The following is a 72,089-nucleotide window of genomic DNA, read 5'->3' as shown; positions in this document are numbered from 1 at the left end:
TCCCCGTGTTTGTGCACTTACATTCTTTATATACTTGCATTAACAAACACGAACGCTTCTGCAGTTAAAACTTATCTTTTAATAGCTAAAGATTTCGAAAAAGTTTTAAAAAACCATTAAGTAATTATTCACCCCCCTCTAGTTACTTACAATTGGTATCAGAGCGGTTGCTCTAATCTTTGCTCAAAAAACGTTTTTGTCATGTCTAAAACTATTTTGTGCAAAAACCCGAGTCAAAGATCTTGGAAATAAGCTCTACTTGTTTGAAGAACGCAAAGGAGATTTTGGATGAGTTAGTCTTGAATCATGATGACAAATTTTCATATGAGAAGCAACTTCAAGAGACTCATGTGATGAGGAGTCAAGGATCGAACCTGAATGCTCAAACTTACATCCATTACATTGTGGAAAAACACCACCATTCACATAGTGAGGTAAGCTTACTTGTTTTTTGTCTATTTAATATTTGTGTCCTCTAAATGTTGTGTAAATTGACAAAACTATGATTGAAAAGAAAAGCTTGAACAAAGAAACATTTTTTTTAAACCAAGTTAATTTTTGAAAAAATAAAGTATGTAAAGAAAAATGTGAGGTTGGGTCAAAATCACAACTATAGTATACACAATAGAAGCACCTTGAAACTTGCCATGAAACTTAGGTCAATGCAATGTATGTGATAATTGAAATTACTTGTACTTTAAATCCTTGCATGAAAAATGACATGGGTGATTACTTGATGTATGCTTGATTAATGAATCTTACATGCTAGAATATGTAGGTTATCACACATCTTAGAACTTTAAGTGATAGACATAATATCTAAGATTAGACTTTAAGCATCTTAATAAGCATTCTCGAAACCCATATAGTCAAACAAAAGGTTACTTATGGGTAATAATAATTTGAAACTAGAATCACTCACTTATGACTATTTTGAACAAGAAAAAGAATTACATTTCTTCAAAAATGACAAAAAGTGGTGATATAGTAAAAGTGATTTTTAAAGATACCAAATAAAAGACACCTCGAGTAAACCTATCACAAGTGTTTGAAAAACACACTTTATAAAACTCAACATAGTGCCAAACATGTAGGCCGTCGAACCTACGGTCGACCGTGGATCGACCACATAGGCTCTGATCAAAATGTGCTTTCACAATTTTAAGATCGGCCGTGGTTTGACACTCTTTGAATCGTTTTAAAATGATTACAATATTAGTTTTACATTGTTTATCGGTAATATTTAAACATTTGCTAATGTGAAGCTAATTATCGTCATTAAACGACACTCGTTTAAAAGGTCAAGTTTTCAACCTGTAAGTGTTAGTGACTTTCAAACAACTATAAGCGTACAAGATCAATAATTTTCAATCAAGACATGAAATTAGTTTATCAAAATTTAAAATATAAGCATGTCTAAAAGAACAATAGTCTACTCTTTGAGAAAGGTACAAAGATGAGTTATCGTGAGAATATTTGATGCTAACAATCTCAGACCCAACAACATTGGGTACCCTATTTTGTATCTCTAATAAGTTGTAGGTTTGTTAACAAGTGTGATGGAAGATGATGTAATCACAAGTACTCAAAACACATGTCCATGATAAATATGTCACACCAAGCACAAAGAACATGATGATGGTGACGTAATATTGGATGGACATATTTGAGGAATAATCATCCGTGGAGGTAACTTCAATTACAAATGAAATAGTGTTAAAAGTGTGCTATTTGATTTCTATAAGTGTTTAATATGAAAATATCTTAACATGCTAGTTAAATTCATATTTCATTTAAGAAAATATGTCACAATTAGGTAGAACGTCTTATATGCTTACAAGTGAAATTGGTGAAAAGATAAAAACATGTTAACATATGTTTTTCAATTTGATGGCATAAAAGATTAGATCACACGACCATGAAACTAATCATTAGAGATCTATCTAAAAGTAATATATGATGATCACTAAGTGAGCTAACGTGTTAAAAAGATCATCCTTAACAAAGTAAATATTTGAGAAACGATGATAACTAAGAAATGATAAATGACAAGATCATAAAAAGAATCATAACAAATTAATCTTAGGAGACATCAATGGGAGACAAATTAGATCTTAAGTGTGTAGTATAAGTTCTCTTTTTTTTAGGTATAGTATAGATTTCCAAAGTTCAACTTTGTAGTCTTACTAAATGGGTTATATATGATTTCTATCATCTATACTTAATGAGATATATTTGTGATGATAGAACTCATTCTAGGCTAACACTTAAAAGATATTATTCTTGTATAAATTGCTAGAGTAGTAATCATTGATTAAAATTCTTAGCTAAAATGTCTAAAACACACTTAGACATATTAGGACGGATGATTGTAGATCTTCGAGGTTAGAAAACCTTGAAGAATAAATTGCTAGAGTTGTTAAAATGTCTAAAATACACTTAGACATATTAGGACGGATGATTGTAGATCTTCGAGGTTAGAAAACCCTGAAGAATAATTAATGTTCTTAATTTCTAAACTAGGATTAGGTTTGTGTCAAACGAATACCTAGAACAAACAAGTAAAATGGAAAGTTTCACTAACCTTTTAGATAAGCGCTAAGGCATTAGACACACCTATAGAAATCAATGCTATATTATCACTCAAAAGTGTAGGTGTGACTCTAAAGGTAAGTACGTCTCTAGGGTACACTTTAGAAATCAAAACCTAACTAGGTCTAAATAGATGCTCGAGTAGCCTTAAGGAATAGTCGAAACATACATGAAAATGCTATATCTTTGCACCTTGAAAGTTTTGATAGACTTGGGGCATTCTTACTTGGTCATGCATGAGAAATGGTAAAAAGTTTACAATACATTATTTGCTAAGAAGTATTAGAATGAAATCCTAATTATGCAAATAGATGTTCATAGCTTGGTCATTTATTCAATTAACCATTTTCCTTGAGACAAGTTCTTTGAACTCATGGATGATAAGTTTGAAATATATTTGATAGAGAAACTTGAATTCTTTATGGTATGCTTTACACTCTAGGCTTAACTCTAGGATTCCGCTCATTATACACTAGGTGTAAACTGCATAATCTTTATCTCTTATATGTGTCTCTTATATGTGTCATATATGTGTTCATTGCTTGTATAAGTGTGTTTGCAACATCTACATGCCATATTTGTATGCTTATGTGTTCGTATATGTGCAAATCTACTTGTCATACTCACATGCTCATATGATCTTCATGATTGACAACTTGAGTTATCTCTTTCGAACCTATGTTGCTTGAAACCACCTTGAAAGATGTTACCCTACACACTTAAGAATCATTAACTTGCTAAATGAATTTTATTTGTGAGGGCATTGTGCTTAATATTTTCTACATACAACATGCATTATGTTTTTCATCATGCTTATGTGCTTACATGCTTGTGATTTATTAACATGTTGAAAAATTGTGCTTGGATGTTTTATGCTCATGATCTAATAGAACACTACAAATTGTTAACTATGATAAATGGAAAATGTTAACTACTTAGCATTATTCATAGTCAAGATAACATATGTTGACATGATGATAATTGTCTTAGATCATAATTGTTGAATTCCTGATAAGTAATTTGATATTAGCTTACTTGCCATGAATTCTGTGATTACTTGTTACAATATATATCTTAAGTGCACTCTGTGGCTATATTTGAAAAGGTAACTAAATAAGTAGTGATTTAATGTATATCACATTTTGATATTAATTTGCAAGTTAAATGCATATCTGATCTAGTTATTTAGGTTATGTATTTGCTCATCCATATTCATATTATGGAACATGCCTTTATCTGATTATCATGATTACTTGCTTGCCATGCATGATTGTTACTTATAGTGTGAGTTCTAATTGAGCTTATTATGCATGATTGCTTGTTTTGATGTGATATATGCTTACTATAATTGTTCTTGAGTTCTATGTATGCATATACTTCTAACAATGCATGTGAGACTTCAAAACGCACTGTTATGCTCATCACCAATGCAAAGGAAAGTCCCAATATGTCAATCTTTCGAGCCTTAAAAGGATCTTTAAAGTAATCTAAAAGGCTCTATGCATCATGAATATCATGCGCCTTGGTGATTCGGATGATGGTTGATCGCTACTATTTAGAAGAGTGGTGTATGTGCATTAGTTGGTTTATGCATAACCACTTGGCTCTCAATGGAACAAACACATGTAGCTCTCTCTACTACTAAAATCGAGTATGTTGCGATTGGAAGATCACGTATTCACGGCTTATGGAAGAAACAAACTTTCCTCGATTACGGTACAATTTTTTCCGAAACTCATATATGTGCATTCTCATGCTAAAATTGGACTAGTCAACATAATAAGTGATTACTTGAACACCAATTTAGCTTTGATCATTACGTATAAGTGAAATATTAACATGATTTAAATGTTTAGGTTATACATATGTTCATCACTAAGTATACAAAAAGATATGCTCTTAGCTGAATAACCTGAAACTTAATATGTGATTTTATAATAATAAATCATCATGTAGATAACGTTTCGACTTATCATATTTGCCTTATTGATCACTATTACTTGACATGCTTCAATTAGTATGCTCATAATGTTAAATAGATGTGCCTCATGCATGTTTTAAGCTTATATATATATATAAATTAGTTCGTTAGGCATGATTACGTATATTAGCTTCAGCATGTTACTCTTACTGTGTTCTTGAAATATGTATTCAACATGTTATGCTTATATTATATGCAATATGTTTGACATGATATGCTTATGATATGTTCCATATGTATGCCATGCTTGTGTCCTTACATTCTTGTTTGAAACTACTATGATAGTATTTATAGTGTTACATGATATGATTACGTGTGCTATTCTTACTTGTTTGCCATGCTATGTTATGCTTGTGTTTTAACATACTTGTTTGAACCTACTTTCTTTCATACATGCTCTAGCATCTAGGCTTATAGATATGATTGTTATGCATGATTATTTACTTGACAATTGATCTCATGTATATTATCTTTTGCATGCTACTCTCACTTATGTTTCCACATTGTGCTATGTGCAATATGTATACCTTGCTATGCTATATGGTTCTACATGCTTGTTTAAACCTACTTGCTTCTATACATGCCTGAAATTGGTAGAACTAGTGGAGTAATGTTGGTACTTGATGATAATGTTGCATGATACACTAAGGCTTATGCTCACTACATGTTATATCGCACATTCATGCTATACTATTCATTAACTCTGATATGTGGTGGTTCATACGTACTTTTGATCCTACATGATCTCTAACGATCACATATATTGGTCAAAGTTCTCACTCCACTTTCTTAGTTATCTATGACACACAATGACTCTTATGCTTGCTATATATTATTATGTGTGTGTACTAACCCTTGATTGAAGGTTTATTCAGCTCGTTGAGTTCATATCACTCTGTACTTGATATTATGACTTATGTGTGAACTAATCCTCTTTTCTATGAGTCTTATATTGCACATTTCAAGGGGGAGCTATATCATCTACCGCTATGTAAGATTCAAGGAGGAGCATTACTCTAGGGCGCGCTTAGTTCCAGGGGAAGCTAACCTTTTTTCTTCGACAAAAGAGGGAGAAAGTGTATGGTAAGTGATGTTAACACTTATGTCGTCTTACATAACTAAACACTTACCCATATGTTTTTCATCATCAAAAAGGGGGAGAATGTTGGTTAAGAATCCAATTATAATATTCAAAAGTTAATCACTTTGCTTTGATGATGACACAAAGGAGATAAGTGCTTAATCACATGTAAGACGACATGAGTTCATAAGCCTAATGTAAGACCCAAATATTTATTGTATCTAGAGTAAACGATGTACATAAAGTGTGTGAAGCATGGTGTAAATTTAAAAGCTGATAGGCTGCTTTAACCATCATGCGCGCCGCGCACGGGTATGGGTGCGCACCACGTACTACAGCTGGTGACAGTTTGCTGTTTCTGTTAAATGTGTTTAATGAAGGGCAAAAGGGTAATTTCATAGAGTAGCCGGGTTTTTGGCCACAAAACTGGTTCCAAGCTTATCTTATCTTCATACCACCTCATCCTCTTCCACTCAAACACTCTCTTCTCATCTTAGAGAGAGAAACCCACTTCTAGAGAGAGGAAGCTTGATTTGGGGAAGAAGAAGCTTGTTTCGGGTGAAAGCTCAAGTGTTAATGTTGTTCATCTCTTTCTTGGCTACGTTTTGGTTTTGGTGGTAAGCTCTAACTCCGAATTTAATTGTAACGTTCTTGTTCATGTTTAGGTTTTGAGTTTGTTGGGGTTCTAAACCCCATTTCTCATGAAATTGGGGGTTTTGTTGTATTGCTAGTGTAAGTAAACCCGATTATTGTAGGTTTAGGGTTTGATGACGAATTTGGAAGTATTCGTCATGGTTTAGGTGTTAAATCACTAGATTATAATGTGTTAGTGTTTTGATGTTCTTAAAGAACAAGTTTGCTAGTCTAGATGGGTGTTAACCTTGATTTGATGTCAAACTAAGTTTTGAGTCAAGATTTGAAGAATCAAGTATGTAAATGCTTGGTTCATGCGTTAAATGGTGTTTTGGAAATTTAATCACTAGCCGTTAGTGATTAAGGATGTTTTTGGGACTTATGTCAAATGGGTGAATTGAATTGGGTCAAATTTGGTAATGACACTAATTTTGGATTAATTAGATGATAAGCACTTTTGTTAAGTGTTAAATGGCGTTTGGAATGATTACTACTTGAGTAGTAATTTAGTGTTAAGACCTAGGATGATTTAAATGGTGACAAGTATAATTTAGGTAAAATTGTACTTGTTTGATGGGTCAGAATTACCACCCGTAGTGGCAATTGGGTTGAGCTCATTAGGAGATAAATGGGCGGGGTCAAACGAGCAAGGTGAGATCCCTCAACTATGGGATGTGAGTGTTGAGTTCTCTTTTAGAGAATTGTTATTTATGTGTATTTGTACCTATATGTGTATTATAGGTAAAGGTTTGTTTGGTTGCGTTTGGAGAAGATTTACATACATGACTTGTGTGGGCATTTCGAGGTGAGTGGAATAATTATGCATGTATGTATATAATGTATTTATTTGTGTGGCGTGAAATGTGGGGTAGTCGCGGTGTTAAGACACCACATAATACGTAACGAGTGGGTTAGTCGCGGTGTTAATACACCACTCCGGTAATTAATGAAATGTGGGGTAGTCGCGATGTTAAGACACCACATAATATGTAACGAGTGGGTTAGTCGCGGTGTTAAGACACCACTCCGAGATGTAATGGCATGTGGGTTAGTCGCGGTGTTAAGACACCACATTGTCAAAGAGGGTGGGTTAGTCGCAGTGTTAAGGCACCACCCGAGGGTTAGTGATACGTGGTGTTAAGTACACTAATGGATGTTATGAACTCCGATGGTCTCTTACGAGCATCATTCCCTTGTACGATTGGTTAACCATGGTTATGTGTTGTAGTATAGCATATTATATTGTTCGTGTTATATGTTATCGTTTGTGCTAGCTTGTGATATCGTGGATTTAGCATTGTACGTTGAAATGGTATGCTAATTTAAAATGCTAGCGTGTATGAGGTATTTGTGTAAGTGATTGCAAGTAAGTAGGTTATATGTGTATATGTATAACTATTGCATTCACTAAGCGTTAGCTTACCCTTTCATTGTTTACCTTTTTCAGGTATTGTGTTATGAAGCTAGCTAGTTGTTAGACTAGTTGCGTAGGAGCGCTTGGGCTCGATGGAGTAGCTTTTGGATATGCGGACGCGGATTGGGGATTTGGTAGTCCCCGGGATTATGCTCTTGGTATCGGGTTGGGTTATAGAGTCCTAACTCGTCTAAATGTAAATTGGGATTGAAACTTGAATTTTGTGCGAAAGTTGTAAAACGGCCGATGCGGGCCCGGTGTCATAAAACTCGTTTTATTATTGGAACATATTAGTTTTATCTAATATTATATCTTGTGAAAAGCGTTTCGCCTAAAAGTGTCGGGAAGTGGGTGATCTTTAATCAAAATTTGGAAAATCCGGACATAGGCTGTCAGGCCTTGTGCGCGCCGCGCACATAAGGGGCTGCGCGCCGCGCACCCCTGCTTTGTAAAAAAAAAAAAATTTAAGTCGTGTTTTTGGTAAAATGAAGTTGGGTCATTACAAGTGGTATCAGAGCATAGTCTAAGGGAATTAGGTGACCTTGAAATAGGTGCCTAGTCTTAGACTTATTAACGTTTATGCATTATATGCGGGACTTGTAGGAATACGAATCAGACTGGGATTAGAAGGTGCCTAATGTAGGTAGGTGAACCTGGACATTGTTTTAGAGATAGTCACCTAGGATGTAGGTTGACTTGTTGTTGCAGTGTACTTGTGTACATTTATTATTATATTGTATATAGGTGTATATATATACAGGTATCTATTTGGTGCGGTGTCCTAGGGATGAATCTATTGGAGATATTCGAATGTTTGGTGGCTTTGAGTGATCAAGTTCATGGTAAGGACTTTGGTCATTCGGGTACTAGGAGTTATCGCGTGTTATTTGGTGTGAATCTTGCGTCAGTCCGAGTAAAGTACTTTGCGTGACCATGTGAAAATGGTAAGGTACGCATTTGTAATAGTGACCGATCACCATTATTATGAAAGTGTATCTTGACATCAAGCATGACATAACGAGTACCGAACGGAGGAAACGTGGCATGGTTGGGGTAGATTCGGGATGAATTAGGAATCGTTTATTGATTCCTAGGATATAGTTGTCTCGGATGATGTGCTTGTAGACACATCGGGTTCATTGTTAGTCGGGAAGTGTTATGGTGGTTTTGGTTAGTTAAGTGAGTGAGTAAACTCACAAGTTCGACGCGTACTTAGTCACCCTAGGTAGTGGGTGCACTATTGAGATTTTCATTGGTTAAAGTTACTCATCGTAACTAGGATAACCGATTAGTGTGTATGTGTGTGCGACGAGGACTTAAATCCCGTAATGGGACGTAACAAGTCTAATGATGGTAGAATTGGGGTTACACTCCGTAGAGTGTGTGGTTAGAGAATCGCGTAAGGATTCTAGTTATGAGTCGTCTTGGAATTTGTGAATCGAGGAGTCTTCGGGTCATTAAACTCATGGGAGTGAGATCCGTATGATAATGGCTGCGTTAGTGTGATGGGTTATAGGGTAACATTCCTAATGGAATATCCCTGTTGTAGTGGATGTGTCGATGTGCGAAAGGGTGTAAGAGTTGGTGTTTCCAAGCACCTCTTAGCGTTAGACAGAAGTTTTCATTTGGCTATATTGTTTGGCCTAGTGGAAATTGCGGGTAGTGTGTGATCGGTAGAAACTTTTGATAAGACAATAAACCGTAAGGTTTTTTGGGAAGGTATGACTTTAGGTCATTATTATGGAGAGGTATGTGACATCAGGTGTATGGAACCCAAAGACCGAGTTTTTAAGATTCTGCAAATTGTGGAGGGAGTTTGCATGACACGGTGTCAGGTGCCTTCTTATACCTGCTAGTGTAATGTTCAACTCTGGTTATGGTGTGATCACTTTGTGCTTAGGGTGCCGGTGAAATACCCTTGGAAGCAGCGGAGATTGTAATAGTGATCGACGGGTGATAGTAATTCGACGGTTGCGGAAGTCGAAGTTTAAGAACATTGCGGTAAATACTTCTTATGAAGTGATGGATGAGCGCATCTTGTTACTTTTAAGTGATAGATAGGTGAAGATGACCGGTGAGCCGGTGATGGATTTCATGAATGGTTAGTCCAAAGGTTATGATGAAGCGTCAATATTGTGATCGATGCAATTATTGTGTCGGATTGGTCACTCTTCTCCATGAGAGTGAGCAATTGTTGATAAGGGTTCGTTACATGGAAGGTCGGGTGATCTCGACTAAGATGCACGACTGATTAAGCGGAATGGAATATGCCTAGTCATAGAGGCGTATGTGGGATTTTGGTGGAGTTTGCTTTGCGAACGAAAGAAGGTTGCTAATTGAGATTGTAGTATGAAGGTGCAATGTCGTCGCATGTACGACATTTCATGTAAACAAGTATGTTGGCTCAGAGAGCCTGAAGGGAATTCATGGTGAATTGATGTTTATGACCAACGACGAGAAGGGACATGTGTGTCGTGGAGTGACAATTCCGCGGGATGTTGTCATCTTGGCGGTGGGAATATGGAGCTGAATTCTAAGTGGGGGAGTTTTTACTGTCGTATGAGGAAGCCCCGGTGGTGTTAGATCTAGTGAAGTGTAAGACTTCTTACGTAAGGTGGTCGTGTAGCACCAAAGTGCGGTATGAGATCAAGTGCAAAGTTGGAGTTCACGGAGGTGAGATAATGAAGTTGTTGTTGCAAGCGCTCTCGAAATGTAAATTCTGGGTTGCTATGAAACTTGGATCGTATTGTCGAATAGGTACAAGTTCGATATTGTGGTGGATATTGTATTTTCCCTGTAGGGAAACGTGATCGTGAAAATTGTCAAGTGGATTATTCCACTTAATGGACGATTATGAGGCGAGAGAGTCAGTTCTGATTGTCTCACATAGAGACACATAAATGTTGTATTGGTTGTAAGAGTGTGTACCATAGTGATGTGACCCGTAGGTTGCATTGAAATGTCGAGGCCATCCTTAACAGACGGTCTAGGTAGGAAGGTTCACCCGAATTTGGTGACTATTTTATGAGTCGTGTGACGAATTGCGGAAATTTTGTGATGATGATTCGCCGTTGACGGGATTTTATTATACGAATAGCTTTTATGCTAGTACTAGGAAGTCGTATTGTATGGTCAAGAGGAGAAACCCTATGACGATGCGTTGATGTTTCGCCTAACTCGTGGTGTATTATTGTCGTCCTGGATTAATCCAGTGACGGATAGTCGTGTGCGGATCGATCGGTGGGAAAGTGGTGCTTCTAAAGTGTTATTTTGGGGTTATTAAAATTTCTTTGTTGAAGGAATGATCCGGTGTGGAGCCGGAGAAAGTTGGGTTCTAGGTCCAGAGAATATTCATGAATGATGGTTGAGTAGTATGTTTATGAACCGATGGAGTATGGAGTTTTAAGGAAGCATGAATACCTCTCAATTTGGATTAATGCAAGTCATGGTTCACGACATAGTGGATTTTAGTAGATAGCGTTGGGTGATGCGATTATTGATGTAGCTTGTTGCGAATTTTAGCCGAGAGGACTTGAAGAGATATGTGGTGTTTTTCGTATTTTCCTAAGCGGAAATTCTGGACTTCGAGTGTATGAGATAACGCTTGTTACGGTAGTGAACGCTAGTGATTATTAGCGTGTGGTGAGATCTTAGAACTTGCGGAAGATGTTATGGATATCGGGCTTGGTTGTGTTTTGTAGGATCTTGAGGAGTGACGACGATGCTTGTCGGTGAATTATTCTACCTTTAGGACGATTGCGAGGTGTATGGTACGAGTTTGGATAATCGGCGTGGGAGCAATGGTTACGGTTGTTTTGACTCGTGGGTTGATTACCCGATATCGTTGTAAATGACGGAATGATAAGGCCATTGGAAGAATGTTATGAAATTTCATGGTGTACTTCCGAGTGAGTGGTGGAAATTTTGGTCGAATGGAAGTGTGAAGTACGATTGTCATAATGTGGTGCGTTAGTGTACGAAGCAAGAATTCGGATGCATGATTACTACGTGTGTGACTCCGCAATTGGAGGCGGGAATGTTCAAGGGAGAAGTGCTTAACTTCTAGCATTTGGTGCGGATCACGAGGACGTGATCCAATTTAAGTGGGGGATAGTTGTAAGACCCAAATATTTATTGTATATAGAGTAAACGATGTACATAAAGTGTGTGAAGCATGGTGTAAATTTAAAAGCTGACAGATGTGACGACTCGAAAATTTTCGATCAAATTTAAACTTAATCTTAAATGTTTCCGACATGATAAGAAAAGTCTGTAATGTTGAGTCTCAAAAATTTTGAAACTATATTCATGTAATCAACTACCCTTTGACCATGCTCGACGATTCACGAACATTTATGTGTATATAGATATGTATGTATATATATATATATATATATATATATATATATATATATATATAAATATATATATATATATATATATATATATATATATATATATAGTTATATTAATTGAAAACGTTAACAAAGTATTAAATGTATAATATTTTACATGAACGTATCTGTTTAATATATTTACTGACGAAATTAAAAGATAATATCAAATGATTGATTTATCAGATACATTGTGATATGATTACGGGTCTCTGTTGTGAGGTCCACAGTGATTTAAGAAATCTGTTCTTTTAGCAATATTCGAAAAATGGTAATGTGATTTACAAGTAAGAACAAATGTGTCAAATAACGAAAGTTAGACAAAAGTTAGTGGAGAATTGAATTTCATAATATTCGATTGATCTATTTTCAAACGTGCGGAAACACTTTTTGATTCAATAGAATTTGATTATTAAAATGTTTTGTTTAAATAACATAATTTGAATACATACAATAGGATATTAGTTATTAGAATTAAATATATAAATAACTTGCAACGTGTATTTAAAACGTGTTTATGAATATTGAAAATATTTATGATTTCAAATTAATTAAGTAAACGATAGTAGCATTTATTTATTGATTCGATTAATATTTAAATAAGTTACCTAGAACATTTAAGAAGTTAAAATAAACGTTAGTACATAAATGAACTATATCTAGTTAAGTGTTAAAATGAAAAACGTTATATGATATAATAATTTCTATTATGTAAACAATCTTAAATTATACTTGGAAATATAATTAGTATTTGATCTACTAAATATTATATTATTAATTAAATATTTCTAATATATATATATATATTTATATTTCTAAATGAATATATATATATAATTTCGAAATGATAAAATATAACCTTGATATAAAATGTTTTGATTTAAAATAATACTATTATATATATATATATATATATATATATATATATATATATATATATATATATATATATATATATATATATATATATATATAGCGAAACGATGATTTAAAGAAGCAAATGACCAAAACACTCAAATGAATAAGTTACACTTTGAGTGGGATAGTTTTTCATTGATTTGAGTCTTGTTATTTATAAAGGTACATTACACGAAACGTAAAGTACAAGATTTTATAGCGTACGAAACAACGTTCAAAAAATCGGAACCGGGACATAAGTCGAGTGTCAACGAACAAGGCATTGGGACTAAAATTACAAGTCAACCATGCACGTGAATATAATATTATATATATATAATTATATAAATTAAATATATATTATATATTAAATATTATATAAACTGTCGGCATCCATAAAATGATTGATCATGAGCTGGAGGAGAGGGGGCCGCGATCGCGGCAATATTACACCAACAAGCTTCGCGATCGCGGAGCATTGAAATCCAGGACTGGGGCTATAAAGCTCGATCATTGCTGCTGAATCCATATCAATCTATCTCTCTCGATATTCATATTTATATTATTATTATTATTATTATTAAGATTATTATTATTAATGTTATTATTATCATTTGAAATATTATTAGTATTGTTATTTGTATATACATAAAATATTACGACGAGGTTCTGCTCGCATGTTTTCAAACGGGGTTATGAGCAAGTTATTTCAAAATGGGTTTTTCGAGCAGAATAGAGCTAAGGAAATTATGGGTTATAGCTATGGAGGTTATGGGTATTGTTCGGGGGTATTGCTCGTGAGGTCAACCTAGCGTTTGTCATGTCCGTTGCGTCTACTTACTTTTCTGTAATATTGAATCACAATATTGATACGTTCGTGAATCCGAGGCCAACCCTGCACTTGTTCAGTGCCGTCATTTGCAATATTGCTACGAAATGCAGTATCGTGAGTTCATTTGATCCCTTTTATTAAATGCTTTTGCAATATATATTTTTGGGACTGAGAATACATGAAATGCTTTTATAAATGTTTGACAAGATAGACACAAGTAAAACATTCCTCTAATGAATTAGTTTGAAGTTATAATTGCCACTAATTGACGTGAATATTTCTCCCTGATTATTATAGCTTGGTAACCTAAGAATTAGTTGGACGTTATAATTGCCACTAATTGACGCGAATCCTAAAGGTAGCTACCGGGTTTAACACCCCCACCCAGAATGTTCACTATAGAGTAGAGCTAGTGGGCGTGGTGTTTAGTACTTCGAGGTTTATATATTTATACAGACGAGTGGTTCTGTTTTGGGGATATTATTTATGCGCATTAAATGTTAAGGTCGGTTACCAAGCAAAGGTTATATATAGAGAGAATGATTTTATACACAGGTTATGTGTATGTTATTTTGTACACAAGATATGTGTACGGTTATTAAGATTTATGAAAAAAATGTTTTTGTACACGAGATAGGTGAACTGTATTTAAATCTTGTGGTCTATCAAAATTACTGAATCTTATGGTTTTACAATAAACTTATGAACTCACCAACCTTTTGGTTGACACTTTTAAACATGTTTATTCTCAGGTATTAAAGAAATCTTCCGTTGTACATTTGCTCATTTTAAAGATATTACTTGGAGTCATTCATGGCATATTTCAAAAGACGTTGCATTCAAGTCGTTGAGTTCAACAAGATTATTATTAAATCATTTATAGTTTGAATATATTATGAAATGGTATGCATGCCTGTCAACTTTCGATGTGATAAAAGTTTGTCTTTTAAAAACGAATGCAAAGTTTGTAAAATGTATCATATAGAGGTCAAATACCTCGCAATGAAACCAATTATTATGTAACGTTTATAATCAATATGAACGGTGCATTTTAGTTGGTATCAGAGCGGTGGTCTTAGTGAACCAGGTTTTGCATTAGTATGTCTAACGGATAGTTATTAAGATGCATTAGTGAGTCTGGACTTCGATCGTGTCTGCATGTCAAAAAGCTTTGCTTTTCATTTCTTGTTGGAAATTATCTACTTATCATTTTTAAGTCTAGACACGTTTTTCTGCATTTATTACATAAAAGTGTACAGACGAATTTATATCTTAACATATCTGTTACTGTAAACTTTACCTGATATCTTCCAAAGACTCCTCCGTGATTTATGAAATTTTAGTATTATATATACATATGTAATTTATGTATTGAAAAATATCAATCTAAATTCTATAATCTATTTCATATCAAAAATCATTTCCCTGAGATACAAGATGGATTTCGCAACCCGTTTAAGTTTCTCGGATTCTGATATGGAGTTCCACTCGAACTTCGAAAGCAGTGTGACCGGAATGGATCAACCAATTAGCCATCATCTATTCTTGATGAATTGGGGGTGGGTTCGTAGCCTACTTAATCATTGGAGACAAGAAGACGGTGATCCCTTTCATCCACCACATTTCCCTCTTGGCGAAGAACCTGAAGCACTTACCGGCGAACCTGTTCGAACCACCATTTTCTCTCTCATTTTCAGAGTATCTCGTCATGATAATATACTATCTCAAATTCTAGATCTTATTCATCCGCTCATCCAAACCGACAATCATCCCGGTGTAATAGAAGAAGTCAACGAGCTTCGCGCTCGAGTATTGACTTTGGAGAATATGGTGCAAAGATTACAAGCACCATCAGCAACACCAGTACCACCAACAACATCCACATAGCAAGCCTCAATACCACAAGCACCAGCAGCATCACTGGCAGCAACAGTACCACCATCAACAGTACCATTACCACCACCAACAACCACATCCATATCACACGCCTCGACATCACAATCTGTACCTTGAGCATCAACATCATACGCCTCATAGATACCAAGGAATCCCAACAACAATAACCGATGAAGTATTGATTCATAAAGTATTCTGCGGTGATTATGTAATCTCTAAAGTTTTAGAGATTACTTATTCTAGACCTAACCGTAAATCAGATTAGTGGACCAAAATGATAGAAGGAAGAGTAGAAACCCTGACAAGAATGGTGCGTGATTTACAAGCTAGACTTGCTATACAAGCACCACCGGTAATACCACCAGCATCACCATCAGTATCACCAACACCAGCAACACCTGTAACACCACAGGCTCCACCAGCTCCATAACCATCAACGATATCGACAGTACAATCGTCAATGGGTATATTGAAATAACGAGTTATGGAAGTATTAAATCATTATTTCCAAAGAATTTATATATTATATAAGTTTTGAAACCATAATATATCTGTTCGAACTAAGCTATTATGTATGAATTGAAAAAGGTTAGATACTACTCAATTACTCATATTATTAATATGCTATGATATACATCCTTCATTAATGATTTAACCATCGCTAACTACAATCTCTGTTTCAAACTCAATGAATTCCATTTCATTATAAACCAAGTGTATTAATCAAGTACATGTTTGATTTTACACTTTCATCTTCGAGGTACTCGAAACTTTCTAGAAAAAATCATTTGTGCCTTGCGAAGTTCGCAAGAATTCCACAAACACCAACATCATTCACCGAAGAAATATCAAAAGATATATAATGAAGTAGTAATTCATAATTTCATTTACGTTGAAGGAAATAATTTGCGAAGATTACGTAATTTCTAAGGTTTTAGAGATTATTCATTTCTAGTTCCAGCTGAAAATCAAATGAGTTTAATATTATATTAACTCAGTAAATCTGTATTACATCTGCAGAAAATATACATACATATATTTTTATAAAGACTGTAATAAAATTCTCTTGTACAAAATATTACTTGTGAAACTTTTAACGGGTAGGTAATACCCGAGAGATATATAAATTCACAATTAATATGTTACATTCTTCGATTCTGATTCAGCAAATCATCAACTATACTCACTACTTTCACAATAATATACATCCCTTCATAAAAATCAGGAAAACCATTTTCTTACAAATTCGATTACATATTCTGATTTTGAAAAATCAAAATCCAAGTCAAGATTTAACAGAAGACATCACTCTTAGAATAATACATCTTTCAAAGCCATACTTTGAATTCAAAACTGTGCTAGAACATCACTTCTATTCATAAAACTCAGAAAAATATTCATGTCGTTAAAAATTCTAGAACATCATATGTATACTGATGATTACAATCTGCGTTCAAACCCTTCATAATTCTTGAAAACCCCTCAATTAAGAAACAACCAAGAGGATGATCCAATCACGCATTATCTACTAAAAGAAGAACTTATGCATATAGGCATGTACTTGGAAAACTCTTGGAATCTAAGTAGAAGTTTAAAACGAATCTATGATCCCTTGGCGTTGTTATTACCGAAAATAATTTTACAATCTCTCTCCAAAGTAGCCAATTTTGTCACACCTCTAACAAATCAACTTTGACTTTTCATTCAATTTAACCTTATTGTAACCTTGATACATACGTCTGCCCTTTTCGTCATCATTACCGGGGAACCTTTTATATCCCACCACATTAACAGTAAACTTACCAGTAACTTCATTGATCTTTGACTTAAATCTCTCCGAAAAACCATTATATATGTTCATTAAAACCCTATCATATACTCATCCACATCTTATAACGAGAATTGTCATACCAATTACTGAGAATCAGCAATCAGTATTTCGATTCTCGCAGTGTTTCTACATCAACAGTTATATGTGTACATATAACATTTACCTTTTTAAAATTTTGATCTTCCATTCTGAAATTCTGAAAAGCATCCAGTCTACAAATCAATACTCTGAATTTTGAAAAAGCTGAATGAAGGAGCAAAAACTGTAATGACTTTAACAGTCAAAAGTTTGATGATAAAGAAGGATACGTTAGAAAGAGCTCAAAAGAAAATTTAGAACTGAAAAACAGATTGAGCAAACTATGAAAAAGGCTGTGGACAAATCACAAAGACTAAACATGCCTTCAAAGAATCCAAGTGATTCAGTATCTGCTGAAGTCGTTAATGAATACCTTGCTCCTGACTCTAAATCTTTACGGACAAATCATCTTCATCATCCTTCGATATTAGAAATTCTAAGATATCATCATATCTTTCATTATAAATATCCTCGATATTTCTGATGATATTTTCATAACTATTCTTATCTAAAATCATTTATCTCTTCACGTTATCTGTATTACATCATAAAGGAAACTGTTTAGTTTCTATATTCTGTAAACCTTCGAGTTTAAATTATGAATGTTTTTGAAGAAGTGTTGGGAATTGAAGCATGAGTTAATATAATATAATGACACTTGATCAACGTGATTATATTACAGTAAGTCATGCTGAGTTTCTAATAGAACATGATGATTCACAGACCATAACATCATCATGTACCGTGTTACACGACTCTTACATTCTACCTAATCTCCAAACATATCAAGAACATATCTTCCTGATAATTCTATCTTTTCTCTTGAATTCTGATAATTTAACCAATCAAGATCGTGCTACTACGATTTCTCTCTCAGAACATTAGTTATGCTCATTCCAATTTTCATACCTACGAATTCTGGACCATTACTTGTTGTGCTCAATGACAAGAAGAGAAAACAAACGCATGAAGCTCCGAGATAGAAATGGGAGTATAGATCGCAGAAAATAGGAGAGAGCATTAACTATGGATGTCAATAATTATAGAAAGACAGAAGCAGTGACTCCAAAATATAAGGGAAGATATAAAGCCCAACAACAACCCAGAAATTTCAAACCGTGTATATCGATGCATATAGCAATATAAAGACATGGGAGAACTAAAAATACTATAAAACCAAGAGTATAGTAGAAGTAAATAGATTCTTCCAGTGGCAGATGAAAAAGGAGAATGACATATATGAAAGTTAGGAGTATATCAAGAATCAGAGCTGGATGGAGCATATTGACAAATGCTTTGAAGTATGAATTGAGGGAGAAAGAATAGAAGGTATGAGCCATGGAAATAAGGAAACGAAGAAGGTGGATTTATAGTGAAGTATCAGACAGAGCAATCGAGACAGATCATCGAATTTAACCAAAGAGGATTCTAATTTCCTTAATTACTGAAGAACCAAATCTTATTACGAAGATTTTCTCTAAATCCCTTGAATTCCGAAAATCGACCGTGACTACGTCACCAGATAAGACGAACCTACATTTACTCATTTCACTCTTTTGTGATAGCTTCACTCGTACTCTTCACATAAATGAATTGTTTTATCCATATTACTCACTGATGATAAAAAATCTAATTTCTAGCTCGTATGTGTCATGAAAACATACTTATTGTCAGCCATGACCATCCCAATCAAATTTTGGGACGAAATTTCTTTAACGGGTAGGTACTGTGACGACCCGAAAATTTTTGACCAAATTAAACTTAATCTTTATATGTTTCCGACACGATAAGCAAAGTCTGTAATGTTGAGTCTCAAAAATTTTGAAACTATATTCATGTAATCAATTACCCTTTGACCGTGCTCGACGATTCACGAACATTTATGTGTATATAGATATATATATATATATATATATATATATATATATATATATATATATATATATATATATATATATATAGTTATATAGTTATATTAATTGAAAATGTTAACAAAGTATTAAATGTATAATACTTTACATGAACGTATCTGTTTAATATATTTACCGATGGAATTAAAAGATAATATCAAATGATTGATTTATCAGATATATTGTGATATGATTACGGGTCTCTATTGTGAGGTCCACTGTGATTTAAGAAATCTGTTCTTTTAGCAATATTCGGAAAATGGTAATGTGATTTACAGGTAAGAACAAATGTGTCAATTAACGAAAGTTAGATAAAAGTTAGTGGAGAATTGAATTTCATAATATTCGATTGATCTATTTTCAAACGTGTGGAAAAGCTTTTCGATTCAATAGAATTTGATTATTAAAATATTTTGTTTAAATAACATAATTTGAATATATAAAATAGGATATTAATTATTAGAATTAAATATATAAATAACTCGCAACGTGTATTTAAAACGTATTTATGAATATTGAAAATATTTATGATTTCAAATTAATTAAGTAAACGATAGTAACATTTATTTATTGATTCGATTAATATTTAAATAAGTTAACTAGAACGTTTAAGAAGTTAAAATAACCGCTAGTAAACAAATGAACTATATCTAGTTAAGTGTTAAAATGAAAAATGTTATATGATATAATAATTTCTATTATGTAAAAAATCTTAAATTATACTTGGAAATACAATTAGTATTTGAAAAACTAAATATTATATTATTAATTAAATATTTCTAATATATATATATATATATATATATATATATATAATTTTGAAATGATAAAATATAACCTTGATATAAAATGTTTTGATTTAAAACAATACTATTATATATATATATATATATATATATATATATATATATATTATTAATTAAATATTTCTAATATATATATATATATATATATATATATATATATATATATATATATATATATATATATATATATATATATAATTTTGAAATGATAAAATATAACCTTGATATAAAATGTTTTGATTTAAAACAATACTATTATATATATATATATATATATATATATATATATATATATATATATATATATATATATATATATATATATATAGCGAAACGATGATTTAAAGAAGCAAATGACCAAAACACTCAAATGAATAAGATTATTATTATTATTATTATTATTATTATTATTATTATTATTATTATTATTATTATTATTATTATTAAGATTATTATTATTAATCTTATTATTATCATTTGAAATATTATTAGTATTGTTATTAGTATATACATAAAATATTACGACGAGGTTCTGCTAGCATGTTTTCAAACGGGGTTATGAGCAAGTTATTTCAAAATGGGTTTTTTCGAGCGGAATAGAGCTAAGGAAATTATGGGTTATAGCTATGGAGGTTATGGGTTTTGTTCAGAGGTATTGCTCGTGAGGTCAACCTAGTGTTTGTCATGTCCGTTGCGTCTACGTATTTTCCTGCAATATTGAATCACAATATTGATACGTTCGTGAATCCGAGGCCAACCCTGCACTTGTTCAGTGCCGTCATTTGCATTATTGCTACGAAATACAGTATCGTGAGTTCATTTGATCCCTTTTTATTAAATGCTTTTGCAATATATATTTTTGGGACTGATAATACATGAAATGCTTTTATAAATGTTTGACAAGATAGACACAAGTAAAATATTCCTCTAATGAATTAGTTGGAAGTTATAATTGCCACTAATTGACGTGAATATTTCCCCCTGATTATTATAGCTTGATAACCTAAGAATTAATTGGACGTTATAATTGCCACTAATTGACGCAAATCTTAAAGGTAGCTACCGGGTTTAACACCCCCACCCAGAATGTTCACTAGATAGTAGAGCTCGTGGGTGTGGTATTTAGTACTTTGAGGTTTATATATTTATACAGATAAAAGGTTCTGTTTTGGGGATATTATTTATGCGCATTAAATGTTAAGGTCGGTTACCAAGCAAAGGTTATATATAGAGAGAATGATTTTATACACAGGTTATGTGTATGTTATTTTGTACACGAGATATGTGTACGGTTATTAAGATTTATGAAAAAAATGGTTTTGTACACGAGATAGGTTGACTATATTTAAATCTTGTGGTCTATCAAAATTACTGAATCTTATGGTTTTACAATAAACTTATGAACTCACCAACCTTTTGGTTGACACTTTTAAACATGTTTATTCTCAGGTATTAAAGAAATCTTCCGCTATGCATTTGCTCATTTTAAAGATATTACTTGGAGTCATTCATGACATATTTCAAAAGACGTTGCATTCGAGTCGTTGAGTTCAACAAGATTATTATTAAATCATTTATAGTTTGGATATATTATGAAATGGTATGCATGCCTGTCAACTTTCGATGTAATGAAAGTTTGTCTTTTAAAAACGAATGCAATGTTTGTAAAATGTATCATATAGAGGTCATATACCTTGCAATGAAACCAATTATTATGTAACGTTTATAATCGATATGAACGGGGCATTTCAACAGACTGCTTTAACCATCATGCGCGCCGAGCACGAGTATGGGTGCGCGTCGCGCACTACAACTGGCGACAATTTTCTGTTTTTGTTAAATGAGTTTAATGAAGGGCAAAAGGGTAATTTCATAGAGTGGCAGGGTTTTTGGCCACAAAACTGGTTCCAAGCTTATCTTATCTTCATACCACCTCATCCTCTTCCACTCAAACACTCTCTTCTCATCTTAGAGAGAGAAACCCACTTCTAGAGAGAGGAAGATTGATTTGGGGAAGAAGAAGCTTGTTTCGGGTGAAAGCTCAAGTGTTAATGTTGTTCATCTCGTTCTTGGCTACGTTTTGGTTGTGGTGGTAAGCTCTAACTCCGAATTTAATTGTAAGTTCTTGTTCATGTTTAGGGTTTGAGTTTGTTGGGGTTCTAAACCCCATGAAATTGGGGGTTTTGTTGTATTGCTAGTGTAAGTAAACCCGATTATTGTGGGTTTAGGGTTTGATGACGAATTTGGAAGTATTCGTCATGGTTTGGGTGTTAAATCACTAGATTATAATGTGTTAGTTTTTTGATGTTCTTAAAGAACAAGTTTGCTAGTCTAGATGGGTGTTAACCTTGATTTGGTGTCAAACTAAGTTTTGAGTCAAGATTTGAAGAATCAAGTATGTAAATGCTTGGTTCATGCATTAAATGGTGTTTTGGAAATTTAATCACTAGCCGTTAGTGATTAAGGATGTTTGCGGGACTTATGTCAAATGGGTGAATTGAATTGGGTCAAATTTGGTAATGACACTAATTTTGGATTAATTGGATGATAAGCACTTTTGTTAAGTGTTAAATGGCGTTTGGAATGATTACTACTCGAGTAGTAATTTAGTGTTAAGACCTAGGATGGTTTAAATGGTGACAAGTATAATTTAGGTTAAATTGTACTTGTTTGATGGGTCGGAATTACCACCCGTAGTGGCAATTGGGTTGAGCTCAGTAGGAGATAAATGGGTGGGTTCAAACGAGCAAGGTGAGATCCCTCGACTATGGGACGTGAGTGTTGAGTTCTCTTTTAGAGAATTGTTATTTATGTGTATTTGTACCTATATGTGTATTATATGTAAAGGTTTGCTCGGTTGCGTTTGGAGAAGATTTACATACATGACTTGTGCGGGCATTTCGAGATGAGTGGAATAATTATGCATGTACGTATATAATGTATTTATTTGTGTGGCGTGAAATATGGGGTAGTCGCGATGTTAAGACACCACATGATACGTAACGAGTGGGTTAGTCGCGGTGTTAAGACACCACTCCGGTAATTAATGAAATGTGGGGTACTCGCGGTGTTAAGACACCACATAATATGTAATGAGTGGGTTAGTCGCGGTGTTAAGACACCACTCCGGGATGTAATGGCATGTGGGTTAGTCGCGGTGTTAAGACACCACATTGTCAAAGAGGGTGGGATAGTCGTGGTGTTAAGACACCACCCGAGGGTTAGTGATACGTGGTGTTAAGTACACTAATAGATGTTATGAAATCCGATGGTCTCTTACGAGCATCATTCCCCTATATGATTGGTTAACCATGGTTATGTGGTGTAGTATAGCATATTATATTGTTCGTGTTATATGCTATCGTTTGTGCTAGCTCGTGATATCATGGATTTAGCGTTGTACATTGTAATGGTATGCTAATTTAAAATGCTAGCGTGTATGAGGTATTTGTGTAAGTGATTGCAAGTAAGTAGGTTATATATGTATATGTATAACTATTGCATTCACTAAACGTTAGCTTACCCTCTCGTTGTTTACCTTTTTCAGGTATTGTGTTATGAAGCTAGCGAGTTGTTAGACTAGTTACGTAGGAGCGCTTGGGCTTGATGGGGTAGATTTTGGATATGCGGACGCGGATTGGGGATTTGGTAGTCCTCGGGATTATGCTCTTAGTATCGGGTTGGGTTATAGAGTCCTAACTCGTCTAAATGAAAATTGGGATTGAAACTTGAATTTTGTGCGAAAGTCGTAAAACGGCCGATGCGGGCCCGGTGTCGTAAAACTCGTTTTATTATTGGAACGTGTTAGTTTTATCTAATATTATATGTTGTGAAAAGCGTTTCGCCTAAAAGTGTCGGGAAGTGGGTGATCTTTAATCAAAATTTGGAAAATCCGGACACAGGCTGTCAGGCCTTGTGCGCGCCGCGCACATAAGGGGCTGCGCACCGCGCACCCCTGCTGTGTAAAAAAAAAAAGTTAAGTCGTGTTTTTGGTAAAACAAAGTTGGGTCGTTACACCTACACTATCTCGAGCAAAAGACCAATACATAAATAATTAACTTGGTAAAACTGTTATGCGGCTGCACCACGGTCGACCGTGAGCCTGACCCTGGATGCCCTGTACCAACGGCTGCACCATTTTTAAAAACTGTTGATCTACGGTTAACCTCACAGCCGACCGTGGATCGACCGCAGTTTTCACTGTAACCAAATTCCACCACTTTAAGTTAGACCACTTTGAGGCATCTATAATTTACAAGACCTTTTTAAACATACTTATAATAGTTGCTTTCTTTGATTTCAAAAGAGTTTTGAACCAAAAGATGTTAATTGTTACTAATCACACCTAATGACATCTTAATGATATTTTAAGTTCAAATAAGATCAAACACAAAAATATTTTACTCTTATCTTATTACAAAATGTCATTTAATACATACTAACGATGGTCATTAAAAGTCCCAACAAAAGAGGTGCTCTCCCATGACTCTTGTATATCATTTTTATGTATGTGTTATTAATTATGTACAAGTAAATTGCTGTAATAATATCCAAGTAAGTTCCAACTAGATTCAAACAAGTTCATTTGAGATGTAACAATGTTCCAAAGATCAAGATACTTCTATTTAACAAAATGACAAGCAATTAAGAAGGATTGATTGTAACATCCCGCATTTTTCCGTTAAATTATTTTAACGCCCGTCTTTTTCTTTTTAAATAACACCCTTCGTATCTAAATTCGTATCCTTTGTTATGTAACATTTTAAATATTTTCGTTATCGGATTTTAATATCTCCCGTACTCCCGTGTAACTTAAAATAATTCGTTCGGTTATTTTCCGCACCCGATTCAAAGTTGAGGGACCAAACTTGCCAAAGTATCAAACTTTTGACTAGGTCAAAGAGTCAACCTCCTTCATCCCTTTCATTCATCCTCCCTTTTTCCATTTTTGATACTTTCAAACTCTCTCATTTCTCAAACATAAAATCATCATCCAAATCTCACCAAGGAAGTAAACATCAAAACAAACTACATATTCTTGATCCTCTCATCATCCTCTTCGATTTGATGCTAACTACTTCGATTTTGGGTAACATTTCTAAAACACTAGATTTCTTTAAATTCGTGTTCTTGACTTATAAAGTTGTTAATTAGTGTCTATGGCTCATTGTGATGTCGTGTATGTAAATTGTATGCCCGATTCGTTGTTTTTGGTGTAACTAGTTCAATATGAAAATTTCTTGCTAAATCCTTGATTTTGGATGATCAAATGTTGTTAGATTGTTAAAGTGCATGTTTTAAAAGTGTTACTAGTATCTTTAGCTTCGTTTTGATGTATAGGTTGATTAAGGAAACATCAAACTCATGACTATTGATTTTTGTGAATTTTCGTTAGAGTTTGATAGACTTTAAATGAACTTTTGATGATTTGAATGCCATGAAATGTTGTTAGTAAGTATTTAGTTGTATTACATGTTTCATTACCTTCAAAACGGCATATCATATGTATAAATTGGATTCCCGAAACTTAAATTGCAATTGATGAACTTGAAACCTTGATTTGGAACGTTTAACGAACTTTCGACGAGGTTTTTGTTGTCTTAAATGATGATTTTGATTTATGATATGTGGTTAGTCGTATTCCTTGTCGAAATAGCTTTCCGATGATATAAAATACATGTTCTAATTGTTTGCGGATCATAAATTGTGATTGTTTGAAGTTTGGGTCGTGCACTTGAGAAATTCAGCAAACAGGGCCTGGAAGGCAATTGGGACGCCGTCCTGATATTTGGGACGCCGTCCCACTCTTCATATTGGGACGCCGTCTTGATATTTGGGATGCCGTCCCACTCTTCATATCAGGACACCGTCCTGATTTTTGGGACACCGTCCTGATACACTAAAATGGGCTGTTTGCTTTGATCTTTTGACGTAAAATGTTTACTATGCTACGGACCTCCGATTAACATGAAACTTGGCTAACATGCTCATATATGATTATATAACTTAGAAAAATTGTCGGATACCCAACCCGACCCGTTGACTTTGACCCGACCAAGTTTGACTTTTTGTCAAACTTAACCAAATACTTATGCAACCTTTCTAACATGATTATTTACTTGTATCTTGCATGAAACTTGACTAGTTGATTCACATGTTAATATAATCGAGTCGTAACGAGCCATAGGACTAATTGAACATCTTTGACCGTTTGTGTTTACCGTTATTGATATAACCTATATGTTTAGGTCAAGACTAGCCTTGTCTTTGCACGCGTTTACTTGTTGAAGTACTTTTATAACTCTCGCACTCAAGGTGAGATCATAGTCCCACTTTTACTCTTTTTGAACTTATATTTGGGATGAGAAAACATAAACGATTCTTTTGAACTAAGTGAACACAAGAACGGGAAAACAAACATTCTACATACGAGTTTAGAACAAAAATCCTCAATTCGATTATCATTAGTTACACTTGACGGGTGTAAGCGAGAACTTATGTTATATGGCCATATGGGTTGACAACCCTCATCTCTGACGGTTCGCTACCGTCTACGGATGAAATATATTTTCGAGAATCAGTGTTTGTTCTAGCACTATGGATGGGGTATACAATGGATGGAATGTTAAGCTTTGATAATTGGGTGCTCGTGAATATTAACTTTTAGAATGTATTACTATTATTTCAACTTTGCAAACCTTGTGGTTCGACTTACTTACTTTTACTCACTTACTTACTTAAACCTATGATTTCACCAACGTTTTCGTTGACAGATTTCTATGTTTTTCTCAGGTCTTGCACGATATGTGATACATGCTTCCGCTCATTATTTGATACTTGCATTGGATGTCGAGTATACGTGCATTTCATGGAGCGTCTTTTGACTTTACTTTAAACCGTGTCGCCTAGATTTCATTCGTATTATAACGTTGTAACTTAACTATTGGTTGAACAATTCTTGTAAACTTTGAAACAATCTTTATTTTGAAATGAAGGCGACATATTTTGGTCAAAAGTTATCTAAAAGACTTATAATCAGGTAATGGGACCCACGTAGCTGACACCGTCACTTGACGATTTGTCGGGGTCACTACAAGTGGTATCAGAGCCAGGTTGTAGGGATTTAGAGTTCATTTGTGTCCACCCCGAGTCATAGGGTACATAGGTGAATCTAGACTACAACCGGCATATAGACTGAAGTAGGAATTATTTGACTAATTGTGCATTTATACTCGAACTCTTCTATCATATCTAACTCGTATTCGATCTTGATCTTACGTTGATAAATTTTGTTGATGCGCCACCTTGACTTTATGAAGTAATGTTAAATGCACATGAGAATCAGGGTAATATAATTTCCGGGATTATATTACGGTGATTCACATGGACGTTCCGACATTATGACATAGAGAATTTAAGGCGAGTCAAGGAAAAATTTTCTCTCTATCCTTATTCCATGCCACGGTTAGTATTGTTGAAAATACTAACCAACGATATTCTTGTCTCATGAAGGAACAATGGCTCACCAAGGTCAACACAATACTCCTCTCGAAACTCTAGAACAAGCTCTTCAACGAATGATAACCACCGCCGTGGGTACGGCCGTGGCCGATCACTTTTCTAACAACAACAATCATGGAGCCGGTAATTCAATCGAAGGTTGCTCCTACAAGAACTTCATGAAGTACAATCCTCCCACTTTCGATGGAACCGGGGGACCGGTTACTCTCACCCGATGGTTTGAACAAATGGAGACCGTTTTTAACACAAGCGGTTGTCGAGACCAAGATAAGGTCAAGTTTTCCACCCTCACTTTCACCGGTATTGCTCTCTCATGGTGGAACACGTATGTACAATTAGTGGGAAGCGATGAAGCCCACACACTCTCTTGGACCGAATTAAGAGAAAGAATGATCACCGAATACTTCCCGCGCGACGAGACTCGGAGGCTCGAACAGGGTCTAAGGAATTTAAAAACGGTCGGGAATGACCTCGGAACTTATAATCAACGGTTCACCGAACTAGTCTCAATGTGTCCAAATCTCATGACTCCCGAATCCCTAAGAGTCGAACTTTACATGGATGGCCTCCCTAAGAGCATTCAACACGGGGTAATGGCATCCCAACCCACTAACCTACAAGAGGCTTTAACCAAGGCCCGCCAAACTTTAGAAACGGCGAATGAAATGGAAGCACCGGCACCAATGGTCGAGAACCACCCGAGTAACAACAAAAGAACATGGGAAGCCTCTCAATCAAGCAACCACAACAATAACAACAACCCCGCCAAGAAACCTTTTACCTCCAACGACAAGAAAGGCTATGCTGGAAAACTACCTTTTTGTAACGAATGCCACAAGCATCACTTTGAAGGATGTGGCAGGTTTCACCACCGGCGCCAAGGACCCGTCGCTCGAAAGATGCCCAACGCACACAGAACGGGTGCTTGCTTCGAATGTGGCCAACTGGGTCATTTTAGGAATGTGTGCCCAAATAAGAAAATCAACCCCAACGCACGCCGTTGAACCTTCAACATCGACACCTAGGATGCCCGGAACGACGATGGACTAGTAACGGGTACGTTTCTTCACAACAAACAGTATACTTCATACTTATTCGATTCCATTACCGCTAGACGTTTTATAACCAAGTCTTTGACTCGTGCTCTTTGCACTCTACTTTTTCCCTAGACACTACTTAGGCAATTTAAGTGACCAACGGAATATATTGTGTGCCTATAAATTTTATCAGAGGATATACGTTAAGAATTATGACTTGACACCTATAGAACTAAGGAGCTCAAAACCTATTCGTTAAGGAGAAATTTTTTTTTTTTTTTCTTCTTTCTTTCCTACAATTATGTATGGATTTTTGTGAACTAAATAATTTTCGGTTGGAAACCGATACCCACTTCCTCGTATCCATGACCTCATGATTATTTGCGTGAAACTCGTGTGTATTCCAAATCGACCTCCGTTCCGGTTATCACCAATTGGGGGTTAAGGGAGACGATGTCTCCTAAGCCATCTTCCGAACTCGCAACGTTAGTTGTAAATCTCTCTTAGTACCGTCGATTTATTTAGGACTCCGTCCGTATTCATGAACCTCCTAAACCACGTATGCAAACTTATCTAGACAAATATGTTATCGTATTTATAGATGACATCTTAACTTATTCAACTAAGTCCAATTTTCTAGACTATGATGTTAATGGTCAAGGCATTACAATCAATCTCGAAATCAAGCCACATGTAATCAGGGAACTCTCCCAACTCAGACTTGTATTCGTAAAAATCTTAGATCTCACCGGTTCTTACCGAAAATTCATTTCTGACTTTTCTCGTGTTACACGACTTTAATCTCTCCGCGATCGAACCTTGAGCGTGATTCTTCACACCAACATTTCTAGCTAAATTCGTACAACACCAGATGGGACTCAAATATGGAAATATTTCTACTTGGACGCCGAAAGGCATACTCCCTCGACTCGAAATCAACGGAACGGAAATTCGTTATTTTGCACGAAGAATTCAAATACTAAATTGTGGATCCGATCGATATTCTCGTTATCACGTACCACACTACATACCTCTGTTATTTCACCGTTACCGTCTGATATTACTGGAAATTAAGATAACACACAATCCAACGATACTTCACTCTTCTTTGACTTAACGCCCTTGTGTTTCTGATAATCGGCCAACTATTATTCAACCCCGAACTATACAACTACGTGTACTATCTCGTTTCTCTTTCAGACTTCAACTTTTGACAACTAGAGGCACGTTATGGCAACCTCGAGATGCAAGCTCATCCTATTCTAAGTCCTCATTTCACTCCTATTTTTATCGCTCGCATTTCCGTTTAAAGAAACTCCTTGTAACATTTCTCCATGGATAGAGAAATTCCTCATATTACATTAGTTTTCGCCACGAGGGTGAATAGTCCTAACGAACATTTTTCGAACCCTAACTGACTTGTTCAAACATATCCTAAGAGATTCTATTCCAACACGGAGTATCTTTGTCAATTATCCCGTATCGAAATACTCGTTTCGCCTCTAGTTTTACAAGAAACCTTGGAGACCCGCTTAGACATGAGTACCGCGTACCACCCACAAACAGACGAACCGAACAAACGAACGATTTACGTCTTCGAAAGACATGTTTCAAACTTGCATGGTCGCTTTTAGTAGATCCCTCTTACAACAGTAGTTACCACTCGTGTGTTCACACGCACTTTCCGAAACCCTATATGACCGCTAATGTCATACCCCTGTTCATTTAACCAAAGCATGCGGCAAGCAAATCGCCGAATCTGAACTCCATCAAGAAACAACAATTGAGATCGTTCAAGTCCGAGGAGGGCTAGAGACAACCCATGGTCGCCAGAAGAGTTATACCAAACTTAGATGAAAACCTCACAAATCCCAGTGTGTAATCGCGTAATATTGAGAAACCGCACCTTGGAAAGGTGAAATCCATTTTAGGAAATCGAGAAAGGCTATATCTGCAATATTGAACCTTTTGAAACCTTGGGGCGTATTCGAACCGCTTCCTACCGTTTAGAACTTCCGATGCAATTAAGTTTCCGTTTACCCTACTTTTCGTGTAACAAACTTAGAAACGTGTCCTGCGGAACAGGAACGTGCAATCCTGCTAGATACATCAACTATTGATGACAAACTTCTCTTCATAGGGGAAAACCAGTTGAAACTGGAGATCGTAAAACCAAACCTTAATACAACGTAAAACCCTGACTATCCAAATTCATGAGAACACTCAAGGATGTACTTTCACTTATTCATAGCATTGACAACGTAAAGTCTCGAGTAGGATATATCGACTACTACTTTCAACTAAATTTCGGGACGAAATTTCTTTTGAGGTGTGGATAATGTAACATCCCGCATTTTTCCGTTAAATTATTTTAACGCCCGTCTTTTTCTTTTTAAATAACACCCTTCGTATCTAAATTCGTATCCTTTGTTATGTAACATTTTAAATATTTTCGTTATCGGATTTTAATATCTCCCGTACTCCCGTGTAACTTAAAATAATTCGTTCGGTTATTTTCCGCACCCGATTCAAAGTTGAGGGACCAAACTTGCCAAAGTATCAAACTTTTGACTAGGTCAAAGAGTCAACCTCCTTCATCCCTTTCATTCATCCTCCCTTTTTCCATTTTTGATACTTTCAAACTCTCTCATTTCTCAAACATAAAATCATCATCCAAATCTCACCAAGGAAGTAAACATCAAAACAAACTACATATTCTTGATCCTCTCATCATCCTCTTCGATTTGATGCTAACTACTTCGATTTTGGGTAACATTTCTAAAACACTAGATTTCTTTAAATTCGTGTTCTTGACTTATAAAGTTGTTAATTAGTGTCTATGGCTCATTGTGATGTCGTGTATGTAAATTGTATGCCCGATTCGTTGTTTTTGGTGTAACTAGTTCAATATGAAAATTTCTTGCTAAATCCTTGATTTTGGATGATCAAATGTTGTTAGATTGTTAAAGTGCATGTTTTAAAAGTGTTACTAGTATCTTTAGCTTCGTTTTGATGTATAGGTTGATTAAGGAAACATCAAACTCATGACTATTGATTTTTGTGAATTTTCGTTAGAGTTTGATAGACTTTAAATGAACTTTTGATGATTTGAATGCCATGAAATGTTGTTAGTAAGTATTTAGTTGTATTACATGTTTCATTACCTTCAAAACGGCATATCATATGTATAAATTGGATTCCCGAAACTTAAATTGCAATTGATGAACTTGAAACCTTGATTTGGAACGTTTAACGAACTTTTGACGAGGTTTTTGTTGTCTTAAATGATGATTTTGATTTATGATATGTGGTTAGTCGTATTCCTTGTCGAAATAGCTTTCCGATGATATAAAATACATGTTCTAATTGTTTGCGGATCATAAATTGTGATTGTTTGAAGTTTGGGTCGTGCACTTGAGAAATTCAGCAAACAGGGCCTGGAAGGCAATTGGGACGCCGTCCTGATATTTGGGACGCCATCCCACTCTTCATATTGGGACGCCGTCTTGATATTTGGGATGCCGTCCCACTCTTCATATCAGGACACCGTCCTGATTTTTGGGACACCGTCCTGATACACTAAAATGGGCTGTTTGCTTTGATCTTTTGACGTAAAATGTTTACTATGCTACGGACCTCCGATTAACATGAAACTTGGCTAACATGCTCATATATGATTATATAACTTATAAAAATTGTCGGATACCCAACCCGACCCCGTTGACTTTGACCCGACCAAGTTTGACTTTTTGTCAAACTTAACCAAATACTTATGCAACCTTTCTAACATGATTATTTACTTGTATATTGCATGAAACTTGACTAGTTGATTCACATGTTAATATAATCGAGTCGTAACGAGCCATAGGACTAATTGAACATCTTTGACCGTTTGTGTTTACCGTTATTGATATAACCTATATGTTTAGGTCAAGACTAGCCTTGTCTTTGCACGCGTTTACTTGTTGAAGTACTTTTATAACTCTCGCACTCAAGGTGAGATCATAGTCCCACTTTTACTCTTTTTGAACTTATATTTGGGATGAGAAAACATAAACGATTCTTTTGAACTAAGTGAACACAAGAACGGGAAAACAAACATTCTACATACGAGTTTAGAACAAAAATCCTCAATTCGATTATCATTAGTTACACTTGACGGGTGTAAGCGAGAACTTATGTTATATGGCCATATGGGTTGACAACCCTCATCTCTGACGGTTCGCTACCGTCTACGGATGAAATATATTTTCGAGAATCAGTGTTTGTTCTAGCACTATGGATGGGGTATACAATGGATGGAATGTTAAGCTTTGATAATTGGGTGCTCGTGAATATTAACTTTTAGAATGTATTACTATTATTTCAACTTTGCAAACCTTGTGGTTCGACTTACTTACTTTTACTCACTTACTTACTTAAACCTATGATTTCACCAACGTTTTCGTTGACAGATTTCTATGTTTTTCTCAGGTCTTGCACGATATGTGATACATGCTTCCGCTCATTATTTGATACTTGCATTGGATGTCGAGTATACGTGCATTTCATGGAGCGTCTTTTGACTTTAATTTAAACCGTGTCGCCTAGATTTCATTCGTATTATAACGTTGTAACTTAACTATTGGTTGAACAATTCTTGTAAACTTTGAAACAATCTTTATTTTGAAATGAAGGCGACATATTTTGGTCAAAAGTTATCTAAAAGACTTATAATCAGGTAATGGGACCCACGTAGCCGACGCCGTCACTTGACGATTTGTCGGGGTCGCTACATTGATGAAGTTTTGGAAGGTAATGCTTTGTCAAGGGACAAAAACCTGCATTTACCTTTTTAGGAAATCAATGACAATGGTCAAGGACATTGGACTTTCCTCTTTAGCTAGCACATGTCAACCTCCATGCATATGTCCAAGATCAAAGGGGTAATGGAGTTAACTTCTAGGTGTATTAAGCATGTTTTGAAGGCTCTATATTGGGTAAAGAAATCAAAAATTCAAAGAAAAAAGAACTCCAATGGATATGTTAAAATACTGACAGTAGTTGTACGATCAGGCGCAAGGTCGACCGTACTTAGACCGCAAAATTGTCTGTCAAGTTTTTCTTGGAATATAAATACACCTCCTTGCCAAACTAGTAGACCACCTATTTCCAACATTCTTTCAAATACATATCAACTGATCTCTCAAGCCTCAAGCACATATTTATGAAGAGATTAGAAGAGAGAAAGAGAGATTCTACTTACACTAAGTAGAATTGAAATGTAAACTTTGTACTTATCATTTCTATCTTTAAGTTTACTTTGTAAGACACTTCCTTAGGGGGTCAAGGAAGTTAGATAGTTCTTATGATAGGAAACACCATCTTGCTTAATGATTCAACTTCCTTAAAGGGATCTAGGAAGTTGATCAATTCCATTGGGGAGTAAGTTGGTGTGACCTATTGAAGAACTATGAGTGATTGTAAGCTTAGCTATAAGTTTACTTGTGAGCTATCTTCTTAAAGAGATCTAGAAGGTAGTTGTGATTTCACTAGGCTAGAGCATTAGGATCTTATCGTAAGAGCATTTGATGTTTGTGAATTCTTCCAAGGGACGTAAGGGTTCATAAGAGTGGCTTATTGAGGAGCTAGTGTTGTATCCGAACACTCCACCGGGTTTTGGGTATCATAGTGAAGAAAACTTAGAATTGGGGAGTGGATTAAGGAGGATTAGTTAACATCCTCCCGAACCACTATAAATCCTCGTGTTTGTACATTTACATTCTTTACATACTTTCATTAACAAACACGAACGCTTCCGCACTTAAAAATTATCTTTTAATAGCTAAAGATTTTGAAAAAGTTTTAAGAAACCATTAAGTAACTATTCACCCCCTCTAGTTACTTACACATACATATAAACCGAGTCCCGTATCCGACCCCGCATTCGTCACTCCTCGATAACTACATAACCAAAACGTTCATCGGGCAACCCAAGTAACACATATCCCGAGACCAGCAAACCAAATAATGATGCGTATAACTGCACATCTGACTGCGCTGCCTCAAATCAGCGCGCGCTACCCCATATAAATCGTGCAAGCTTATATCTTACACTTGTTAGCATGCAATCTTGTCACGCTTTAATAAAGTACTCACGAACATTGATCGCACATTCCAACATGACGCAGCGTTAGGAAACGGATAAGGCTAGAAAGGTACTAAGGCGACACTAAAGAAGAAAGGACACCCGTGGCAGCACGATGCGATCCTGACATTGTAGGGCAGACAGAAAACGACAGCATGGTATAAAGGGGAAACACTAAGATAATAGCAGCACTTTTTCAGCTTTTTAGAATAAAAGGACGAAGACAATACGACGTGGCAACAACATATCCTCTCTGTCCCCTTACATGGCACTAAGGGCCAAAAGTTCACAAGTATAAATAAGAGTAATTTGAACGAGAAAAGGATCAACTTGGGAATTACATTATACCTTCACCTATAAGAATACTCTCAAATATATTCCACCCCAGCTAACCCGCGCAACCGGCATAACATCCTCAAACACTTAGCGATTTCAGGTAGCGCACACCACGTAAATCCTAATATCGCCCCTGGGGCCATCAACTCCGGTCAACCCGAATGATGGTGGGTTACGTTTAACCATCCTTTCTGAGATCATCATCTCGTATGAGGGTTATTCACGGTACTCCGGACCGGAGAGTTAAACTCAAAAAACCCTTAAACCCCCCTTTGTTGTTGATCTCGCATGAACCGAACCCTTTGGACCATTTTATGCTTGATCAAATGGCGCCATCCGTGGAACTCTAAGTTAAAAGGTTTTGTTAAAATCTTTTTTCCTTAAAGTTATTTACACTCAAACGTTTCTTTTTGTATGTGTGTTTCAGTCCCAGGTGACTTTAAGCGTATCACGAAGAAATGATGAGCCTACCGGATGCTTCAAAGGCGGTTCTTGCAAGCCCGCAAACACCATGCGTATCCAAACCTGCGAGAATGCAGGCGAGCAGTGGCACAAGTGCATTACCGACAAGAACCATCTTTCCTTCCTCATCAGATACTCTTACTCGGGGATTCAAAATCCCGGAAGTTACCAACCAATACCATGGGCGGCGAACACCACATACGTGGGAACCATTCCCATCTACGTTGGTGCATCTTGGTCATCTGCGCACGGTACTAACGCGGAGTTCTCAAGTGTCGAATTGCGCACACCCATATACCAGCTAGCGCAATAGAGGTTTTGCAAAAATTGGGCTTTGACATGCAAGAGTTGAGCATTCAAAGTGCGCAGTCACGTTCAGGGTGGCATCAGGCTACACCACCGGCGGAATCATGTCCAACATCGACAGCCTATTTTACCCAATAGACACCTCTCAACAGAATATCAAACTCTGCGCCAAGCACTCGAACACTTGAACAGCGCGCCCGAAACCAGGTAAATTTGATCTACTCGCTCATGAAAGTTGCATCGAATGATACGGTCGAAGGCTTAGAGCGGTCAGGAGAGGCCGAACTCATGATCAGGAATTTATTTGCGGGCATGAGGGAAGCCGATGTTAAGCCTAATTTTGAGACTGCACCCACTTCGGAAAAGTGTGCGCCTCAAAGGTGGGCCGACGAAACCAGATGCGCAAAATTTCCTTCCCCTCTCGAAGGAATAGCGGCCAATGGTTTGACAACTCACCTGCACCGCTCGTCATCCCCCGCCATGATTGGGGAGGACACTTCTTTCCCCATTTTTGTAACATAAGGATGCCTAGGCAAACCTATATCAAGCAAAGATACGAAGAATCTATGGGACAATTCGTCGATAGGTACAGTCAAGAAACCGCGCACATTCCCAATTGGATAGAATCGCAGGAATTTTTCGAAATCGTCCATGATATTTGCAAAGAGCGGCACTCATAATTATGGAAACAACAGCAAAATAGGGATCAGGAACACAACCAAACGTTCATCAAAAACTTGGCAAAAAGTCTTAAAGAAATTCTGGTGACAGAACCGATTTCTCGAACTTTATGAAGAGCAGCGCGAATAATAGGATACGCCAGGCGTGACAAATCCAAATTATGCAGTTTCCGTGACGATTATGGGCACGAGGCTGACAGATGCAATGCATTGAAAAGTAGGGTGGTGGTGTGTTTGAAGCGAGGTGAGCTTCGACACTTGAAGGTGCCTAAAGGACAGTCGGTAAAGGAAGAATACGAAGAATACAAGAAAAATGGGCAAGATAAGATAATCCACGTTGTCACTAGAAAAAGTGTTAGCGAAAAGACAAGACCTGTGCACTCTCGAGAATACATGTAGGTCCCTTTCCTAATCCACGAAGTTCAATAGGTTAAGAGCGACCTCATCTTGGTTAGTGGACGTCTGCCGGAGATCAGATTCAAGGTTGGGTGCCTCTGCGTAGACACTGGCAGTTGCGTAGATGTCGTGTTTGAGCAATGCTTCCGAAAGCTTCCTCGCAAACTCAAACTTAGTCTAAAGCCATCGAAGGAAAAGTTTCAAGGACTCTCTGGCAGCCCGCTGCACCTTGGAAGTCAAATTACAGCTTGAAGACGACAACGACTCGGAAAAAAAGCGCACTGAGAAAGTACACTTTAGTGTCGTGCACGCACCATCAAGCTACGATGCGCTGCTAGGATGCCCATCGTTACAAAAGTTTGAAGCAGTGCTCTCTATTGCGCATGGTGTGTTCAAATTTTCCTCAAAAGCGGGGGTGGCAATGATGATGTCAAAATTACTAGAAAACAGAAGCAATCAGGAAACTTATTCATTATTGATTCCACGATCATAAGGTGGTTATTTGATCTGAATAGATGCTTAAAACGCGCAAATAGTTCAGCGCGCTTACCGCATTTAAATGAGCACAATCTTGTACAATCTGAAACATAAGATGCACGTTTAAATGCACATTAACGCATACTTACGCGCATTCGTTGATTTACAAAAAATATTGAACTGGTCTAAAAAGGTCCCAGGGAATAATGCAATGGAAGCAGGAGAGGAAAGCAATCTGACTAAGGAAGTAAGGAACGGAGGGAACCACAATGCTTAATCATGAAGTCGTACGCATCAAGTGGGTAGACGTGTGTAAAACTTGTAGTTTTTATCCCGTCTTTCATATGTTGTTCCTTGAAAAGAACCATCGTATCACTTATGTAACTACGTTAGCAGGAAAAACTATTGTAATGAATTTTGGCAATGCACCTATGTTTCGTTTATTTCCAAGATATTGTCTGCAAAAATCTTTGTGCCATATATAATGCAAAGTAGCTCTCTAACTTGGACCGGTGCATACGGTCGTGAATACCCCACACACTCCTGCCTTTGAAGGGGTGTTTTCTCCAACCCCTGCGCGGCAGAAGCTTGTTTGGTGACAAGCTAGATTTTATTACCGGAAGGTGACAGACATTGGTTTGTCATAGCCACACCCGAGCAGAATACGAGATCTGTAAGTCATGACTATAAGTGATAGGGTTGGTTGCCCTTGACCACAGTCCTAAGTGTTGGCGTACTTAGAAGACTCTCGATGCGTAGCTTTTTGGGTGCGTGAATTAAGTCTATGTTGTGTGCACAATAACATATATGATAAATCGCGCACTGACATGCCTTGAGTATGAAACGCCCCATCCTAATCCATCCGGACGAAGTCCATATTGATTATAAACGATTCATAATAGTTGATTACATCGCGAGGTACTTGACCTCTAAATGATACATTTTACAAACATTGCATTCGTTTTTAAAAGACAAACTTTCATTACATCGAAAGTTGACAGGTATGCATACCATTTCATAATATCCAAACTATAAATGACCTAATCAATCATTTACTTAATAAAAATCTCTAATGAACTTCAATGACTCGAATGCAACGTCTTTTGAAATATGTCATGAATGACTCCAAGTAATATCCTTAAAATGAGCTAATGCACAGCGGAAGATTTCTTTCAAACCTGAGAATAAACATGCTTTCAAGTGTCAACCAAAAGGTTGGTGAGTTCATCAGTTTATAGTAATCATTTCATTTTCATCATTTTAATAGACCACAAGATTTCAAATATTATAAAATGTGCAGAAGTCCCATTCCAACTGCACAAAAAATATATTTCATATGAAGAACACCTGGTGAGGATTCATAATATAATAGTAAACATCCGTGCCTGTCTTTCACCCCAAGGCTGAATACATGTGCCTTCAAAATATAGAACCTCTGTGCCGGTCTTTACACCCCACGGCTGAACACATGTTTATAAAATATAGGACAACCGGTGCCAAAATGTCGTAAATAATAAATCATCCACCCGGCTCGGGAGCTCATACGCTCTAACGGAAACCGGGGGCTAATGCATGTCATAATAATCAACCCCAATCCCAGATAATTCTATCATAGAATGCAGTTAAGGTACTTGTGTCTATTGCATCAAACATTTATAAAAGCGCATGTATTCTCAGTCCCAAAAATGTAAAGAGTAAAAAGGGAATAAAATGAAACTCACCTACGATATTTTGTAGTAAAAATATGCATACGACTAAACTGAACAATGCATGGTTGACCTCGGATTCACGGACCTATTTCAGTAATATATATATTAAAACAGATACTTGTAATCGAACAAATATATATATATACTATTATTAGTGGTGTAATTAATAACTTATATATTTCATTATTAAATATATTAATTTTGTAATTAACATATTAATATAGTTAAGTTATGTATTTTAAATATATTTTTATATGAAGATCATGTGATTGTGAAATTAATAATTATAATAATACTAATATTAGTAATAATAATGATACCATAATAATGATGATAAAAGTGATAATAATAATGTTAATACTAATAATAATGATAATACTAATAATATTAACATTAATTCTAATAATGATAATGATAATAATGATAATAATAATAATAGTAATAATAATATTAATATTCATAAAAATCTTTGCTTTTAATTCCTAAACTTATATTTATAACTTCCCAAAATTCTAATTCATAATTACATTCATAATATAATTGTAATCTTTTTACATAATCTTTACTATATCATCTTTTTATTAACTTCTTAATATAAATAATTTTGTAGTATTAATATGTTCAAAAATAATAATAATAATAATAATAATAATAATAATAATAATAATAATAATGAAATAATAAATATTAAGTGATAAATGGCTACCTTTAAAGAAAAGAGGTAAAAAAATGCCATCGCCTGGGCTTGAACCCGCGATGTCTCGCTTGCCATACCAACTTCTAAACCATTGAACCCCTAATGTTTTTCTGCATTTATCCGTGTCTAAATATATATATCCCGTATTTTCTGTTTCAAGTCCACTAACCAACCTAGGCTTGGCCCAACAAACAAATTACGGCCCAAGATCAATTCTTAGTATTCCTATAATGATCCGATAGGAAGAATATATGCGTGCATGGCTCGTTTGACTTCACAGAGAATGAAAAAAAATATCATTGTTGTTGAGCTTCATCATCACGTGGCCATTATCAATCGTAATATCTAATCTTACTTTTGCTAGTCAAAACCCTCCATTTGAAAAAAAAAATGCGTTATATAACCATGCCTAATTATCATCATGTTCATCACTACATAAAAAGAAACCAAGAATTACCCCTTTTGTCTCCCACTATAGATGTCCACCGAAAAAAAATATATAAGACTTGCATGCTTTTAAATGCTTTTGTGATGGTTCGGTCCTACAACAACCTAAAGAAGTATGTATATATTAAACATGGTTGTCGAGTGCTCAAAAGAAAAAAAAGAAACTATAAGGTGGTGGTTAGTTGATTTTGTGGGTGAGACTTTATGAAGTGGTTCTCGACAGGAAATAAAACCATAGTACCTGTAGCATACAAGGTTCGTTTGAATGGGAAATAGGAAACGGTAAGCCTTAGTCATTGAACCAAGAAGTAATCGAACTGGATAGCAGTGTGGGACCGAAACAATAATAAAATCTCCCTTTTAACGTAAACATAATGTTGGACAACTCATTCCACTATCTGCCTTTTTATAAAGCTAAAACATTTGGATACCCACATGCACTAACTAATGGTTCTAATGATTGGATCATTTGAATTAAATATCAAACAACCGAATACAAGTGGTTGTGGTTTCATTGTTTGTTTCGAGTAAACAGAAACAATAATCTAATGGCAATTGCTGGTGGTGATTTTAGCAATTGTAACAGACAATAATCAAGAAAACTATTTGGGTTTCTTGGTGGTGACGTGTGGTACAATCAGAAAACAAGCATAGCAAGTTGATGGTGATATTTATGGCGGTTCTTGACGATGGTGAAGATGTTTGGTTTGTTGATCAATCAAAGTAATAAACAAGGTTGGTGGATGTTTAATGGGTCACAATCTGAAGGTGTCGACGGTTTAAAAGGAAACAAGACAAAATTTGGTGATGGTAGTTGTGTGGTTCACGAATGAAAGAAAGTCAAGAAAGAAAGAAGGAAGAACGAATTATGGTTGTCGTGAGTGTTATTTATTATCATTAATCTATCTACCTCCCTTCTCTCTGTGCATGTAAAACTATATATATATATATATATATATATATATATATATATATATATATATATATATATATATATATATATATATATATATATTACTTGAAGATTTTTAATGTGTAAGTAAAACATAACAAATATCGATCAGTTATCAATCATTCAATCAATACTCAATTAATATCATTGGAAGATTTGTTTTGTAGCCATCTTTGAAGTCGATAGCTAACAAAAACTAGACAGGAAGATAATTTATGAAAGTGATGGAAAACAGATCGCATGCAAAGTAATTCATCTTGATTTCTTCTTTGTCAATATTAAGTCGCGAGAATGCAGGAGGAAGTAACAAACTGAATGTGATAGTTAACAATATTTGTTATTATCTATTGTCCTTTGATTCTCACAGAAACAAAAATTGAAAAGGTTTGATCGTGATTGGAAACAGATTCGTACGATTTATGATTTTAATATCTATCATCTTTTGTTTCTTACTGAATTATTATATCTGAAATTTGATTCTATCAGATTTTATTGTGTAACTGTGATTGATTTGTAATCAATTCAGAGACAGGAAATAAAAATCCATACTGTTTGATGGTAACATGAAACTGATTCGTACATATTTTTCCTTTTTCTTTTCTGTTGTTATAAATTATAAATATATTAGTAATAATAATAATAATAATAATAATAATACTAATTAATAATAATTATATTAATAATAATAATCATATTATTATTTATAAGGTAATAATATTAAATTTAAAAATACTGATAATAATAATATAATGATATCACTAATAACAAGAATGATAATTTCAACAAGTTTATTAATGTTCATTTTATTATATATATTACACATGTATTTATATATACACATATTTGTTTGTAAATTGTCAGGCATGGTCAAAGGGTAATTGATTACATGAATATAAATTTCAAAATTTTCGAGACTCAACATTACAGACTTTGCTTATCGTGTCGGAAATATATAAAGATTAAAGTTTAAATTTGATCGGAAATTTCTGGGTCATCACAGTACCTACCCGTTAAAAGAAATTTCGTCCCGAAATTTGATAGAGGTCGTCATGGCTAACAGTAAGAATGTTATTATGACGAATATACGCTGATATATAGAGTTTTATCATGATTAAGAAATACGGATAAAATAATTCGATTTCTCGAAGCGTATGAGTGAAGCTATCGTAAAAGAGCGAAATGAGTAAATGTAGAATCGTTTTAACTGATGATGTAATTATGATTGATTTCCGAAATTCATGGGATTTAAAGGAAATCTTTTGTAATAAGATTTGGTTCCTCGACGATTAAGGAAATTAGGATCTTCTTTGATTAGATGCAATAATCTGTTGATCTGTTGGATATTTTTCTATAAATTCACCCCCGTCGTTTCCTTACAACTTGCACCTTCTATTCTTTCCCCTCACTTCATACTTTATATTATTTGTTAATATGCTCCATCTCATCCTAATCCTTGATATCCTCTTTAACTTTCATATCTGTCATTCTTCTTTTTCATTTACCACCGGAGGGAGTTACTTTCTTCTACCCTTACCTTGGGGTTATAGTGTTTTTTTTTATTCTCTCGTGTCTTTATATTGCTATACGCATTGATATACACGGTTTGTAGTTTCGGAGTTGTTATCGGGCTTTATATTCTCCATTATATTTAGGAGCTTCATGCTTTCATTTTCCCTTCCCGTCCGCGAGCCAAGCGAATAATGGTCCGGAATTCGTAAGTATGGAATTTAGGATAAACATCATGTTCTAAATAAGAAAGAAGGTATTAGCACGATTTGATTTGTCAAATTATCAGAATCACTAAGTATAGAACTATCAAGAATATATTTTCTTGATATGTTCAGAAGTTAAGCAGAATGAAAGAGTTATGTAATATGGCACGTGATGACGTTAGAGTCTGTGAATCATCATGTTCCATTTAGAAACTCAGCATGACTTACTGTAATATAATCACGTTGATCAAGTGTCATTATATTATACTAACTTATGCATCAGTTCCCAACATTACTCCAATAGCATTCATATTTTAGGCTCGAAATTTTACAGAATATAGAAACTAACAGTTTCTATATGATGTAACACTGATATCATGATAAGATTAATGATTTCAGATAAGAATAGTTATGAAAATATCTTCAGAAATATGGAGGATATTTATAATAAAAGATACAATAACATCTTTGAGTATCTAATATTAGAGGACGATGGAAACTATTGTCCGCAAGGGTTTAGAGTAAGGGCAAGATATTCGCTAAAGACTTCAGCAGTCATTGAATCATTTGGATTCTTTGAAGTCAAACATATTCTTTGTGATTTGTCCATGGCTTCCTTCATAGTTTCGCATAATCTGCTTTTCGGTACTAAATTTTCTCTTGAATGTTTCCAATATAATGATACACAGGAAGCACGAAGAGGTATATAATTTCGGACGAGAATATTTATGAAAATATCCTCAGAAATATTGAAGATATTGATGATGATATTTTGGAATTTCTAAGTTCGATGGTTGATGGAGAAAGATTTTCCGCAAGATTTTTAACATGACTTCGGGGCAAGATATTCTCTAAAGATTTCAACGGATTTAGAATTATCTGGATTCTTTGAATATAGGGTATGGTCCTTGTATTTGTCCTTGATCTCCTTCATGGTTAACTCTATCCGTTTTCTAGTTCCAACGTTTCTGAACTTTTCCAACATATTATTCTCTATCATTAAACTTCTGACGATTAAGGTCGTTTACGGTTATCTACAGTTTCTGCTGCTTCATTCAGCTTTTTCAAAGTTCAATGTATTAATTCGTAGGCTGGGTGCTTTTCAAAATTTCAGAATGGACGATCATTATTCTAAAAGATAAATGTTGTACATATAACTGTTGATGTAGATATGCTGTGAGTTTTCAAAGTACTGTTTGCCGATTCCTCTACATTTACTGCTACCATACCTGAATCATTAGTTATCGATCCGAGGTGATTTCAAGAGAATTGTGTTTTTAGATGATTAAACGCTGACGGTAATATGGTGGAATATAAAAGGTTTCCCGGTAACAATAAAAGAACATACATATAAGCCAAGGTGATAATAAGGTTTTTTCGAACGAAAAATTGAAGTTGACTTGTTGGAGCTGTGACAAAATTGGCTTAATTTGAAGAGAGATTGTAAAGTTACTTTCGGTAATAATAATGCCAAGGAGTTAGCACATATACGGGTTAAATGTTTACTCAGGTTCCGAGTGTTTTTAGGTGTATAACTATATGTATAAATCCTTCCTTCCGTAGCTGAACTGTGGTTGGTTCATCCTCTCGATTGAGGTGTTTTCAAGAATCATGAAAGGTTTGAACGCAGACTGGAATTGTCAAGATACAAATGAGATTTAAGATGAAATCAAGTGGCAAACTTGAAGAATTTTTTTTTTTTTTTTTTTAGTTTCATATGTTATAATCAATATTTTTATTCATTTTAATTGTCCAATGTCATTAGTCCACAGTCGATAGTCTACATTTAACAGTCCAATAATTCATATATAATTTAATATATAATATTCGAATTAATTAATACGTATCGTGACCCGTATACGTCTCAGACTCGATCACAACTTAAAGTATATATATTATTTGAGAATCAACCTTAACCCTATATAGAGAACTCGATCATTACTGCATATAGAGTGTCTATGGTGATTCTAAATAATATATATAGATGCGTCGATATGATATGTTAAAACCTTGTATACGTGTCCTGATATTTAAGTGCGTAAAATAAATACAGAAATTAAATGACGATAAATAAAATGCGTAAAGTAAATAACAGAATTTAAATGACGATAATTAAAATTACGATAATTAAATTGCGATAAAATAAATTGTGATAACTAAATTGCGATAATTAAATTGTAATACGGAAATAACAGTTAGCTTGGAACAGTTAGCTAGGATTTTGTTAGCATGGATTCTTAATAGAATTTCATATTGTTAATTAATCTGTTTCTAATCAATTTTTATTGTGTCCATTATTTCTTCATTATGCCACTTGTTGGATTCTGATAGGTCAAAATCCAAATATGTAATTGGATGAATATGGTTACTCTGTGGTGAACGGATTTGTATATCGGTGGATGTAAGTAGAATAGTATATGACTGTTGAATCAGTTTCGAAGAATGTACATTTTAACTTATTAATGTGAAATCTGAATATTTCTCGGGTATTACCTACCCGTTAAAATATTTTCACCATTAACAGTTTGTACAAAAGAATTTTTAATTACAATCTTTATGAAAACCTACTTAAATATATATTTTCTTCAGATGTAATTATAGTTTAATGAGTCGATATGTTATTAAACTCATTTGATTTACCGTTTGAACAAGAATATATAATCTCTAAAACATTAGAGTTTACATAATCATCATGTCGAACGAAGATAAACGATGTAGAACGTCATGTAGAATGATGATTATACTCGAGGTACAGAATGAGACGTCGAAGCTGGTGATGCGGATGTTGTTGTTGGTGGTACTAGTGCTGTTGGTGCTAAGGTTGGTGATGTTACTGGTGTTGGTGATACTGCTGGTGCTTGCAAATTGTGTACCGTGCTCTCTAAAGTTAACACTCGAGCTCGGAGTTCTTTAACTTCTTCTACTAACCCTGGTTGATTATCAGTGTGAGGTAAAGATCGGATATCTTCTCTAGTTCCGTTAATGGTAGTCTCAAGACGAAAAATTCTGGCAAAAAGGGTATAAACGGTGTTGCGAACGGGTTCGCCGGTGAGCGGGTCAAGTACTCCAAGGTTAGGAGGTAGATTCGATTCATGATATGGGGTACCTTCTTCCCTTCTCCATAGGGTGAGTATGTCGCGAACCGACCCCCATTTTCTCCAGTAATCACGGTAGTTGATTGGTTGGTGTGCTCCTGTCACGCTGTCTTCGGAGTCAGAGGAACTTGGTCGATTCGTAGAGGTCATCTTACGCGATCTCAGGAAAGATTTTTGATATGAAGAGTTTAGTGACAACAATTGATAGTTGGATGGTATTCTCAATGCATAATTTGCATAGATATATATAGTACCAGGATCCCTTAAATTAAGGAGAAATTTACGAGAGATATCAGGCAAGGTCTACAGTAACAGATACGCTAAGATATGAATTGTCAGATACGCTAAGATATGAATTGTCTATACACTATTCATGCAATCAATGCAGTAAGATGTGTCTAGACTAAAGATGGTAAGTAGATAATTTTTGACATGAATGATAAGCAAAACTTTTGACATGCAGACCAGGTTCAAGTCCAGACTCATTAACATAACTTAACAACTACTAGATTTAAGTCCAGACTCATTAATGCATCCTAACAACTCCTAGTTAGACACACTAATGCAAGACCTGGTTCGCTACGACCACCGCTCTGATACCAACTGAAACGCCCCGTCCTAATCCATCCGGACGAAGTCCATATTGATTATAAATGATTCATAATAGTTGATTACATCACGAGGTACTTGACCTCTAAATGATACATTTTACAAACATTGCATTCGTTTTTAAAAGACAAACTTTCATTACATCGAAAGTTGACAGGTATGCATACCATTTCATAATATCCAAACTATAAATGACCTAATCAATCATTTACTTAATAAAAATCTCTAATGAACTTCAATGACTCGAATGCAACGTCTTTTGAAATATGTCATGAATGACTCCAAGTAATATCCTTAAAATGAGCTAATGCACAGCGGAAGATTTCTTTCAAACCTGAGAATAAACATGCTTTCAAGTGTCAACCAAAAGGTTGGTGAGTTCATCAGTTTATAGTAATCATTTCATTTTCATCATTTTAATAGACCACAAGATTTCAAATATTATAAAATGTGCAGAAGTCCCATTCCAACTGCACAAAAAATATATTTCATATGAAGAACACCTGGTGAGGATTCATAATATAATAGTAAACATCCGTGCCGGTCTTTCACCCCACGGCTGAATACATGTGCCTTCAAAATATAGAACCTCTGTGCCGGTCTTTACACCCCACGGCTGAACACATGTTTATAAAATATAGGACAACCGGTGCCAAAATGTCGTAAATAATAAATCATCCACCCGGCTCGGGAGCTCATACGCTCTAACGGAAACCGGGGGCTAATGCGTGTCATAATAATCAACCCCAATCCCAGATAATTCTATCATAGAATGCAGTTAAGGTACTTGTGTCTATTGCGTCAAACATTTATAAAAGCGCATGTATTCTCAGTCCCAAAAATGTAAAGAGTAAAAAGGGAATAAAATGAAACTCACCTACGATATTTTGTAGTAAAAATATGCATACGACTAAACTGAACAATGCATGGTTGACCTCGGATTCACGGACCTATTTCAGTAATATATATATTAAAACAGATACTTGTAATCGAACAAATATATATATACTATTATTAGTGGTGTAATTAATAACTTATATATTTCATTATTAAATATATTCATTTTGTAATTAAAATATTAATATAGTTAAGTTATGTATTTTAAATATATTTTTATATGAAGATCATGTGATTGTGAAATTAATAATTATAATAATACTAATATTAGTAATAATAATGATACCATAATAATGATGATAAAAGTGATAATAATAATGTTAATACTAATAATAATGATAATACTAATAATATTAACATTAATTCTAATAATGATAATGATAATAATGATAATAATAATAATAGTAATAATAATATTAATATTCATAAAAATCTTTGCTTTTAATTCCTAAACTTATATTTATAACTTCCCAAAATTCTAATTCATAATTACATTCATAATATAATTGTAATCTTTTTACATAATCTTTACTATATCATCTTTTTATTAACTTCTTAATATAAATAATTTTGTAGTATTAATATGTTCAAAAATAATAATAATAATAATAATGATGAAATAATAAATATTAAGTGATAAATGGCTACCTTTAAAGAAAAGAGGTAAAAAAATGCCATCGCCTGGGCTTGAACCCGCGACGTCTCGCTTGCCATACCAACTTCTAAACCATTGAACCCCTAATGTTTTTCTGCATTTATCCGTGTCTAAATATATATATCCCGTATTTTCTGTTTCAAGTCCACTAACCAACCTAGGCTTGGCCCAACAAATAAATTACGGCCCAAGATCAATTCTTAGTATTCCTATAATGATCCGATAGGAAGAATATATGCGTGCATGGCTCGTTTGACTTCACAGAGAATGAAAAAAAATATCATTGTTGTTGAGCTTCATCATCACGTGGCCATTATCAATCGTAATATCTAATCTTACTTTTGCTAGTCAAAACCCTCCATTTGAAAAAAAAATGCGTTATATAACCATGCCTAATTATCATCATGTTCATCACTACATAAAAAGAAACCAAGAATTACCCCTTTTGTCTCCCACTATAGATGTCCACCGAAAAAAAATATATAAGACTTGCATGCTTTTAAATGCTTTTGTGATGGTTCGGTCCTACAACAACCTAAAGAAGTATGTATATATTAAACATGGTTGTCGAGTGCTTAAAAGAAAAAAAAAGAAACTATAAGGTGGTGGTTAGTTGATTTTGTGGGTGAGACTTTATGAAGTGGTTCTCGACAGGAAATAAAACCATAGTACCTGTAGCATACAAGGTTCGTTTGAATGGGAAATAGGAAACGGTAAGCCTTAGTCGTTGAACCAAGAAGTAATCGAACTGGATAGCAGTGTGGGACCGAAACAATAATAAAATCTCCCTTTTAACGTAAACATAATGTTGGACAACTCATTCCACTATCTGCCTTTTTATAAAGCTAAAACATTTGGATACCCACATGCACTAACTAATGGCTCTAATGATTGGATCATTTGAATTAAATATCAAACAACCGAATACAAGTGGTTGTGGTTTCATTGTTTGTTTTGAGTAAATAGAAACAATAATCTAATGGCAATTGCTGGTGGTGATTTTAGCAATTGTAACAGACAATAATCAAGAAAACTATTTGGGTTTCTTGGTGGTGACGTGTGGTACAATCAGAAAACAAGCATAGCAAGTTGATGGTGATATTTATGGCGGTTCTTGACGATGGTGAAGATGTTTGGTTTGTTGATCAATCAAAGTAATAAACAAGGTTGGTGGATGTTTAATGGGTCACAATCTGAAGGTGTCGACGGTTTAAAAGGAAACAAGACAAAATTTAGTGATGGTAGTTGTGTGGTTCACGAATGAAAGAAAGTCAAGAAAGAAAGAAGGAAGAACGAATTGTGGTTGTCGTGAGTGTTATTTGTTATCATTAATCTATCTACCTCCCTTCTCTCTGTGCATGTAAAACTATATATATGTATATATATATATATATATATATATATATATATATATATATATATATATATATATATATTACTTGAAGATTTTTAATGTGTAAGTAAAACATAACAAATATCGATCAGTTATCAATCATTCAATCAATACTCAATTAATATCATTGGAAGATTTGTTTTGTAGCCATCTTTGAAGTCGACAGCTAACAAAAACTAGACAGGAAGATAATTTATGAAAGTGATGGAAAACAGATCGCATGCAAAGTAATTCATCTTGATTTCTTCTTTGTCAATATTAAGTCGCGAGAATGCAGGAGGAAGTAACAAACTGAATGTGATAGTTAACAATATTTGTTATTATCTATTGTCCTTTGATTCTCATAGAAACAAAAATTGAAAAGGTTTGATCGTGATTGGAAACAGATTCGTACGATTTATGATTTTAATATCTATCATCTTTTGTTTCTAACTGAATTATTATATCTGAAATTTGATTCTATCAGATTTTATTGTGTAACTGTGATTGATTTGTAATCAATTCAGAGACAGGAAATAAAAATCCATACTGTTTGATGGTAACATGAAACTGATTCGTACATATTTTTCCTTTTTCTTTTCTGTTGTTATAAATTATAAATATATTAGTAATAATAATAATAATAATAATAATAATAATAATAATAATACTAATTAATAATAATTATATTAATAATAATAATCATATTATTATTTATAAGGTAATAATATTAAATTTAAAAATACTGATAATAATAATATAATGATATCACTAATAACAAGAATGATAATTTCAACAAGTTTATTAATGTTCATTTTATTATATATATTACACATGTATTTATATATACACATATTTGTTTGTAAATTGTCAGGCATGGTCAAAGGGTAATTGATTACATGAATATAAATTTCAAAATTTTCGAGACTCAACATTACAGACTTTCCTTATCGTGTCGGAAATATATAAAGATTAAAGTTTAAATTTGATAGGAAATTTCCGGGTCATCACAGAGTATAATATACGATTAACAAATTTAACTTATTTAAGCCATGCACGTAACGTGCTTGAAACGGTTAAGTCGATATGCACACAATTGTTGTCACCACAATTCACAAGTACAGTCCTAAACCCGGTATCATGAATGCACAGTATTTGAATACAAGTACTAAGAGTAATAACGCGACCAACAAGAAGCATTACTTAAAAGAACGAAACACTTCGTTTCATTAAAACGTTCATTACAAAAGCGTGGTGCGCATACAATACACACAAATAAAAAACTACAAAACGGCATTTAGTAGTTGTGAAGTGGTAGCATCTTCGATTTGGGTCGTAGCAACAAGGTCGGGTACATTCACGAGTTCTAGCGCACTCGCAACAGCATTTTCCTCTGCGGCAGCATTCGGAGGCATCTTCTCGGCCAAAACAAAACCTGCACCTCTCGGTAGCTTTCATTGCATCCGCAGCCCTATTATATGCCTCATTCATAACAGGAGAATATCAAGCACGCGTAACCAACCTGGAAATCCTGAGCTTTAGAGTGGAGAATTGATCCCAGGCATACTTGAGCATCTCATCCAGTTCCTTGAGCTGTACAAAATGTCGCTCGGTAGATTTGACGAGATTGGTGTTGGCAGTTTTCAGTTGATCTATCTCCGCCTTGGCCAAATCAAGTTCCTTAACAAGCACCTCCTTCTCGGAAGAAGCTTGAATGGCTACTGCTTCTGCGTTAGCACGTTCATCCTGAGCTGCTTTCAGCTCATTATGGAGCTCGTTGAGGCGATCGCGCTCATCCTGTACGCTTAAGGCCTCCTGCCCCGAGCTGGACTTCCTGATGATGCGTGTGGAATAATACATCATTTACCCTCTAAATTTATACAAGATTAAAACACTACAGATAAGCACACACACAGCTAACGAGCAATTAGAACCCGGTTATTATAGCACTTTAATGTAAGTATTCGTTTCAATTTCGTCCCAAGAGAGCGGTGTAAGTAGAATAATTGAAACTATTAATTGTCCTAGGATTTTTTTGATTGGGGGAGTTTTGATTGATTTTAATTAACAACTAAAACGTGCACAAGTAAATAAACTTAAACTTAACAATTAAGACTAGTAGCACATAACAAGTAACTAAATATTGAGAATTAATTCAATTAACTAAGTAATGTTCACTTACCTAATCCTCTCTATGCTTGAATTGCCCCGTTTTACCCAAATTGCTATTGTACTAGTTGTTGAACTAGTAAATGTTTAGCATCACTACCTAACCTCAATCAAATCATACTTTGCGAATTCACATAAGGATTGCATTCTAAGATCAAGTTAAGCATGATTGGTTATTTAGATTATGCTTGGGTTGAAATCACTTAGAACCCTTCAACTATCGAAATCACTTAAGATAATCGAACAACACTATGTTAAGTAAAGGCCAATTGAAAACCAACCTAGATTAAGAACACAATTACTTGAAATTCTTAGTCTAGTTGTCTAGATCACTCAAGGTATTGAAGCACAAATTGATTCACTTCTCAAATCACTAAGAGAGCTACTCAACCTATGTAATCAAAGTAAAGCCTAAAACAAATGCATAGCAATGGATCTATAGCTAACACAGTAACACTTGATCATGTATTTCATTCAAACAACATCATTTAATTGATTTAGATCAAATCTTTGCATTAGAGATTCATAGATAAGCAAACACAATAGATTTAGCCAATCATTGCTATGATTACACTAATCAAAAGCATTGAAACATAAATAAACATCATCTTAAAGTTATTACAAGTAATTGATTCAAAATAGATAAAGAAAGGTAGAGATTACAGCCCAAATACAAAGAGATAAAGATCTAGAGCAAAAACTATGATGAATCTTGAGCTAGCCTCCTTCAATTCCCCTTCAAACTCCAATGGATGATGAAATTAGGGTTTTGGAAGTGAAAATCGGACTTAGAATTGCAACTCTCCTCCACATGAACTCTCTTCCCTTTTATAGTGCTGAAAATTCTGGGCTGAACAGTGACAGGAGCGCCGCTTTTAGCTCAGGAGCGGCGCTTTTGGCTTCATTCAGGAGCGACGTTTTTGTGGTTAGGAGCGGCGCTTTTTCTGATCAGAAGCGGCGCTTTTGGAAATGAGGAACGGCACTTTTGGTCACTGATAGAAAATGGTACCAAATCGTGTACAAGAACGTCACTTTTCTTAGAGGTGCGATGCTTTTGCTCTTTAGGTGCGGCGCTCTTAGATGAGGAGCGGTGCTTTGGAGCTGATTCCTGCACTTGCCATTTTCTTTGCCACTTTTGATCAAGACTTGGTAAACTTTACATGAAATCAAGCTTTTAGCCCCCAAATTGCCATTTAGCTCATAAGCATATCAAATGGCTCCATAATCATCAAAAACTGAGTGAAGTGAGGGAGATAGTGCGAGATAAAACATGTATAATTAGAGCAATATCAAACCCCCTACATTTGAACCTTTCTTGTCCTCAAGCAAGCAAATCAACAAAACTATCCTTGGAGATAAAGAACAAATAGGTGATCAAAGCCAAAGTGCAAAAAGTTTGGGCAACAATTTATACCTTTCATGAACATGCACTTTGATGGCTAGAGTGACCTCCAAAACTTGCAATTGCTTAGGACCAAGCACAAACATCATCTTTTCTTCTTCTTCTACTTCTAACACAAACTCAATATAACGCTTCAAACAAATCTCTTCAACTAGCACATCTTCGAGTATTCAATCCACAAACACCAACACAATCACATTTCAAGCCTAAATCTACCCAAATCAACCATTCCCCGGTCAAGGTTAACTCCATCTCCTAGAAGTCCATCAAACATCAATCACCAAGTATCACATCATCACAAACTCAAACTTTGACCTCCTTGATCTTGACCAAATATGTAGGATTCGCGGGATAGCCATTAACTAACCAAAATACCAATCAAATCAAATCTCAAAATCATCCAAATAAACTCAAAGTGTCCCAAAATGTATACCATAAGTCCAAAAAACCATGAAAATCCCAAAATGTTCCCAAAATGATCCCGAATGCACTCCAAATGAATAAGGGCCATGAATATCATAAAAATTACCATCCACTAAGAAGTTCATCGTGAATAAAGTGTATGCCTCGTAAAAGATATGTTCACCTAATCAACCCGCGATGGCTATCCCTCTTCCACCTCCATGCCCCCTAAACACCAATGATCGTCAATTCTAAATTTAATCGTCAATTCCACATTTAGGTTAAGGTGGGTGTGCCAAAGCTAAGGGACTGGGTACGCCTATCTTTATTGGTTAACCCGGGCTCGGGATGACCGACACTCATCAAGATTTCTATCACAACTCTATGGTTTCTCTCATAGTAGGGCAAAATCATTGACGGAGGTTCGTGGAATTAGGGCCCCACGTAGCTAAATAAGAGGTCCATCAATTCCATTGTTTAGAAGACTTAACCTCCTTGATGAGTGGTTAGGAATCACTCTGAAGTACTAAAGATGAAACCTTTAGCAATATGGAAGACTTTACTTCCAAGTTTAGGCCGTTCTGAGATTAAACTTAACTTGGGAGACTTTACTCCCAAGCTTGAAATAGAATAAACCTTGGAAGACTTTACTTCCAAGTTTGGAAGACTTGACTTCCAAAACAACAAATGGGAGGACTCGACTCTCCTGAGAGTGTCAAAGCTTAAAGCTTTTATTCACTCATCTACTTCCCACATAACAAGCTTTTATGCTTATGTTGAGAAGAGGTAGGAAGTAGATACTACCTTTCTGTTAATTGATAGATCAAAAGGGTGTCATAGCTTTTGGCTATGGCATGTGTTGTCTAGCAACACTAGCATAAAGCCATTGCTCTTCATCAAGAAGATAGCACACGGTGAAGCTCGGTGGCTCCTCTTCCCTCGGTATGATACATCGTTTGAAACATCTTGAAATGATGATACAACCAATGTCAATATGAAATGGCGTGGATTAGGGAGTCTCCCACACCAAGTAGAACGACATTCGGGAGACTTGATTCCCTATCATGGATGGACTTGACTCATCCGGAAGTGATAAAGCATAATGCTTTAAACACTTGGTTTTAAATTAACACATGGAAGACTTTACTTCCATGCAAAAGTTTTGATTTTTCCTCTAGATTTTATCATTTCAAGCACAAATCATTTAAAAAGTGAAAGACTTTACTTTCACTTAGAAATCACAATCATAAACACAAAAGGAAGACTTTACTTCCTTAAGTTTGAAACAGAAGGAAAAGACTTTACTTTTCCAAAAATTTTAAAAACTTTACAAGTTTTAACCATTTTACTGATTATGATATAAGTTAATGTAATGGTTAAAGACTTGTTCCAAAAATTTGATCAACATTGCAAGTTTTAATCTTTGTAGAGTATATGTGACAAGTTTACCTAAAAAAGTTCAAAATGGCCCGATATTTTAACTCTCCCCATACATTTAGTTTGATGCAATGCCTTTATTGCATTGAAACGATAGAATATGTAAAAATGAGGGGCATTTTGAAAATAGAATAGATGAGAGAAAAGAAAATAAAAACCGGCTTAGATCAAACGATCTTTGTTGTCACCATTCGGATAATATGTAGTCACCAAAAGTTTGCATGTCGAAAAGCTTAATGCCTGAACTTAATGCCAGGCTTGGATCAATCATCAAAAATTGTATCCTGCCACTAAGAACCATAACAAGCAAGAAAGAAACACAAGCCTCCACAAAATAATCTACGCACGCACAATTGTCGAATTATTACAAACATAAAAATGATCATGCATGAGAGTAGCAATACAAGTATACTACCTCACACCAAATCAATAATCCCAAGTTCCCACATGAAATTACCAAAATAGATTAAGTTACATGCTAAGTCATACAGATAATTATTTCACAAAACATTATTAAGATTCGTTACCAAATACCCATTGCGTGTCGGGCTTGCTGTCTAGATGCGCCTCCATATGCACTCATGATAACCCAAACGAGCCATAGGAATCTTCTCCAACTCACTGAGATTGACTTTCAAAAAATTTGCAATTCGAGTCACATAATGACCACCCACACTTGGGAGCATAGACTTCTCGCCACTTGCATCAAATAGATAACTTGCGATGAGGTTGGGAATGTGAATGTGATTTTTCTTGTAAATACGATGGATCAACCAAATATATAACAACATCATCTTATCAACATCCTCTGTTCGGTGAAAGACCAATTGGGCAAAGAACTTTTGAATGCACCGAAATTTGGGGCTTTTGAGCGCACTAGAAACTTGATTTGTGGGAGTTAGCTCGACATCACTAATTTTGTACCATACTCACTTTGGATCAAACTCGTTCAGATTGAAAGTTTCACATTTGGCCAAGTACATGTAGGTAAGATCGCGATGAGATTCCATGTAGAGACCTAGAAACGCCAAGAATTGGCTCATGTTCATTTGCCTTTCTTTTCCCCTAGCCTAAATGTGAGGTAGTTGTCTAACCATGGCGAGCAGACCTTGAATTTAACCCTTAAAGTTGTTAGGAATTCACGGGTTAGTGTCGGGTAGATACCTTCTTGTATGTAGAGGAGGGGTTCCCACGGCCCAAAACATTATGAGACTCTTCAACTATGAGCTCATCTCGAATCTCATAACCTAAGCCCGCTAATTCAAATTCAGTTCAATTAATGTACTTGGCCGGGCACAACAGCATTTGAATCCTATTAACCATTCAAAATTGAAGTGCTTCATCCCTTAAAATCACTTGCAACCATTCATGAGCATCGGTGGATCTTGCAAGTCCCTTTCCTTTATCACTTTCCTGAAATTAACTCAACAAAAAATAAACGTGAAAATGATTCCATGACGTTAGCATTAAACAATTATCTCGCATTCAAACATTAATGGGGCAACATGCCCCCTACATTTAATTTCAGAGCAAAAGCTTCACAACATGCAACTATAGACAATAAAACTTAATTGCAAAAATTCAACTCTAGTCAAAGTTAAAGGTCAACTTAAGCTTAAGACTAGGAGTATGCATTTTAGTATAGCAATTAGCCATATCATCTCAAGTATGATTACTAACAAGTAAGGTTCAATTATAAATACACCCCAATTGGTCAAACTTAGTCAATAGTCAAAGAATCAAGAACCATAAATTCAATTTAACTGTATACAAGCATGAAAGTTGGATTCTTTTTGATTTAGACATACAATAGAAGCATATAATAACCAATTGCATCATTACATTCTCAATTAAACATCATCTTTGAAAAACCCCCAAATTGGGAAAAACCCTAAAAATTCAAGTTGTAAATTTCAAAATCAAACATGCAAATCATGTTACGAATCATGATAATAACAAGGGTTCATCACCAATTTAGCATAATCATCATCAATTGCGTAGAAATCTAGAAACAAGTAGAAAGAAGAACATAACAAGAATCATGCAAGAAATTGAAGATAAGTGTTAATGAAGCATGAATCTTACTTTACTCATGTTAAATGATCATAAGAATGCAAGAAATATTCACAAAAGATGTTAATTGGGTGCTAGGGTTCAAATTAGATGAGCCTTAGCTGCTATGTGGGAGAATAAATGAAGTGGGTGAAGAAAATAAGGTGTTTGGGTCGTGCAAAAACTTTTAATTACCCAGATCCAGGAGCGCCGCTTTTGAAACAAAAGCGCCATTTCTAAATTTCAAAAGCGCCGCTTTTTAAGACAAAAGTGTCGCTCTTTCCTACTGTCCCTTTTTGGTCCCAAAACACAATCAAAAGCGTCGCTTTTTGAAACAGGAGCGCCGCTTTTTAAGATCAAAAGCGCCGCTTCTAGGTCAAAAGCGTCGCTTTTGCACCTGAATACAATTTTTGCAGTTTTGAAGTCTATTTCGACCCGTTCACAAGCTATTTTTGATATTTTTCCAGTTTACCCATATGCATGAAATGCAACTACATGCAAATGCAATTAACAAAAGAAATATCATACAATAGTACAATACTATATGAAATACAATCTAAAATGAACAAGTATAACACAAATGTGATTGTTTTAATCACGGGTCTATCACTTGACCCGTTTTAGCACAAGGGTGATCATGGGGGTTCAAAGGCGATGTCATTAAGCCCGGTTGGCTTGATTTCATCACTGGAGATTTTTAAACGATCCTCATGAACCTTAAATGGGTTGCCCTTTCCAACAACTCATCAAATCCTTTTTCAAGTATGCTTTTAACAACAAATGGCCCATGCCATCTTGATTTAGACCGATCGGGTGACTATTTGAAATCAAGATTAAATAATAAGACCTTGTAACCCGGTTTGAACCTTTGGTGTTTCGCATAGTGATTATCAACATTGACTTTTTCCATTAAAACCGGCTTTTGTAATGACTTCTTTTTAACCTCTTCAAGAACAAATTTCTCACCTTTTTTAAGAACTTGGGTGGGTTTAACCACCTTCTCAACAACATTTTTCACAATTGGGTCCAACAAGACCTTTTTACCAACAACATTTCCCCCTGCGTTTAGGTCCAAATACATTTCCTTGACCATTGTGGGGTTACTTAAAGTATTTTTACAAAGTTTCTCATCAACAATACCTTCAAAAGCTTTTTCAAAATCGTTTTCATCACAAGATTTCATAAACATTTCAAACTCTTTCTCAACATCAAAATCCTCAATTTTATCAAATTGGTCAACATCCGAAGTGTCAACCGCCAATAAAGCTTTTAATTCATTTTCTTCACACAAATCCATGACCTCGATTTGACAAAAAGACTTAACATTTGACAAATTTGGTTTCTTATCAACTTCACGCACATAAAAATTAAGTCTTTCGTTTTTCACCCCGATATTTAATTTGTTTTGTTGCACGAAAATAATTGTATCGTCGGTGTTTAGAAAAGGTCGTCCCAAAATTATTGGGACTTTGTCATCCTCGTTCATATCGAGGATCACGAAATCGGCCGGAAAAGATAAATTACCAACTTTGACCACAAGGTCTTCGGATATGCCGATTGGTGTATCAAACGTTTGGTTTCCCATTTTTAATACCATCCGGGTCGGTTTTAGTTCCCCAAGATTTAACTTTTAGTAAATTGAATAGGGCATAAGATTTACACTAGCCCCCCAAGTCGACAAGTGCATCATACACTTCTGACCCGCCCATGTTACATGGTATTACAAACCGAACGGGATCACCCAATTTGAGAGGCATCTTTTGCTTTTTCAAAATGGCCGAACATTCCTCTACGAGAAATGTGTCTGACACCTCCTCATACAAACCGAACGGGATCACCCAATTTGGGAGTTTCAACTTTTTCTTTCCTCAAAGCTTGCGGATATGGAATCGGTTCCATGTACTTCCTTAAAGGTGCTTCTTCATTCTTTTTACCCTTAACCCTTCGTGGTTCATCCTTTTCAACCCTTACCTCTCGCGAATCCCCATTAACACTTGATTCATTCTCAACGGTTTGTGAAGTAGGTGTAATAGGGTTTGGTGTTTGGGTTGGGGTTGTTGGGATTTTTGGTTCCTCATAAGTTAAACTGCTTCTTGTTGAAATGGCATTGACAAACTCAATTTGGTTGACGTTTTCAGTAGGGATAGTTCTTGTGTTGTTGTTTTTGTTTTTTTGGTTTTATTGGTTTTGGTTCTATTTGTAATTGTTGTTGGGGTCGACTATGGTAAGGTTCCTTGAGGGCTTTTGGCAACTTAGTTTGAAAGCCTTCCAATGGTACTCTTTAGGTTTTGAAATGAAGCTTTTTGGTGCTTCAATTGTTGCTTTAAGAACTCGTTCTCCTTTAACAAAAATGCTTCGGTTGATTCCACCTTCTTGATATAATTTTGCATGATTTCTTCTAAACTCTTGGAAGGTTGGGATTGTTGAGTGTTTTGTTGAGGTTGTTGATTGTAACCTTGGTTATTTTATGGTTGACTATAACCTTGGTTATTTTGATAATTTGAATTGGATTGGTTGTTATAAGGTTGACTTTTGCAAGGTTATTGATTTTGGTATTGGAAGTTGTTGCTTCAGTTTTGGTTATAGTTGTTGTTGTAACTTTGGTTTCGGTATTGGTTTTGGTTTGTAAATCTGGGTGGTGTATTGGTTTGATTGTTGAATGATACTTGCTTTTGGTTAGGATTATAGTAGCCTTGGTTTGATGTTCTACCCCGTTGATAGTTTTGATTACTTACATAGTTGACATAATATCCGAATTCATGGGAATGTCATCCAAATCAACATGGTTGCATTGATTAATTTGGGGACAATTCTTGGTGAGATGTGGTCCTTCGCACCTCTGACAACCTACTTGCATTACAACTACCAATTGTTGTAGCTTTTTCAACTCTTTCCCATACATTTAAAATTGATTATTTAAGCTTGCAAGAGTGAATTGACCATTGTCACTCTCCACTTGGGCTACACTTTTCCTTGGTAAATCTCGTGGTGAAGGGTTCCATTCGTAAGTGTTGACCGACATATCTTCTAACATGGTTTCTGCCGCATTAGGTGACTTATACATAAAAACTCCTCCCGAAAATGCATCGAGAGTTTGTCTTGTCAAAGCATTAGTACCCCGTAGAATGTGTTGATGTATTATTTCTTAGACAAACAGTGTTTTAGACAAGCTCTTAGAATTTTCTTGAATCGTATCCATGCATCATACAAGGACTCATCATTTCGGTGAGTGAATCCATTAATCTCCATTCTAAGGCGCTCCGCCTTTGATGGTGGGAAAAAGTGATTGATAAAAGATTCGGTTAAATCTTGAAAACTCCTAATAGAATCGAAAGGTAGGTTCCTTAACCACACCTTCGCATCTTCTTGAAGAGTAAAGGGGAATTCTCTTAACTTGAAAGCGTCATCGGTAACATCCTTGTTCTTGTAGATGTCACAAATATCGTTAAATTGTTGAATGTGTTCGAACGAATTTTCCTCTATTAACCCATGAAATAGCATATCCTTGATCATTGTGAAGAAGTTGCCCTCGATCTTCCAATTATCAGCCTCAATCGCTGGTTTTGTAATGGCGGGAGGCACCAAGGTAGATGCAACCAACTTAGCATTCCACATTGGAGTGTCATTTGGATCATTTTGTTGCTCTTGATTAACCGATAGACCATGAACATTCAGATTACCTTCTTCACTGTCCATATCTTCTAAAAAAAATGGCAAAACCTTAAAATATTTCCTTAAAACCCTTTCTTCTCTACGCTTGTAAACCTCGTGCACGTGTTTTTCCGGATCAGAAAATGGATGTGTAAACTCTTGATCCTTTTGGGATCTTGTTTTCATACACCAAAGTACCTATCCTTCAATCACAATACAAACACAAACGGTTTTCCAAACACAAAATAGAATATAAAAACAAGAAAAGTAAATTTTGTAAGGGTAAACCCTTACAAAAGGATCGAACAATTAAAAGCTTAAACCAAATATCCCACTAGCTAACCGCTCCGCGGCAGCGGCGCCAAGAAATTGATGATGCGTGCGGAATAATACATCATTTACCCTCTAAATTTATACAAGATTCAAACACTACAGATAAGTATACACAACTAACGAGCAATTAGAACCCGGTTATTATAGCACTTTAATGTAAGTATTCATTTCAAGTTCGTCTCAAGAGAGTGGTCTAAGTAGAATAATTGAAACTATTAATTGTCCTAGGGTTTGTTTGATTGGGGGGTTTTGATTATTTTAATTAACAACTAAAACGTGAACAAGTAAACAAACTTAAACTTAACAATTAATACTAGTAGCAAATAACAAGTAACTAAATATTGAGAATTAATTCAATTATGCTTGGATTGCCCCGTTTTACCCAAATTGCTGTCGCACTAGTTTTTGAACTAGTAAATGTTTAGCATCACTACCAAACCTCAATCAAATAACACTTTGCGAATTCACATAAGCATTGCATTCTAAGATCAAGTTAAGCATGATTGGTTATTGAGATTATGCTTGGGTTGAAATCACTTAGAACCCTACAACTATCGAAATCACTTAAGATAATCGAACACCACTATGTTGACTAAAGGCCAATTGAAAACCAACCTAGATTAAGAACACAATCACTTGAAATTCTTAGTCTACTTGTCTAGATCACTCAAGGTATTGAAGCACAAATTGATTCACTTCTCAATTCACTAAGAGAGCTACTTAACCTATGTAATCAAAGTAAAGCCTAAAACAAATGCATAGCAATGGATCTATAGCTAACACAATAACACTTGATCACATATTTCATTCAAACAACATCATTCAATTGATTTAGGGGCAAATCTTTGCATTAGAGATTCATAGATAAGCAAACACAATAGATTTAGCCAATCATTACTAAGATTACACTAATCATAAGCATTGAAACATAAATAAACATCATCTTAAAGTTATTACAAGTAATTGATTCAAAATAGAAAAAGAAAGGTGGAGATTATAATCCAAATACAAAGAGATGAAGATCTAGAGCTAAAACTATAATGAATCTTGAGCTAGCCTCCTTTAATTCACCTTCAAACTCCAATGGATGATGAAATTAGGGTTTTGGAAGTGAAAATCGGACTTAGATATGCAGCTCTCCTCCAAATGGCCTAATATCTTCCCTTTCATAGTGCTGAAAATTCTGCGCTGAACAGCGACAGGAGCGCCACTTTTAACTCAGGATCGACGTTTTTTGGCTTCATTCAGGAGCGATGCTTTTGTGGTTAGGAGCGGCGGTTTTTCTGATCAGGAGCGGCGATTTTTGCAATGAGGAACGGCGCTTTTGGTCACTGATGGAAAATGGTGCCAAATCGTGTACAAGAACGTCGCTTTTCTTAGAGGTGCGGCGCTTTTGCACTTTAGGTGCGGCGCTCTTAGATGAGGAGCGGCGCTTTTGGAGCTAATTCCTGTACTTGCCATTTTCTTTGCCATTTTTTATCAAGACTTGGTCAATTTTATACCAAATTAAGCTTTTAAACCCCAAATTGCCATTTAGCTCATAAGCATATCAAATAGGCTCCATAATCATCAAAAATCGAGTAAAGTGAGGGAGATATTGCGAGATAAAACATGTATAATTAGAGCAATATCACTTCCCCTTCAGAAGTGCATACTTGTCTTTAATCCGGGAGGCATCACGGAAAAAAGTGGTGAGCGTTGTCTGCACGTCCATGTACAGATCTGCCTGTGGATTTTCCATCTTGAACAGATGCATCGCACTTGTAGCAATGTAATCCATCAAGAACTTCAGCTGGGTTGTAGCAGCTCCGGATGTAATATCCAAGAACTCCGCTAGCTTGTTAAATTGCAAAGAGATCTCCCGAGGAGGACGATGCGCCCCCTCACTGCTCTCTGCACGATATGAAAAAGATGAAATTAAGCGTTAGTAAGCAGCACGACAAATCGAAGTAATAAGGAGTTGTAAGAAGGAGCGCGCTTACCAGACATCTTCTTCTTCTTCTTCGTCTTCTTCTTCTTCTTCTTCTTCTTCTCTCCCCACTCTTATCTGAATGTCTACGCTTCTTCTTCATGTGGGAAGAAGCGCCTTAGGTAGCCATATCACCTTTCCCGGTGACAGGAGGGATGGGATCCCTGATATCATGATCGTTGGATTCCACATCTGTGTGTGAAACCCCCTCCTCCTCATGAGGGCCACCACCCTCGAGCACTTGAGACTCAGCGCTAGAAGGAGGAATGCTATCCTCCGTCGTGGTAGGAATGTCGTCCCCCTCAACTTGAGGTCCCTCGACCTCCTTGCCCCATGACGGGCAGTAATTTCATCAATATCCTCATCCTGGAGCACTGTAAGTACTGTCATCACTGCAAAAACAAGCACAATAAAGTTAGCATGCTCAGTTAATAAATATTCTACATTACAAGTTGTAAAGGTAACATATGTTGGTCATCGTACCCTGCCCTTTATACAGTAACACTGGCGCGATGGCAGGATAGGTACATACTTGACCAACACGAAGAATGTCAGGCGCATATGTGCGCACCAAAAGTTTTTTCTTCTTGCACATATTGAATATACACTCCTCATCAGGTGTCATGGGGGGCTTTTCATTCAAGTCCATGTTAACACCAGAGTGCCACATGCGCGCATTGGCACAAGTATTGGGAATGAAAGTGTCATCAACAAAGAAAAAGGAATTTTTCTACTTCTTGCGCATGCCCGCCTATGTGCGCTGGGCAAACCCCTCACGCTCTTGAAATCCATACCAGCCATTTTCATGTGGCTAGCAGAAATAGACGTTCCCAAATAGGTTCACTGTAGGGACAAAATCCTGCGCCCTACACCACATCTCAAAGAGAGAGAGTTTGCAGGCACTATAGGGGTGGAGCTGCCCAGCACCAATACAAAAATGATAAAGAACAGATAAGAAGAAGGAAGTGGGTGGATATCGAAGATTGCCGTATTGCATTACCTTCAAGTATATGGCCACCTTTTTGGTGGGAAAGAAAACCCTAACCTGATGGTCGTTCAAGAAGAAAATGGTGAAAGCTGAAAAAATCGTCTAGTTGATTGCACAAGGAAGGAAGAGGAAGAAGTTGTGTAGACAATGAAGAAATTCCATAAAGCTAATGAGGTATTTATAGGGTAAAATTTGGAAAACGTGGGGAGAAGGAAAACGCGTCGCTGCCGTACACGTGTCGCAAATCCAGCGAAGAGAAAACTGACATGAAACAGTAACGGTGCAAGGGTGACGGTTGAGTTGACAGCCTCCCATGCGTAACAGACTGACAAGTCGAAAAAACCATGTGACGACCCGACTAAAACATGTTTGACGGCGCCGCTAACTTAGGTCCCGTTACGTGGTCGTAGTCCCTATATGAGACTCGTTTGACCAAAATTACGTCGCATTCATTTGAAAAGTACAAGACTTGCAAAGTTCAGTTTACCAAAAGGATCGACAACAAGTTTAAGATTTACAAAAATAGTAATGTATAAATGAAATAACTTGCGACATAATTAACTGAAAATCACAATTGCTATAAATAGCGTAAGTATGTATGTATGCTTGACTCCAAGCAAGAAATCAGAGTGTATGTATGTATGCTTGACCCCAAGCAAGTATGAAAGTACGCGGAAGCATGTATCAAATAGCCAAGTATGAACCTGAGAAACATATAGAAAACTGTCAACGAAAAACGTTGGTGAAATCATAGGTGTATTAATAAAAGTTATATTTTGAACCACAAGATTTAGTATTTCCATAAAATTGATCATCCAAAAGTTGCATTCCAAAAGTTGGTTCGCGAGCACCCAATTATCAAGACTTAACGTTTCCTTCCATAGAACCCCATCACAATAGTGTTAGAACATACACTGTTTCTCGAAAATATATTTCATCCTTAGACGGTAGTGAACCGTCCGAAATGAGGGTTTGTCAAACCCGTATGGCCACACAATATAAGTTCTTGCTTACACCCTGCAAGTGTAACTAATGATAATCGAATTGAGGATTTTTGTTCTAACTCGCTGTGGAATGTTTGTTTCCTTATACTTGTGTTCAAAGTATAAAAGTATGTAGTATAAAACTGTATATGTTTCTCATCCCATAATTTAGAAGTATAAAAGTTGTTGAAAGTTGGGACTATGATCTCACCTCGAGTGCATGAGTATAAAAGTACTTCACAAAGTAAACGTGTGCATGATTGTTGCTTAGCCTTGACCTAAACAAGTAAGTTGTATCAATTAACCGGTTACGACACAAGGTCGGGCGAAATGTGTTCAATTAGTCCTATGGCTCGTTATGACTCGAATAGTATAGCATGTGAATCACGTTGTCAAGTTTCATGCAAGAATCAAGTATAAAATAAGATTAGAACGATTGTATAAGTGTTTTGTTAAGTTTGACTAAAAGTCAAACTTGGTCAAAGTCAACGAAAAAGTCAACACGTTCGGGTCGGGTCCCAAACTATTTTTCTAAGCTTAGAAGTCATATATGAGCATGTTGGCCAAGTTACATGTTAATCGGAGGTGCGTAGCATAGCAAACATTTTTCGAAATTTGACAAAGTAGGTCAGAACCCAAACACGGCTATTGCCGCGCCGCTGCCAGAGGTGTCGCGCCGCGACATTAGGCGTGGCCTGGTACCTGGTCAGTTTCAAAAGTTCAAGTCTTGATCCAAAATTCAATTTAGCACAAAACGCAAACCGTAAACACTTAGAATACGCATCTTATATCATTGGAAAGCTCTTTTGACAAGGAATACAATTAACTACCTTTCACAAGCAAAAACATCAATTACAATAACCGAAAACTCGTCAATTGATCAAGAAGGGTTTATTTTCAAAGTTTCAAGTTCGTAAAACGTATTTTATGATTCGGGAATCCAATTTACACATACGATATGCCTTTCCGAAGGTAATTAAGCATACAATGCATCTAAACACTTACTAACAACATTAACAAGCATTCAACGCATCAAAAGTTCATTTCAAAGTCTATCAAACCCTAACCAAAATTCACAAAAATCAATAATCATGTGTTTGAAGTTTTCTTAATCAACCTACGCATCAAAACGAAGCTAGTGATACTAGTAACACAATTAAAACATGAACTTTAACAATCAAACAACATTTAATCTTCCAAAATGCAAGATTAAGCAAACTCATTTCAAATGTTCAAACTAGTTACTCAAAACAACAAATCGAGCAAGTAAATCATATATTCATGCTAGACACGAGCCATAGACACTAACTAACACCATTTCAAATCAAAAACACGAATTTAGAGAAATCTAGAGTTTTAGAAATGTTACCCAAACGAGATGAAGTTGGTATCAAATTGTAGAGGATGAAGAGAGGATTCCAAATATGTAATTTGTTTTGTTGTAAGCCTCCTAGATCGAATTTAGATGATGAATGATTGAATTGGGTGTTTGTGTGTGTGTTCTTGCTAGAGAGAAAGAGAGAGAGATGGAGATGATTGAATGGTGGTGATTGGGGTGGACTAGTTGACCTAGTCAACTAGTTTGCCCCGTGTCAATTTTAGTCCCTCGAGTTTAGAAGCGGGTGCGGGATTTTACCGAACGGATATTTTGAAAACGCTCGAGTAAATGAGTGATGTTATAATTAAATAACGAAAATATTATGAACGTTAGTCAACGAAAGTTACGAATTTTAAATAACGAAAGATATTATAAAAAAAAAAAAGACAGTGTTAAAAATAAATTTAACGGAAAAACGCGGGATGTTACATTACCTACACCTTAAAAGAAATTTCGTCCCGAAATTTAGTTGAAAGTAGTAGTCGTTGTTCCTTCATCGAGATCGTACGTTGCCCATTCTACGGATAAGTGAAAGTACTTCATCGGGCATTTCAACGAACTTTGACAGTCTGGGTTTTACGTTGTTTCAGAGTTTGGTTTCATGATTCAAAATTTCAACCGGTCCTCCTAGGAAGCGGAGTTTGTCATCGATAGTAAGCTCATCGAAAAGGATAACAAGTTCTTGTTTCGCAAGATACGCCTTTAAGTTTGATACGTAGAATTTAGGATGAAAGGAGACTCGAATGAGTTGAAAAATCTAAACGGCTAGTAACGGGTCCAAAACGCCCCAGGATTTAAAAGGACTAAAAATATCGCGGATTTAGCTATCTACGTTTCCCGAAACGGATTACACCTTTTCAAGGTGCGTCTTTAACGTTACGCGGTTACCCACTTGGAATTCGAGTTCTTGGAATTGAAAAATTTTCCGGTTGTTTCATGAATGATTTCGGGTCCGGTGGTATGGTTGTCACCTACTTCGGTTCAACAATTTAAGAAAACGACAATTACGGCTATACGGGTCCTCGAAAGTGTGAGTTAAGACTTGAATGATAACCATCGTTGTAAGAGAATTTGGTTAAAGGCAAAAACTTTTCTCAAGTAAATTTGAAGTTGATAACACGAATTCGTATTACGGTTTCCAAGGTTTGAATCGTATGTTTGCTCGGTCCGTCGGGTTGTGGTTGATGTGTTGTACTCATGTCTAAACGTGGTCCCGAGACTTTTTGTGAGGCACTCCAAAATCTAGAAGTGAAACGAGGATCTCGATCCGAAACGAGGTACATCTCTTTAAGGTATATTTGAAAGAGTTTGTTAGGACGTGAAAACGTTTGTTGGAACAAGTTTCTGTTTCAAAAAAAATTTCGCGCCGCGGAAGATTTATCGGTTTCCGAAAAACGTTCGTTAGGAACATTCCCCCTCATGGCGAATACTAGTATAACGTGAAGAGTCTCTCCCTCCATTGAGAATTTAGATAGAAAATTTCCTGAATCGGAAGTATGAGTGTGATGCGAGAGAAATTTCCGCCTCGATGTGAGCATAACAAGTATATTGTAGTTCGTCGATAAAACTGTGCGAAAACGAGATAGTATACACGTATAACATATGTTTGAAGTCGGAAGAATTTGTCATTCATTCGGAAGCATAAATATGGTTCGACAATAATCGAAGATGTGTCCCGGGTATGGTTGTTATCAATATTCTCGGAGTTTTTGGATATCCAACAAGAAAAATGAAGTCATGTACATGGCACATGGTGGTGATTAGGTTGATCGAGTCCAATCACCATCACGAGTCATTAGAACTTTGGTATGACTTACCATAATATAACCACGTTGATCGAGTGTCGTTATATTACGCTAACTCATACCTCCATCCCCACATCACTCCATAGATTCAGGTTCGTGTAATCGTGAAGTTTTAAAATGAACAAAGCATAGCGACATCACCAACGTGACTCGTATTTAATCGCAAGAATTAGTGCAACTCTAAAGAAGCGTTCCCCGAGGGAAGTGTATAAATGATTGTTCACGTCAATGCGGTTCAAGTCAAACGATAATGTATTTCGGTGCGAGAAGTGTAACGAATCATGATAACGAATAGTACACAACTATAGTGTTAAGTATTGATGACGAAAATACTCACCTAGAGTAGTGATGGTAGAAACAAGAAGTGGTAGATAGTAAGGTACACCGGTGTGACACCGATAGTAAGTTGAAACGGTGGCGAATAACAATCTGGGAGACAGAGTTCCCAAACAAGTATGACTAATGAAGTCATCGTCATCCTTACGCGTATGAATCTTGAATTTACGTGTGTTACCAGAAAGTGGCAGAATACGGATTCGTATGACAAAAGTTTGGTACCAGTAAGAAGTTTGCCTAAGAATGATTCAAATATAATGCACAAGTAGTCAAGTAAGTGCTATCTATAGCAAATGCAAGTCAGAATACAATGATTAACTATCCGGTTGTAGTCTAGATTCACTAATGCGTCCTAACGACTCTGTCAGACACACTAATGCACATCTTAGTTCCCTACAACCAACGCTCTGATACCATCTGTGACGACCCGACCAAAACATGTTTGACGGCGCCGCTAACTTAAGTCCCGTTACGTGGTCGTAGTCCCTATATGAGACTCGTTTGACCAAAATTACGTCGCATTCATTTGAAAAGTACAAGACTTGCAAAGTTCAGTTTACCAAAAGGATCGACAACAAGTTTAAGATTTACAAAAATAGTAATGTATAAATGAAATAACTTGCGACATAATTAACTGAAAATCACAATTGCTATAAATAGCGTAAGTATGTATGTATGCTTGACTCCAAGCAAGAAATCAGAGTGTATGTATGTATGCTTGACCCCAAGCAAGTATGAAAGTACGCGGAAGCATGTATCAAATAGCCAAGTATGAACCTGAGAAACATATAGAAAACTGTCAACGAAAAACGTTGGTGAAATCATAGGTGTATTAATAAAAGTTATATTTTGAACCACAAGATTTAGTATTTCCATAAAATTGATCATCCAAAAGTTGCATTCCAAAAGTTGGTTCGCGAGCACCCAATTATCAAGACTTAACGTTTCCTTCCATAGAACCCCATCACAATAGTGTTAGAACATACACTGTTTCTCGAAAATATATTTCATCCTTAGACGGTAGCGAACCGTCCGAAATGAGGGTTTGTCAAACCCGTATGGCCACACAATATAAGTTCTCGCTTACACCCTGCAAGTGTAACTAATGATAATCGAATTGAGAATTTTTGTTCTAACTCGCTGTGGAATGTTTGTTTCCTTGTACTTATGTTCAAAGTATAAAAGTATGTAGTATAAAACTGTATATGTTTCTCATCCCATAATTTAGAAGTATAAAAGTTGTTGAAAGTTGGGACTATGATCTCACCTCGAGTGCATGAGTATAAAAGTACTTCACAAAGTAAACGTGTGCATGATTGTTGCTTAGCCTTGACCTAAACAAGTAAGTTGTATCAATTAACCGGTTACGACACAAGGTCGGGCGAAATGTGTTCAATTAGTCCTATGGCTCGTTATGACTCGAATAGTATAGCATGTGAATCACGTTGTCAAGTTTCATGCAAGAATCAAGTATAAAATAAGATTAGAACGATTGTATAAGTGTTTTGTTAAGTTTGACTAAAAGTCAAACTTGGTCAAAGTCAACGAAAAAGTCAACACGTTCGGGTCGGGTCCCAAACTATTTTTCTAAGCTTAGAAGTCATATATGAGCATGTTGGCCAAGTTACATGTTAATCGGAGGTGCGTAGCATAGCAAACATTTTTCGAAATTTGACAAAGTAGGTCAGAACCCAAACACGGCTATTGCCGCGCCGCTGCCAGAGGTGTCGCGCCGCGACATTAGGCGTGGCCTGGTACCTGGTCAGTTTCAAAAATTCAAGTCTTGATCCAAAATTCAATTTAGCACAAAACGCAAACCGTAAACACTTAGAATACGCATCTTATATCATTGGAAAGCTCTTTTGACAAGGAATACAATTAACTACCTTTCACAAGCAAAAACATCAATTACAATAACCGAAAACTCGTCAATTGATCAAGAAGGGTTTATTTTCAAAGTTTCAAGTTCGTAAAACGTATTTTATGATTCGGGAATCCAATTTACACATACGATATGCCGTTCCGAAGGTAATTAAGCATACAATGCATCTAAACACTTACTAACAACATTAACAAGCATTCAACACATCAAAAGTTCATTTCAAAGTCTATCAAACCCTAACCAAAATTCACAAAAATCAATAATCATGTGTTTGAAGTTTTCTTAATCAACCTACGCATCAAAACGAAGCTAGTGATACTAGTAACACAATTAAAACATGAACTTTAACAATCAAACAACATTTAATCTTCCAAAATGCAAGATTAAGCAAACCCATTTCAAATGTTCAAACTAGTTACTCAAAACAACAAATCGAGCAAGTAAATCATATATTCATGCTAGACACGAGCCATAGACACTAACTAACACCATTTCAAATCAAAAACACGAATTTAGAGAAATCTAGAGTTTTAGAAATGTTACCCAAACGAGATGAAGTTGGTATCAAATTGTAGAGGATGAAGAGAGGATTCCAAATATGTAATTTGTTTTGTTGTAAGCCTCCTAGATCGAATTTAGATGATGAATGATTGAATTGGGTGTTTGTGTGTGTGTTCTTGCTAGAGAGAAAGAGAGAGAGATGGAGATGATTGAATGGTGGTGATTGGGGTGGACTAGTTGACCTAGTCAACTAGTTTGCCCCGTGTCAATTTTAGTCCCTCGAGTTTAGAAGTGGGTGCGGGATTTTACCGAACGGATATTTTGAAAACGCTCGAGTAAATGAGTGATGTTATAATTAAATAACGAAAATATTATGAACGTTAGTCAACGAAAGTTACGAATTTTAAATAACGAAAGATATTATAAAAAAAAAGACAGTGTTAAAAATAAATTTAACGGAAAAACGCGGGATGTTACAAACCACCCTAGCATTAAATGCACCTCTGTAACGCTCTATATGTCATAATTAAAAATTCTGCAACACGCGCGTTTCTTTTCATTAAATACAACTTTTCACTAAACGTCATCATTAGAAGTCTTTCATCTTGCACAACACCTTACATTAAATGCACCTTTTCGCGCACTACATGACATGATTAGAGTTCTACATCGCGCACAACGAATTGTGCGCAACATAGAATTGGGAGGACTTAATGATGCGCATAGCTGCACATCTAACTGCGCTGCCTCAAATCAGCGCGCGCCACCCCATATAAATCGGCAAGCTTATATCTTACACCGGCTAGCGCGCAATCTCGTCACGCTTTAATAAAGTACTCACGAACATTGATCGCGCATTCGAACATGACGCCGCGTTAGGAAACGAATAAGGCTAGAAATGTACTAAGACGACACTAAAGAAGAAAGGACACTCGTGACAGCATGATGCGATCCTGACATTGCAGGGCG

Source organism: Rutidosis leptorrhynchoides, chromosome 3, assembly GCF_046630445.1.
Source record: "Rutidosis leptorrhynchoides isolate AG116_Rl617_1_P2 chromosome 3, CSIRO_AGI_Rlap_v1, whole genome shotgun sequence".
Taxonomy (NCBI): Eukaryota; Viridiplantae; Streptophyta; class Magnoliopsida; order Asterales; family Asteraceae; genus Rutidosis; species Rutidosis leptorrhynchoides.
Note: the sequence above shows the minus strand (reverse complement) of the source record.